Genomic DNA, 72,089 nt, shown 5'->3' on the forward strand with positions numbered 1-72,089 from the left:
CTGGTTCTTGCTCAGTTAGGAATGTTGACGCCTATTACCTGAGCATAAATCCTTATTTTTCCTAATGCAGGGCAAAGATTTGCACTTCGGGAAGGTGGGAGGACGGTCGGTGCTGGAGTTGTAGCAAAAGTGATCAGCTGAGGTTTCTTCTCAGTTCACCACATCCCTTGCTATTTAATTTGTCCCACAGACATTTTTGATGAATCATTGTGCTACATAGTTTGTTATTTATATTTCAATTTGTTTTACTCTCCTTTAGAAGGCGTTTAGTGATGTGGCTACATGAAAATTTGGGGCGTCTGATACGATGAATTACTCTGTAGATGATAACCAAATGTTGTGAGCAAAATTGATAAAACATGGGACACAAATCTACTCAGTGAAATTTCATTTGCAAATGTTTCTGAATTGCTTATGATACTAAGCCTGATCAGAAGTGTTAGGATAGTTCCATTTGCAATGTTTCTTTTAGTAGATTAAAATTATAGTTCTATTTGTGGATGAGTAAGATTTACTACTGCTTCAGCTGCAGGCTCAGTATAAATTACAAAATTCCTGTGATCCAGCACGCCAAACTTGGCCGGGAAATAAAACTGTTCAGAATTAAATTGGTTGGGCTTTCAGTTAAGATCGGGGTTCAAATTTATACACGGCGTTTAATCTTATCATTTGGCTTACATAATAATTAATTTTACACCCAAATAAGATTTCTTTTGGTACGTTTTCCCAATAAAAAAGATTTGATAAAAAAAATAAAAGTGGGGTCGATTAAGAAATACCGTGATATTTTTCTATTTCAATTTCATCTCATCTCTTTTGTAAAAGTTGAAATTTATTATTTCAGCGGTTGACCATCTGTGTAGTTGTCATGATAAAAGAAGATATTGCTTGACTTCATCGAGATTTAAAATCTTGCCCTCTTCTATAAATTTATTCTGTCATAATCAATTCAATTATGCTCCGGGAGCAATTTCATCGCATCTCATTTATATCATAAGGAGGTTCGAAATGCTTCAATTAAGCCCCTCAAACTTGGTACGACAGTTAAGCGTAATGAAGATTCTCAGAGTATCGCAATTCAAACCTTTTTTTTTAATAACGATGGAATCAGCCGTTCCACAATTGATCACTAGCCCAATTTTACCACACTTCTACTGCAAAAGATGAAATCCGTTATCTTAGCTGTCCCATATGGTCGGAGTATAATCATCTATGAAAAGATAAATCGAGAAACTGCGTCGTAACCAACTCAACTATGTCACAGCTACCGTACGCACTTCAATTCTGAACATGTGCACATTGTCCCGATTTTGCCGTACGCAATTCAATCCTGAACATGTGTGGGAAATTTACGTTGGACGGCCGTGAGTTGAAGTATCCATGCGCGCTGAAAATTCACGAGTTTATATTCGCGACTGGCTCTTTTTCGTGGCTCGTAACAGTCGGCTGGCCAGGAGCGCGACGCAGCCCCCCGCTGCTGTTCTTGCCTTGGCTTCTCCCGTTCCCGTCGCTAACTTGCTAAGATGGTGTGTACGTCGCTCTCCCTCTTCCCATTCTTCACCCTCCTGCATTTGTTGGTGATGATTCTTCTTGTCTCGATTTGATTTTGATTTCCTGGCAGCTCTTCTTCCCCTACTTCAAGAAGTTGGTTGGGAAGGAAGTGACGGTGGAGCTGAAGAATGATCACGCCATCAGAGGCACCCTCCACTCCGTCGATCAGTACCTCAACATCAAGCTAGATAACATCCGAATCGTCGACCAAGACAAATACCCTCACATGGTACTCCTGCCGCCCCCATCTCTATCTTCTTCGTCTAAAAGTACAATTTCCCTCCTTACTTTTCGCTTTTTTTCTGTGTATTCCCTACTGCTTTATTTTTCTCAGTCGCGAGCACGCATATGCGATGTGTGAAACGCCTGTTTGCATCCACTCCCCTAGTTTGTGTGTTTGGGGTTTGAAGGTTTACGGGCAATTATCTATTAATCAGATTTTTTGTTCAATAGGTTTTATTTTAAGGTTTGATAACCTAATAGTGTACTGTGTACGGTTTGTCTGCCCATTCATCGAACATTCTCTGTTTTTTTTTTTAATTTGATGCGACTAAATTCCTTGCGGCACATATCGTATATGTGGACTTGGATTGCCCAGTGGCTGAATATGTTCATCTAGGGAAGTGTTGGTCTTTTCTCTCTTCCTGCCTAACACGACAGATTATATGGTCTCTTAAAGATGCCCGCTCCTGATATCTCATGGTACTTTGTAGCCTTGTTTACTTGTTTTCTTAATGTAAGGAGGTTAAATGACCTTTTTTTTTTTCTTTTGATTCATATTTAATGGTTTTTCTTAATAGTATTCCTCCCCATCCGGTTTCACAACCGTCTGTTTCAATAATGACATAGTGTTTATTAAGACCCCTAGTATTTGTAATTCAAGAATAACTGTAGAAATAAGGGTTAAATGCCTCGTCAACATCCATGGTCATTACCCTTCATGCTTTTCTGGATAGTGGAGCAACCAATTCTACTATTGATGAGCCCACAATTTGATCAATGCTTCCACCAGACCTAATTAAAACTTCAACTCAACCATTAGTTAGTACTCAATTTGATGGACAAAAACTCTCCTATTCACACTTTGTTACCAACCTAGATTCTATACAAGCTGTGATAGCTACAGTCAGCTATTATCACTTCCTAAACTTTGGATTAAACCTCTAAACCATCCTAATATACATCTCATTGTAGGATTAAATTTTTTGTTGCTTTTGACCATGCTCTTTTATTAACTAAAGATTATGCTCTTTTCTTCTCCTTTCCTGTTATCGCCCCTATTGTCTTGGACTATTCGTCTCGAGTACGGAAGCGTGGTGATACCCTCTCGTCTTCGTCTTCGTCGTCTTTATCGTCTTCGTTGTCTTCAACGCAACCCACAAGCAACGATTGTATCGATTGTCATTGTACTCCTAAAGGTTCTTGTCAAACCCAATCTTTTGCCTTACACAGGAAAACTAAACTTACTTGGCGATAATAGCCCACTAACTGAAGCATACCCGGATATACCCAAGGATTTTCTTACACCATCATATTTACTACAATTACTCAATACACAAGTAGACTTAGAAAGCCTCATTTCCAGACTTGAAAAGCTAGAAATCATAAGGGAAAATCCCACTAAATATTGGGAAAGGGATAAAGTATATTGCAAACTAAATATCATTAATCCATGCCTCACTACTAAAGCACAAGATCCAAAATATACTAATTGAGAAACAGAAGAATGTACTATGCGTATAAAACAACTACTTGCACTTGGTGCAATACATTGATTGTTCTTTAGACATAAAAGTCCTGCTTTTATAGTAAATAAAGGAGCAAAATAAAAACGTGGATAGTCAAGAATGATTTTTAACTACAAAAGACTTAATGATAATTGTCTAGAAGATGAATACAGAATACTGGATAAAGATCAACTACTCAACAAAATATAAAACTCTAAATGGTACACAAAATTTGACATGAAATCAAGATTCTAGCAAGTCAAAATGCACCTAGAATCAATGTAATGATATGCTTTTTCTTGTCCTGAAGGACATTTTGAATGGTTAGTCATGTATTTTGATTTGAAAATTGCTCAACAAATATTTCAAAGAAAAATGGATGACATTTTTTGAAATATTTCTCAATTTACATTTGTCTATATTGATGATGTGTTAGTATTTTCCAAAATAAAAGAAGAATATTATGCATATTTACATATGAATTTTCACTTATTTGAAAAAAATGAACTTATAGTATCCAGAAAGAAAATGAAACTTGCAACACAACATATAGAATTTTTAGGAGCAGAAATTAGTCAAGAAAAAATAACACTATAACCCCACATTATAATTAAAAGACTAGCTTTTCCTGATAAATTAAAAGAATAAAAATGCTCAGATCTTTTTTAGGTCTACTAAATTATGTCAGACCTTATTTGAAAAACATAAAAAAAATTAATGAACCCCTATATAAAAAAATATCCACAACAAGACAAAAGTATTTTAATCAACAAGACATAAACTTAGTCAAACAAATCAAAGTCATTTATTGAAACAGACGGATGTGAAACCGGATGAGGAGGAATACTATTTAAAAAAGCCACCAAATATGAACAAAAAATAATAGAAACAATCTGTAGATATGCCTCTGGTAAATATAAGAAAAAGGTCATTTAACCTCCTTAGATTACGAAATCTTAGCTGTTATCTATTGCCTCGATGTTTTTATGCTATTTATCTGTAACAAACCATAATTACTATTAGAATAGATTGTGAAGTCATTGTAAAATATAGTCAACAAACTAAAGGACTTAGAAAAAGTCTTAGTATAAAAAGATGGATGAAATTCACTAATACAATCATTAATAAATGTTTAAAAATTCAATGGGAACATATTAAAAGTAGTAATAATTCCTTAGCAGACACTCTATCCCGACTTTTACACTAATTATGTTTGTTTCAGATTGATAAACAACATAAAGTAAGAACATTTGCTCTGCCAACCATGAGGTTTAGCACACCAGCCTTACAACAGTTTCATAAATATGAAGAACAGTTTCATTTTGATGTCAGGATGAAATTAGACACACAACAAACTTGCTTAATTGACAACATCTGGAATATACCCACTATACCAGGGAGTTCCGATTACAAAATTGCAATAATCAATGCCAATACATATTACTTCTTACAAAAACAAGACACAAAAAGATTTTCTTGTTATGCAGTATTTACTGGACCCCATGTAGGGGTATATCAAACATGGGCTGAAGTCACTACAACCATACAAGATTTAGAGAAACCTTTTTATAAAGATTATTACTCTATTGAAGAAGTCTTAACAACAGTTAGGACCACTTCTGGGCTTAATTTCTTCATTAGTACTTCTCTTAAAACATCTGGTTCTAATTCTGTCCAAACTGGAAAAACATATTCACAAGCAATCTTAGCTAGTGGACAACAACAAGAAGAAGGTGATAAAAAACCACTTACTGTCTAGAAAAATTCAGGCAACTATAAAACACTAGCTGAACTCCAGCAAAACAGGATTCCCCCCAACACAACATTTACATAAAAAAAACTATAGACAGAAAAAATGATAGCAAGTAGGCTGAACAACTTGCCATCTGACCTGCACACCTACATAAGAAACAAGGCTGAAACTTCTAGTTTTCAACAATTTGCTGAACTGTGCGAACTATTAGAAGTATTACATAGAAAACCAGCTGAAGGCATCACAGTTACCTATGAAGCAAAATTCAGTTTTAAGCTGACATGTCAAAAGATTTCTCCTCAATGTCCATCTTCAAATACATTAGGATGCCCTTGCCTGCTCTCCTATTCTATCAAACGTGCCAACATAGACTATGAGAAATTTATTCCTAGAAAATTTAAAGGAAGATTAGTAACACCCTTCACCTTCATGGACTATGGGCTCTTATACAAACTATGAATCCATGATTTAGACTCTACTTAAGGATTCGCGTATGAACTCAGACAAATTCTAGAACATGTCTTGGAGCAAGAAAGCTTTGTGATCTGTACACTGGACAACACCCCACCAGAATAGCCGGATATGAAAATTGAACCAGCTAAACACCTCATCAGATTAGGCATACATGAAGTAAATGACATGCACTTAGAATTGGAAGACTATACTTCTACTCCAGATATAGCCTGGAACTCTTGAGCCACCCTACTAGAACAACTAGTCCAATGGAGACCTTCTGTCCATGGCAATCAATGGTTTTGGGACAGACATTATGACCTCGGAATACACCTTAGCGGGAGAAACATTTACAGAAAAATTTTATTGGCCTCGAGAAATGGGAATATAGTTCTTTCTTTTTCCCATCAACACTCAACATGAAACTATTCTCTAAAAATACAAAAAGAAACATGATCACTGGGCCAACAGAAAGCTAGCAATGTCACGACCCGGGAGGCCGTCTCAAAAATTTTGACAATATCTCCCCAGTAACCATGATAATTTCCTGAATACAAATATAGATACACAGCCACATGCGGCCGGAATAAGGACTACAAGTCCTTTAACACATCACACAGCTACATACAGATGGTAATCTAAGGCCTACACGGTCGTGACAACTACTATCACATGCATAATAACCAAAACAACCAAAAATCCCCATAGCGGAAAACATCGTAAATCCAAACAAAATGAAAAGCCACCAGGGTATAAAATCTCAAATACAACCATATCAAATATGACCAAATTTATTACCACCATATTAAACTACATCTAAAAGCGAATAAACCCCAAAATCTCTTAAACCTTCGAATGTGAGATGGAAGCAACCGATCGATCTCCAAGCTTCAAGTAAACCTATTTATTACCTGAGGAGAAAACAAAGCAACCCCAGGGTCTGAGTAGTGAGCAACAAATGCTCACCACGGCAGAGTTATCACAATATATAGTGAGAGGCCTAGAGATACTCTCCACAAAATCAAATTCAGCAATAAAGTTTTTCAACCATATCGCTTGACATGTGGCCTCATAACAAGTTATGTACTCTGCTTCCATGGTTGTGTAGCTGTAAGAGTTTGTTTGACACTTTTCTAGAGATAACTCCCCCCAGCTAATATGAATATATATCCTGATGTGGACTTATGATCATCTGGGCAACCTCCATAATCAGAATTAGAATAACCTGTTACCTCAAGATGATTTGATCTCCTATATGTGATCATATAATTTTGATACCTTTTAGATACCTCAAAACACATTTTACAGCCTGCCAATGTGCCACACCAGGTTTACTCAAGTATCTCCCAATTAAGTACACCCACAACAAAAGCAATATCAAGATGTGTACAAACTTGAGCATACATAAGGTTGCCAAACAGACTTTATTAGAATGAGTCCATTTTTTTAATGTTTTGTTATAACAGCAGCGGAAGATTCAGTTATGGAAACATTAGACTCATTCTAAGTAAGGACAGCATCAACATTAGAAATGGCAAGGAATAACTTAATAGAGTCAACCCAGTCCTCATAATTGGTTCCATTCAACTTTGGTAAAGAGTTCATACTCATAGGCAAAGCTGGAATTTAAATATTAATGAGAGATTATTGTCGAGCATATCCAACAAAAGAAATAGAGCTTATGACCACAATAAATTTATCTCATGCAAATGTAATCCCGCCGAAGGGTCCCGAATTACAATGCATGAATTAATTCTCACATCATATAAAATAATTATAATTTTAAAGCTAATATCGAAAGGATACTGAAAACTTTAAAATATAATTACCAATCATTAGAATTATATCAATAAAGACAAACCGATAGGTAAGTGCATTTATTAAAATAATTCCTAATGTCACATTAATAATAATTTTCAATAATAATATTTATCATAATCCGTTCTGCCAAGGCGAGCTCACAACTATGAAAAAATATTAACAACAATACAAAATGGTCTTAAATTTAAAATACCTCTTTTAAATTTAAGAAAATTTAAAATAACAAATGCCGTAGGCAATTTAGTTAATGAAGAAGAACAAAGTCATTGCCTTAATTAAGCAAGCAAAAAGAACTAAACAAGGATGGGACAGCTAGTTGTGACCCACCCTACAAACCTACAAACCTAGGATTTATAACCTTATTTAACCCTTCCCTCGCAGCTCATCAACAAATCAGCTTATCTCTAATCACAAACAAAACATACGGCCAAAAAAAAAAAAAATATATATATATATATATATATATATATATATATATATATATATATCAACAATAATATTTTATAAAGCCAGTGGTCTCGAGAAAAGCGATGGAGAAAGCAGGAGTGCATAGACTAGTAATTTCTCTTCACCATGGACGCAGCAACCAAGAAGCTTGACGAGATTCTTGCTGCAACTTTATAATCGTAATCATCTCATTCTTAAACTCCACCGCGCCTTGCCCGGATCCTATCATAAGTCTTTTAACAGCAATTTCTTGTCCACTGGGAAGTTTACCAGACTATAGGAATAAAGACAAATTTTGTTGAGTAAAGTTTGATTAGTATTTTTCACATTGATGCAAGTAAATAAGAGATGAATAATTTGCATTTCATCATATTCAGGTATATCAGTTTACCTTATAAACTATGCCGAAACCTCCTTGCCCCAGCTTGTTTAAATCAGAGAAATTGTCTGTGGCAACAAGTATGACATCAAAATTGATCAATGGAAGTTTTTGACCTTGTACAGGTTCCTCTACTGAACTGTCATCAAAGACTATGAAATTGTTCTGGGATTTTACACTCAGACATATACCTGGTAGGCAGTTAAGTTAATCAAATCACTTCCCATAGACTGCCCATCTTTTAAACATGTATCTTAATTAAATTTGGAATGCATGTAAGTACCTTTTATTTCCTTAGGGAACTTCCACAGCATGAAGCTACAGACCAAGCAAAAGATTGCTGAAGAAAGGGAAACTATAATTATTGTTTTTCTTGATTTACTCTTGCTGCCCAATATACCTAATTGGAAAAAAAAAGTCTGAGAAATTTTGCTCCCTGGGGATCTTTATGCATCTACAAGATATTCTCAGTTATGTAAAAAAAAAATATGGAGACAATGATAAAGATATTACTTGAATTTGGGTTCATGAGTCGCAAATAGAGATCTTGTCCTCCAGCGGGAAACATCTCAGTGTCTATCAACTCCCCCATCCAAACCAAGCATCGTGTCAAGGTGCTGTTATCCTGAGTCACTTCAGCATAAGCATAAGCTGTACATGAACAATTACTGATGCATTCAGATCTGCAGTCACCAAGGTTCCTGTTTCTAAGAAACACAAACTGGTCTGGCAATTTCATCCCTTCCACTCTCTGAAATTCATCTCCCTCACCACATTGAAGGACCATCCTCCTCCTGCAACCGGCTGAGTAGTTGCCAATATCCCATTGACTCTGTAACGTAGGTTCGAATCCTTCCAAACACTTGCATACGACCAGCGTTGCATAAGGATCACAGTACGCAAACTGACCACACCAGCCATACAAATTGCAATCGTTAGTTGGTACAGAGGAATAGATCAGCCAGTTCTGCGAGATTCTGTCCCAGGCCGAGCACTGCATGGCTCCTGAATGGTGCAATGTGCATCGAGCATAGGATGACGGATCTGAGGCACTCAGCGCCAAGGAAAAGCCGTCGTTTTGACGTGTGAGTGTCAAGCATATCATGGAGTTGAAGTTAAGCGATGACGCTCTGCCCATCAAGTTCCCGTCCCACACTTGGCTTCTCCAGTAGATCATCGACCCACGCCATGTGAAGAGCTGGAGATGAGCGTTGGAATCAATGCCAAAGGAAAATTTTCCAGGTGATGGATCATTCGCGTTCATCCAGGATGTGAAGAATATGACTGGTGGATGTGTGTTCACGTAGTTGAAACCAATATTCATACCTAGAAGAAAGGTGTCTGTTGGGTGATCAAAGCTTTGCCACAGGATTCTGTTCTTGCTTTTTCTGAGAACTAGATTTCCGGAGTTGAGTAGCACCAGTTCTGTGCTGTTGCTCGGTGCACCCAAGCCTGATAAGGACGATGACCAGATGGTGATTCCTCGGGAGTCATTAATGATGAGGTTGCTGTCTTCGGCGATGCTGAGAACCACCGCGGAGGAGTCATTGATCGACTTCTCTCTGTTGGCCACCCATACGACGGTCCTCTGGGGGATGTTGTACCAAATTCCGACGTAAATATCACCGCTGGAGTTTGAAGGGGAGAAAAAGCCCATCATGAAAGCGCCGCCGTCGGAGACTAAGGTGCCATTGGAGGAGATGAACTGGCCAGGAGTAATCCTGTCCAGTGACGCACAGAGTAGATGAGACAGTAAGGCTACAGAGAACAATCTAACGATGCCGGAATCTAACCTCTGCGTTTCCATCAGCCTTGAGATTTCCTAAACAGACCTTTAAACTTCTTACCACTATTTATAGACAGTAAATATTCTTGAGTTTCAACTGAGTCTGACATTGCAGTTTCTCACAAACTATTCCCTGACGGTTGACAATTGATTGGGTTCAAAGTCTTGCAATGAGTCCAGAGATCGGCAAATTAAAGCTGAAGATTCATCCACTACAATCCTCGGTGAAAACTACGTAAATGAATTGAATAACTAATGCTGAAGGTAATGCGTGTCAGTCCGTATCCCATTATGATTAATATATTAGATAATTTTGATATGTTCGTTGAATAATCAGAATGTGAACATGTGGAGTAACTGTGGTGGTAGCTTTACAAATATGCATATTTTCTTGTTATATATTTTATTGTCTGTAGTGTTACAATCTTGACCCGGAAAATTTGTAGTAATCTTTTTGGTCTTCGGTTCATACTTAACGCTGCTGCTTTTTTACCCACGAGACTGTTTTTATTTGTGATGTAATTTTTTATCCAATGATAAATTGGTTAGGTAGAGACTTTGCAGTACGAGGGAAGGAAAAATGGCAAATTCATTATTAAAAGATCTTGCTTTTGACCCACAATGGCGCATTAATGCCATTGTCATGGAGGGAAGATATGAATGATCAGAGACTGGTAGAGATGTCTTCAAGTGTATATCTTTATTATGGCATGATTTTAGTGTATACATCAGGTATTAATATAACTAGATCAGACGTTAGCATGCATGGGCACTATATCTCTGACTTGCATATATAATTTCATATAAATATATGAATAACAAAATCATAATTTTTTAATTGGCATTAGGTATCCAAGTTAAGTTGATTAATTTTGAAAGTGATCAATGCGATTGAATAGAATTTTTTCACCGTCACTAAGTAAATCGAGAAGCGTTCATAGTAGCCTATCTAAACAATCTAGTTTCTCTGATCCGCTATCCACCAGAGGGAAATAGTACGTTGTAATTGAGTCTTGAATTCAAAATTCTTATGATTCATCATAGGATCTTATGATTCATCATAGGATCTTAACTACTACACCGTTGCCCTAAGACAACAATAAAATTATAAATGGCTTATATGCTTCTTGTTGAAAATTAAGCTTGTATTTGTCCAAACACATTTCAACTTTATTAAAATTTATGTTGGATATTTGGATTATAAAAGAAACATTATGCTTATTTTGCCGTTGGATCCAAAAGGAGGTTTGGTACAGAACTTGCAACTTGTTGTCAAGCCTGCAAGGCCTAGCTAGGAAATGACATCTCCTACTTGACTAACATACCCTATTATAGTAAAAAGGATGATTATGCACACTTCAAACGTCTCTCATAGTCTGTCCTCAGATTATATGAGAAGAGGTAAATCATGAGGTCAGTTTATAGTAGATTGGCAGGTGGTTAAAAGGTGGGAGAGATTTTTTTTCTTCAAAGACATGCACCCATCGAGAATTGTTAACTGACTTATTCTATTGTAGCAAAAAGTGGAATCTATCACCCCATTAGTTTAATACGGTCAGTCCCATGATTATATATGAAGAGGTAAATCGAGAAGCTGTAGTTAGTCATTATACGGGAGGATTTTTTTTTTTTTTACTTTTTCGAGATTTGATCTTTATCTATTATAGCAATATCTATCTTGCAGTAGCCAACTCAATTCTACCCCGAGGGTTTGATTGACATACCCTAGATAATAAAGCAAGCGGAATGATCCCTTCATTTAATTACAGTGAGATGCCTTTGCCAAGGCAGAGCTATGCTGGGACTACTCACTATCTAATCGTGTTTATATCCACCTCTTTTGGCACGGTCTTAGATGCTAGGCTATGTAGGAACACATATAAATATTAAAGCGCTCGGGGTTTAGCATGACTAAAATGATATATTGGTGATAGAGAAGAATGGTATAACATATTTGAAAGATCCTAGATAAGAAGCATTGAGATAGTGATTAGAACGGTTATAAAAAGATGACTTAGTATAATCAAGTTAGAGACTTAGAGCTTGTCCTATTCCTTCTCCATAGGTTTGATGTTTCTCGCGAGCCGAGGAATTTTTACGCAGAGATCTTATATCTTTTGCTTGCCAGATACACAGAGGGCAAACAATTATTCTTAAAATTCCAAAACAAAATTCATGATTCCTAAAATCTATTAGGTTAATTTGGTGCTCAGATTCAATCCAATTAGAAAATTAACCTCTTTGCGCATTCGATACATTGGAAAATATTATTAACCATAATGAAAAAATTGCTTTTGCTCTTTCATCCGGGTACCCGGCCTTTCATATCCGCCATCCTCGGATGGACGGTTGCGATCCGATGTGACGAAAACAATTTCTCACGGTATTGGAAAGGATCGCAATTATACTATCCATTTCGGATCGGAGTGGTGATACACAACATGAAATTGTAGCATGAAATCGTAGCATGATACTCACATTAATAGTGGATCCCACTGACATACAGTAGAATCCACTGTATGTAATTGTGAGTGTCATGCTACCATTTCATGATAAGCATCATTTCTCGGATAGCCTTCAACACTTGCACTACACAGACAGAATGAACGTCAAATTTCATACACGTGTCCCATATGGTTGAGTTAGGAAATGCAATGCATGTGAAGATTTATAATTTATTTTGCGTAAGATCTAAACATTTCCTTGCACTAGACCGCTCACACCAAAATAAAATCAAGAAGAGAGAAAGGAAAAGAGAGACGAAGCAGTGAATTTGATGGAGAAAATCTGATGGTGATTAGTGGTGAATAAAAATTTAATTAAATTGATCGAATTTAAAAATTTAAGCTATTTTAAAATTTTAATTATTTTTTAAATTTATTAATTCGGTTCAATTTTAATTTTAAAATATTTTATTTGATAAATCAAATTAATAAAAATATTAAAAATAATTTATAAATTTTTAAGAAAGTAAATTTATAATTTTTTAATTAATTGATAAATTTTTTATAATATTTTAAAATTTTAATTATTCAGATTAATTCAATCAAAAATCGAATTAATTAATATTTTATCGATTTAATTTATTTAATATTTATTTAAAAATTCAATTGATTTAAATAATTAAAAAAATTCATTTAATTAATTGCGTCGAACGTAAACGCCTCCTCCACCGCTAATGGTGCATGATCACAGCGAGGTATTCATTAATTTGCCCCCTATTTTTATCCATATGAAAAATCCCACCGCTAATATAATGGCGTATGATCAAACCGATCGAGGCATTAATTCATTAATATCCCCCCTATTTTTATCCATATCAAAAATCAAAGGATCTTCTCCTTCTAAAAGAAAGAGAGAGAGAAAAGTGGCATGATTTAAATGTATTCGCCACGTCGATTATCCAGACGACCAACCAACCCTATTTGAGCAACGAGTTTGATGATCAAATTGTATGGTACTCGCCACACATCTCTTCCTTTTGTTTAAAGGTTGAATCTAGAATGAATATATACGATCGATATTTGAAGATTAATTTCCAGGATTTTGGCTTAGATCATTTTATATCTGATAATTTTTCTCAGGGAAAGAGTGTGTGCGCGACCTCGCAAAAAATTAAGGAAAAGGGAAAGCAATCTTAATTCTTTCATTGTTTGCAAGGTTGGATCTTGATTCCGATTCTTGACATTATATTCTTCCATTTTTTTTTTCTGTTAATCGAAATTTCGTATCTCGTTCCTTCATTCTTGCATTCCAATAGAATTCTGATTAATTTATTTCTAAATTCATCAATGTGAAAAGGGTAACCATGCAATCCCAGGCTTCTTGTTTGAGGTAGTCCGTCCTTTCACCTCCTTATGTTGAGTTGAGTGGTTACATTTGGGCTCCAACCATTGATGGATTTCTATTGGATTCCGAGCTGATCTTCCATGTCTTAATTGGTTGAGAGACCAGACCTAGCTAGTGTTTCTTTGAGGTAATACTTTACATCTTTTCTCCTTAGATTTGAAGCTAATAAACCATATTGGTTGGTACAAATTATTGACAAAGTTTGTGAATTTTAGTTTCATTATTTTACTAGTATATACTTCATATGTTTGAAAACAATAAAATTATTTGAATAGAATTTCCACATACCAAAATCCAAAGTGATAAAACTCGACCAAAATTAGTTACATTGCGTTTGAGACATCCTTGGAAAACGTGAGATCAAAGGAATGTAGAAGTAATGGAAAATTAACATTTTGGATTAATTATCTCAGAGAGGCCCTTGTCTCTCTCATGCTTGATTTTGTTTTTCTTTTCAATTTCTAACTTTTTTAGAAAAAAGAAACTAAAAATATAAAATATTTGTAAATCAAACAAAACATGGCCAAATGTCTATCTTTCCAATCTTCTCTTTGATATTATACAAACTCTTAATTGCACAAGCTTCAATGAATAATAAGGGATGAACTATACATTGTACATCATATCAAAATGCAAAAGAATTGTGTTTTTCTTAAATTTTTATTTTTTTTGTTAACGCTTTCTTACGTACTTTTAATATTATTAGAATGTTTTATTAATTTTATAAATTCTAATATTTTCTCTCCTAAAATTTTAATATTATTAGGTATTTTTCCAAATTTGTAAATTTTCTATATTGATACTTAATCCTTATTTCTTCATATTTTGATAAGAAAAATTGATAGAATTTATTGCTTAAGTTTTATAATATTATGATTTTGGTTGTAAGATGGATATGATAAAAATTTGGAAAGGATTCAAAACATATTCTAATTTTAGTATATTTTACTAAAAAATATTTTTTTGGGGACAACATAGTTTTTAATAATAATGTAAGCTTTGGTAAGACAAATAATTACTGAATTTAAATGAAATGATAAAATATAATTAATTAACAACATAACTATATACAAAATTTTTAAAAAATAAAATATGAAAACGTATACAAATATTTTTTAAAAAATATTACACTATAATATGTTATGTTAGTCATTATATTATATGATATTTACAATAGGACCTATACCATGAAAATCAACTTGTGACACTAGAACTTCTTAAGCATGCGTATAGCCGACCACCAAGTGGTTAGGAGACGGAAGGAGTTTCTTTCTCCTAGGGCATGCATCCATCGAGAATTGATCCCTTATCTCATTGTAGTAAGTCTACCACCCTTTAACCAATTGGGCACTCCGATGGGGACAGTATTTAGTTAAAAGTAAAGTTTAAAATATCGAGCTGTATCAAAATTTCAATCTTGGATCGGAATGATACAGCTTCAGTATCATATTGTACCGTGTTGGTATAGTTTCGGTATTTTTAAAATATAAAATTTATTAACTAAAATAAAAAATTTAATCTAAATAAAATATTTTTTAAAAAAAATAAAGATAATTTTATGAGGTTTTAATTAAGCCTATTTAAATTATCCCCAATTATAGCTCGAAGTTGATTATTAAAATCTTATTAAAACCTAAGTTAAGAAAAAAATCGATCGTGACTAGGCATGCGCGACGGGGGGCACGTGTGGCCCGTGCGATGCCTTTGGAGGTGTCATCAAGCCAGGGCAACATCTCTGGATGGTATCTCGGTCGAAACGCTCTGTGTCAATGTCAATCCGCTAGTGGAATGAAATTTTTCGCCAGTATCAAATGATATGACTCAAGATTTCAATCCTTTATATAAAATACCTAATTATCAATAATACATAGGTTGAGAGCTACCTAGGATATTTTGGTAGGACTAATTCTCCTGATAACAAAATTCACATGCATGCAGCTAAAGTAATAGTCATATAATCCACCTTTGCACTCGGTCTAACTACACTTATCTCCTGATTAATAAAGAATGCATTGCCTAGAGATAAAGCATTGAGAGTAGCAAAAACATATCAGTATAAAAGCAAGAAAAATACATTTCATAACATCTTAATAAATAAACTAAATTGGTTTCCTATGCAGAGCAAGGTAGTTATTACAATATTTTTTAATTAATAAAAGCCCAAGTCACTCTTAATAGTCATCAATAGAAGTAATACTTGACTAGGATTCAAAATCATGATTTGTAGTCTTGTATCGTGCCGAGCAAAATGATCGAAATATATTATTCTGATAGATTACCAAAATTTGATCCCTGCATTGAAACAATATATTCTATATCATTATGTTATCATATCGAAGAGTATCATTTCATGTCAACATTGGACACTCCTTGACATATTAAAATTGAGATAATATTTGTTATTTTTTATGTAGTTTATTTCCATAAAATATCAAAATCATATGGAAAATAAACATTGAATTTAACTATGTAGTTGTTTATCTTTTCTCTTTCTTTATGTATTTTCTTCTTTCATCTCCAATTTACTCTCGGCATTGTACATCAGAATGTCGACATAATACCAAAATAGTATCATTTTAGTCGAAGATTAAAATGCTGACATAGTTTAAGATTTTGAACCTCGTTTAAAATATTAAATGACCTAAAGATAATGGTGTAGAAGCATGCCTATAAGTCATTAGGAACATTTAAATGTCTAAGGCAATCGCTAACTTGTAAAGGAACCTGAGCTATATTACTTAGATTCAGTCTATGAGTCTACAAGAGAATATAATGCCTTAGACGGTGTGTCAAATGGCGGATCAACAACACAAGGAATAGTGGTAGGGATCAAGGGCAGTTGATGATCCATTAGTGGAGATAGAAAAGATAATTTAGTAGCACCAGAAAAAGCCTCCATTGTCTTATTTAGAAATGTTGTAGAGGTAATTAAAGAAAGGAGTGAACTTAAAAAATGTTGCATTTGCTGAGATAAAGGCCTGACACTTCTAAGGAGAATAACGATGGTAACCTTTTCTAGACACCATAATTTAGGAAAAATTAAACAAATAGTCTATGGAGACAACCTTCGATGGCAATGGGACACTAAGTCAACAAAGTAGGTGCATCCAAAGACCTTTGTCGATGAGAATATATAGCATCCTATGGAAACAAGATAATAAAGGGGATTTGATTGTAAAGAATGGAAGATGACATACGATCGATGAGATAACATTCATCAAATCATTCAAATATGTAGACAAGTAGACTAATAAAAAAATCATGACTCATTCAAAATGACTGAAAAGGGTGAAATAAGTATTTCCTAGAATTATCATATATAGAGTTGATAGAATGTCAAATTGGTTTTTGATTTTAATATAAAAGGAAAAAAAAGGTGAATAGTTTAGAATATTATTTGATCAGAAAACACTATATCATTCAAATATATCTTTAATGAAAATATCAAAATATCTAAAACCAAAGTAGAACTAATGCTACTTGAATCTGAAATAATGTAAATGAACTAAAGATATAGAAGTACATTTATGAACACTTAGACAGATATGACCTAGTATATTTACCTATTTGACATGATTCATTCTCAAGAGATTGAAGATTAGATGACTAGGAACCATTTGCATTATCACTCTGCAAGGTTCGAAGAGAAATACTAAACTGAGTTTTAATTTCATAGAAAAAAGATTAAAAAAGAAAAAATAACTTCGAGCAATCCTTCATCAGATATAACCAAGTACAATGGGAAAATCATCTATAAAGATAACAAAATATCGTGACCCTAATGTAGAAGAAACACGACTCGGACCCCAAACATCGGAATGGACCAAAGCAAGGGGGGATGTAGCCCGACATATAGTGCGAGGAGAAAAAGAACTACGAACATGCTTTCCTAATTAATATGACTCATAAGGCAAAGACTCTAAGTGAGAAAGATCAGGATGTAATTGTTTCAACTTATCAAGACCAGAATGTCCCAACTGAGCATGAATAAGAAGTAGAGATGCCGCAACTGAACCAATAAAAGAGGACTGTTGAAGCAATATAAGTCATGAAACTCACATCCGAAGCCAATCATCCTCCCCATACTTCGGTCCAGTAAAAAACAGAAATTTTAGTAAACGAAATGACACAATCAAGAGATCGAGTAAGCTGACTAATTGATAATAAATTAAAGGGAGCATCGGGAACATAAAGAACATTATGAATAAAAAGAGAGAGAGAAGGATGAATAATACCAACACCCTAGAACTGAGTTTGAGAACCATTTGTCATGATGACAAAGGGTAAATAACCTGAAGTAGAGAGAGAGAAGAAAAGAGATCTATTACTAGTAATATGATTAGTGGCCCCAGAATCAAGAACCTAAGGATCCGAAGAACAAGATATGCCAGCAAAGGAATTATCAGCGTGTGCAATGAGCAGTATGGGAATCAGAAGTCTGTCGATCCTCATACCATTTCAGAAAGTCATCATAGGAAGACGGTGGGGTCGGATCATGTGGCAACTTAGGCTCTGCAACAGGTGGCAACTGTGAAGTGGAAGCTGAAGAAGCGACATAACTCTGAACGATCTGAGCAGCACGGGGAGGTCGACCATGTAGACTCCAACATTTATCAATCGTGTGTCTTGGTAAGTGGCAATGATCACACTAAGGACGTCCTTTGCCACCCTTACGAGGTGGAGGTCTGTTGTTGTTTCGAGAGACCAAAGCTGATGAGTCAACATGACTGGAAGGAGACAACGTCAAGACTTTGGCAGGGACACGGAGGAGAGTCGCCCAGGTACTGTCCATGGTAGCCTCTGTGGGGCTATCTAGGATCTGATCACGAACATGAGAATAATCTGTGGGCAAACCATATAAAGACAGAGACATAAAACATTTCTTTTGATTTTCAAGCTCTACAACAGGAGTGGCCGCAGGTGGAAGCAATTCATTGAAGTCACAAAGAAGGCTAGACACTGAACCCAGATAAGTTGACATAGAATCATTTATCTGATTGACACTGAGAATGGTCATGAGATCTTCACAAACTTGATAGAGTCGCTGAGAGGTATTTGTAAAGAGTTATTGAGCTTGTGTCTAAATAGTTTTGCAGGTCTTGTGAGTGTGGAAGATATCCCTAAGAGATGGATGGATGGTGGCTCGGATATTACAACACAACTGAGTATCAACCTTTTTCCACAGAGGACGATCGACAACTTGAATATCTTCTTCTGATTTGGGTGAGATGTATCTCATAATCCTGTCTAACAAGTCAAAGTTCAATGTGAGAGATCCAAGAGAAATAATTCTTACCATCCAATAGCTTGGAAGAGAGTGATGTAGTGATGTGATTGGTAAAAATTGAGATATTCGACTTCGGAGTGCTGGAGGTAGCCTTGAAGAGAGAAAGTCAATGACATTAGGAACAGACACCGAAGAGGAATCACGGTGCGGAAGACGACCGAGCGCGCAGGAGAAATTGCGTCGCACAGCAGCCGATGCTGTGGAAGAAGGGAACGCGGTTGGCGCTAGAGGTAGCTAGGGTTTTTTCATGCCCTTTGCTCTGTTTCTCCTCCGGAGGATGATTGCTAGCGCTGGAGGTAGCAGCTGGCGGCTGGCACTGGAACAAGGGAAGAGGTTTGGCAGGGAGGCCCGATCACAACTGATGAAGTCGGCTTGATCGTGACCGACGGTGCTGGATCACAGCTGGCAGGCAGCATCGTGGCTCTAAAGAAGAAGTGACATGGCATGGTAGGCTAGGGTTTTTGCCTCCTGTGAAAGAGGGCGATGCTGCATAGTGCTGCGCTTGCTGGGAAACCGTTGCGACTCAGGGAAGAAGATGCTGCGATCCGGAGGAGGGTGGTGCTACGCTGACTCGGAGATCCGAAGCAGCGAGCAGAGGGAGAGGAGAGGAGCTTACCGGTCGAACTGCTTGTGAGAACTACCAGAGAGAAATCCCGAGGCTGTCACGTGTCAAAGACGTCGATCGGCCGAATTGAATGGAGAGGAAAAGAGGAGCGCGTGTTGAAGAACCCGGATCCGACGAGGAGCGCGTCGGGCTCGCGATCAGCCGGGGAGCGCGGCTGGTTGCAGCGCTCACAGAGAGAGGCACGCGCGTAGTGGAGGAAAAAGAGGAAAAAGAGAAACCCTAAAAACTTAACCTCGCTCTGATACAATGTAAAATAATACAATGAATTTCTTATTTTATTACAAAGAATAAGGCCCTATTTATATACCAATATAGGGACCTATTCTAGGAGACCTATTCTATATAAAAATATATATTTTTATATAGAAATATTAATATCTCTAAATATTCTAACAGAAGGTAACTCAATAGCTTTCTTAGGTTGCTGATTTATTTTGCAACAGACAGAACTCTCACTAGTAAGATGAAAAAATGAACCACATAGAATCACTGCAAGTATGCTAGAAATCTGGAAATGATTGAAGATTATATATTGCTTGTGGAAAAACACTAGCATGAAGGGCACAACAACAATGACAACAAGATCCAATGGGACTAGAAGCATCAGGGATCCCATTGTTGCTCACCACTGCTAATTGGTGCTGGAAATCTCTGAAGCATATCAGGATCCCATGGACTAGAAGGAAGCAGTTTGCTAGAGGAAGTTCTAAGGTATGCATTTCAAAGGGCGATTGCATCTGACACATGACGATATTGGAAAGAAAAAGCGGATTAAGAAGAAGACGAATCCCAAGTAAGCAGAGAGATGGTCTTAGGAGGAATAGCTCCAATGCATAATAGAGTAGATGTAGACTGTGGCGGAGGGAGGGGTCAAAGAAGGGCCTTGCCCAATAAGGACTTCAAAGATAAGAAGGGTTCGACTAAGGAGTTGAGGTTGTTTGCCTTTCATGGTGCTGCTTAGGTGGAGAAGAGACGTTCTTGAGATGTTGATCAACTAAGGGAATGAGAGGTACAAGGATCTATTTGGCTTTAATACCTTGTAATGGAGAAATTGGATTAATCTTCCCATATGTTGACCATCATAATATCACACTATTTTCCTTGTAATACATGGTATTTACAATTAGGTTCCTACTATTTCTGTGTTAGTAAAAAAGAAATGATCAAGAAACTCCATAATCTCACATTGTAAGATTGAGAGATATCACTTGTCTATAAACCTCAAAATTATCTTTAGATCTAATAAGAGAAAAAACAATAAAATATGAGAGGGTGAGACATTAAGCATTACTTACTCTCATGAAGCTTTAGTAGATTTAGGAATCCTAGTTGCTTGAATGGTGAGGTATTCCAACTGATTTTGATGCATAAACCTAACTTTAACTGCTATGTCTCACAAATTCGTTGTCATAGAGCCAAAAAGGACCTAAAAGACTATGCTAGGAGGCATCGAGGAGGCAGTCAAGAAATTTGACTTTTTTTCATTAATAGCCATGTGTTATTGCACCTGCAATAATTCAACCATAAATCAAAAAGTTGTGGTGGGTTAGGAGGAAGAAGGTGGATGGGAGGTGCTGACATAAGTGACTTAACATGATGCCAAAGCACGAGGATGAATGTGATAGTAATGGGTGAAAGAACTCATTGTAGGATCACACTCAAGCATTGGGGGTGAATAGTATTGCAAATTTTACAAATTGATTTTAATAGTTTAAGCTAACAATTTAGGTTGAAACAAAGTATCACAACGGAAAGATACGAAAACTAACTTAGTACAAATTTCAACACCTAAACTATGAATATTAATTTTCAAGTAGGACAATGTAAGCATGCAAATCTAAGTTAGATATTAATCAAACTAAGTATGCAGTAGTTAACTAAGAATTCTTATCAGATAGAACATGCAAAATTTGAGTAACAATAGTAGACATGCACGATAATAAAAATATGATTCTTATTATAAATTTCTCCTTTCTAGAAAGCCTTTGAATGTAGAGAAACTCAAAAAAAATTTAAAACTTTATTCAACACAAATAATATGACACAATTGTATGACAATAATTAAGATAAAATGTACAAACAATGTTGTGATTTAAAATTGAAGTGCAGAATCGTAGTGTGTCATCGTTAGCGGATTGAAAAGAGCAGCACGAGCAAAGTTATGGGATTGAGCGAATTGAGTTGTGGAACTCTTTGCCTTGGCCTCCTTTTTATAGTGCTTTGATCGATGATGGTGTGGCATGCCTCGATCGACTAGACTTTCTTTGATTGCCTAGATGTTGCTGGCGTGGCTGTGGTGTTTATTCGATAGATAACATCATCTACGATATCCAATCGACTAGATACTCTCCAGTCACCTGGAACTTGGTCAAATCTAATCTTAACCATTTCACCAAGATCATTGGATTTCATCTTCTATCGGTCGCTAGGAAGTGTCTCTAGTCGTCCTAACTTTGTGATCGCTTGTTCCTTGCTCCAATCGTTCACTTCTTGCTCCGATTGCCTGGTAATCTTGACTCTGTTAGTCAGGCATTATCCCCAACCAATCGTCTGGGCTTCCTTCATATCGCCTAGAACCGTCGAACATTATTTTTCTACAATTGTTACATGTAATGAGTATGATGTATAATTTTAAGCAATTACCTTGACTAGATTTTTTGCTCCCAGCTGACTCATCTATTATGAGTTGTCGAGTCTCAACTCTCAGCTGACTCCACATGGATTTGTTCTTGCCAAGCCTTTAGCTAATTGACTTCACTTGGACTTGTTTTGTTAAGATTTCAGCTCCCAGCTGACTTCACTTGAATTTACTTGCTAAGCTCCCAGCTGACTTCACTTGAACTTGATCCACCTAGTTTCCAACTAGGATTTTCCTTGCTTGGTTCCTAATCAAGACTTCCACCACCTGGTTCCTAACTAGGACTTAAATTGTCTAACTCTGCTAGAATTTAGTTTCTATCTGATTCTCAATTAGAACTTCATTTAACTTTTGCACAAAGTCAAGTTACATGCATCTATAAACTTGACAAACTTGTTAAATCATAATCAAATTTAACTTTAAACTTAATCATACATCAAATTAGGTTCCATATGGTGCTCCTCGTACCAATACTCATTGCAAACAATACAAAAATAAGTGTGGACATTACTAGCAACAACTTGAATGAAGCAACAATTGGCGTGCAAGAAGTAGCAACATTGACAAAAACACCATAACAAGAACATGAGAAGTGGATTTCAAGTATAAGTTCTCTTCCGCAATTAGAGGTGGGTGTCCTCGATTTTCTCTTCCAAAGGCGGAGTTTTTGGGCAATGATTGACTAATTGATTGATATTGCAATTCAATCTCAATTCGATCAGTTAAGTTATGGATGATCATAACTAATGTTGATTACAGATTGTGGTTAGGTTGGTTGAGTCATTGTAGGCATACACAATCACAATTACTGTTGGAGAGAAGGATCAACAATGTTGATCTAGGTTCATGTCAAGTTAAACATGCATGGGTAGAGCGAAGGATTGGATAGTAGAATGGGTTCTTGGTTTGATACCATGCAAGAATTAGTGGGAAAAAAAAATTTTGGTTAATTACCCTGGGATGCCCCTATGCAAGTATTTATGATCATGTTGCAAAAGGATAGAGGGATTGAGAGATGTCTTACATAGAATACAAGTAGAATAGTTGAAATGGAGGAGAGTATTAGATGTTCTGTGTAATTGTAAAGTACCTTTAAAGTTTAAAGGGAAGTTCTACAAAACGACGATTAGAGCTACTATATTATATGAAGCTGAATGTTAGATTATGACTCGAGCACATTATTAAAAGATAAGAGTTGCGGAGATGAGGATGTTAAGGTGGATGTACTGGCAAACAAGGATGCACATGATAAAAAATAATAATATTAGAAAGAAAATCAAGATTGCACCTATTAAGGAAAAATTTTGGAAGATACATTTAAGAAGGTACAAATATGCATTTAGACGACCAATCAATACTCCAGTTAGGCGATGTAAAATTATGACAAATATACATATCAAATGAGGAAGAGGAAAATCAAAAAAGACTTAATAGCAATAAAACAGAATAAAATTTATTTAAATATAGATGATGATATAGTAGGGGATAGACCTCAATGGCGTAGAAGAATCTATATAGCCGACTCCACTTAGTGGGATAAGACTTAATTGTTGTTATTGGTTGTTGTTGTATCATTTTCACATTTAAACCCAAACATGAGAGATGAAATCATGATGCTTATTGTGATTAGTATCAAACACGGTTGCAAATAAATGAAGTCAAGTTGAGCTTAGTCTCAAGTCGAGCATAAATTTGTATTCAAGATGTTTACTAAAAAGATTATTGAGCCAAATTGAGCTAGAACTTTTCATTTTTCAACCATAGGATGCCTTTTACTTTTTATAGTTTTAGGTTTATGAACTTTGTGTTCAACTTGACATTGCATTTTTATAAATGTTGTTTAAGTTTTTCTACATGAATATGTTCAATATTTTTTAAACCTTGTTATAAATGTTGTCTAGTAAGTAAAATCTGGGTGAGGATTTATGAATCTAGAAAATTCTTCATTTCTAAATTGAATTGCAGTTTGGCTCCTCTGATTTCTAGTTATGTTTTAATAGCCTAGTGAGTATCTATGTTGTTGAGAAGAGTATATATGTTGGTAGTGCCGAAGACTTTATCTCTTTTACAAGGCAATTATTTTTTTCTCCTACATTTCCAGGGATCAATTGATTCTGTTAAGACATGGCATCTCTTCAGGATATTGGAATGTCTGCTGCTGTGAACATTATAACTGCTCTTATATTTTTGATGGTTTTTGCCATGCTTCGGCTTCAACCATTCAATGACAGAGTGTATTTTCCAAAGTGGTACTTGAAGGGAATAAGAAGCAGCCCAACCCATTCAGGGAACATTATGAGAAAGTTTGTCAACTTGGACTGCAGAACATATTTGAGGTTTTTGAATTGGATGCCTGCTGCATTAAGAATGCCAGAACCTGAATTAATCGACCATGCAGGACTTGATTCTTCTGTATATGTCAGGATATATCTTCTTGGGTGAGTCCAAAAATCACATTGCTTCAATTATCTCTTGCTGAAATGATAGTTGTAAAATAATCCATAAGTGATAGCTATATTTCTAACTTTTAAAGTGTCAGTTAGCATTCCAGGGTTTGTGATCCATTATCACTTTACCCTCTATCACATTCTTTTACTAAATTTCAACATGAAAATATCTATTGCTGCACATTTGTTACTTTATCTTCGATACCTATGAAACCAGAAACAACCATAAAATCATAATACATATCACAAGAAATATGTTAATATTCACAACCACAATTACTAGATCACACCATTACAAATTTATTAAGTAAAATCCTTGACAGCTTAAAAACATCCACAATTAAGTTCTTAGACATTGAGACAAACATTAGTATTGAAACAAACTATAACTTCAATTACATAAGCGATAGGACAAGGAACGAAAAATCCTTATAATAAAATCTAATTTTAATCCATGAAAGATCAAACTTCCTCTTATAGTTGCCTTAGAGTGGCAAGATAATAGAGTCAATAAAAGAATTTAGTGTAAGCAACATGAGTGAAGTATAAAGAATGAGAAAGTGTAATAAATTAATAATGTAGATAATGCACCGCAATTTACAGTGTGAATAGATTTTGCATTGTAATTTATCATTCAACTATTAACATAACTACAATCAAACGAGCTTAGTTACTCTCCGTACTCCTTCATAATGTAATAGGGAGTTGCATCTTGTGCAAGCTCAATATGGATATGATTATTCATGTTAGTTGGAGCTTATCTTCCTCACTAAATCATCTTATAGGTTGAAGCATTATCCACGTCACCATTAAGTAATTCATCTAGTCTTATGTAATGCCCTTATGTCCTAACATATGGTAAAGGATTCTCATTATTTGCAATTCTTAGAGCGTACCATCACTAAGTCATGTCATACTTCAAAATTGCTTATCCTAATTATCTTACATAAAAGGCACATAGAATGATATCAACATATAAGACTATCATGTTAAACAACACATGTAATTTGGATATAATCCATATGCATAACAACTAATATGATGTATGAACAAAGGAAAACTACCAAAAGCAGTAAAATTACATAAGGCAAGCAAAAGAGTCAACAAGGTAACTTGGGGTTCTCCATAAGAAATAGTAGGTATAACTCAACTCTATCCTCACTCAAGCTACCTTAAGCCAATATAATCCCACAACAAAACAACCAAGATACAACCATAAGACTAGCAACTCTTGGTGTCTCATTTGCAACATAGAACCACTATCTTCTTATTTCCATATATAACTCACACACCAATCATTACCCAAATCTTCCTTTTTAAGCTTGCACAACTCAGAGCTAGGCTTCACCCCCTAGTGCATATCATCCTTCCCTAACCTACCTATTTCATCATGCCTCAATGCAATAGCTTTTAAGCACCGCAAGGATCCTCAAATAAGGATATAACAACATTGGCATAGATTTGTACAGTCCACCAGTAAAGATTATACCCACAAATTATCCTACTATGTTCTTGTGCAGAAACTCCTTACCCCCTTAGACAAATTCTTTTTATTGTTTAACTCATTCCAAAGGGTAGGGAAGATAAACCTACTGATACAAGATGCAATTAGTTGGAATAGCATCCAATAGACTACACTAGGTGGAAGAACTCTTTGATTATCTAGTGATGCTGGAAAAGAAATGACAACAACAAAATTAACAGGTTGAAGCTACAATTGATAGCTATTCCCATTTGAATGGTTCTAGCATTGCTTTTAGATCTTCAAATGGAGAGTCATTATCTTTTGATCATGCATGATCTCCACATGTTTTAGGGCATCCAAAGATGAGTACCTCGCATGACAAGGAAGGAGAAAAAAAGGTGAGGTTGGATCTACTGGCTTCTATTAGGAGTAGGAGGGCTCTGTGATAGCTTCCATATCTAGTGGAGGCGCAAGCGTCAAATGAGACATTTTTCACTTAGGTGTTGGTAGCAAGCAATTATGTAGAAAGGGTATTGGTATCCAATTGCATAGATGGAATCTTGCATAGAGATTGCTTTCTTTTTCCGCAGTTCATATGCATAAGGGAAGGTCCATGGGAGACAAGATAGATCTAGAATCAGGCAAATTTAGTTAAAAGCTCCAAAACAACAGGGGATTCAAAGGCCCATGATGATGTTCAAGATGGACTAATATCATAGACAAGGAGGGAAGTCAATTGGTCTAGTGAATTCACCCATCTGAGTTGTGCTAAATTTCTTTTTCAATAAAAGGTAGAATCTGCTACCCTAGTGGCTTTATATGGTCGATCTTAATACCATCTATGAGGAGATAAATCAAGAAGTTCAGTTGGTCATTACGGAGGAAGACATTGCCTCGACTAAATCGAGATTCGACCCTTGTCTACTTTAACAAGTTTATCCCATAGTAACCAATTCAACCTATGCGAATTGTGCTAAACTTGTGTCACTTAGAAAGAGAGAGAGATAGAGAGAGAAAAAGCAAAAGAAGATAAAGGATGGAGAGATAAGGAAGAGACTAGCAGCCTTCTCCCACAGGGAATACCTCTTTGGATACCAACTTTTGAAGGGCTATGATACCATCTAGAAAAAAAAAGGAGAAATGTTTACTTTTTTAATGAGGTAATTGTTACATGGCTATTCGTAGGCTCCTGGTCAAATCCTAAATCTAGAACTAATGTGACAACTACTAGAGAAATAGCCCTATTAATCTAAAGCCTTTAGTATATTTCATATAAGCCTCAACATGGTACTCTACAACCATAATACCAAATGTGAAATTAATCCTACAACACATATAACTAATATCTCTAGTAACATAAAACTCTAACAATATGTTGCTCTCTAGTACATTTTATTAAATTTAGGATTTTATGTTGCTTTAGGTATTATGTTAAGTTTAGAATTCTTTTTCTTATTTAACTACAGCATATCCTCTTTTATGGCTTCTTACCAATATTTATCTGTAGTTTTATTCTTCTACAGGTTGAAAATATTTGCGCCTATAACTGTTCTTGCTTTTGGTATCTTGGTTCCTGTCAATTGGACTGGTGGAACACTAGAGAAGAACAAAGACTTGACATTTAGTGACATAGATAAGCTCTCTATATCAAATATTGCAATTGGTTCAGAAAGGTTCTTCCTCTCTTTCCTTTTTTTTTTTTTTTACTTCGTAGAGATCTAACTACTAGTAAATAAATAGTTTGCTCTAGAACAAGGACTAAATGTAGCAGTATATCTCAAGTATTTGTAATGGTTGTTATTCTAGCCTACCTAAAAAATAACTCATAACCCACATAATACTTAAGTTCCATGCTTTTTTTGGTCACTTGGTCATTTATATACCACACTTGCCTCTTGTACCATTAAGGTCAAATAATTATTTCAAGGCTCTTACATAGTTGAGTGGGAAGAGCACTCAACAGAACTGTGAATAATTACACTAAATAAGCTTGTAACATGCTAACTATTGATAAGTTAACTATTACTATTTATTCTTATATATTAGTAATACTTTAAAATTCTATAATTATGTTTGCTCCTACATATGCTAATGCTGCCTATATATATCCCAATAAATATATTAGTTTAAAACATATGCTACTTTCATTTGTATCCGCCTTTAAAATGTAAGTTAATAATTAACAATTTAATAATAATTTTGAATATATCAAAGTTTACAATTGCTAAAACTTTTCTTATTTTTATGGAGCTAAATCAAATGTTATGTTGTACTTTAAAATTTATTAATATCAACTTGAAGTTAATTCTAACAATTAATTAAACATTAATTACACAATATTTTATATAGTAAAGGAACAATTTAAAAATTGCTAATGTTGGTTTCAAGCCAAGATGAAAAAAGGTTGAGGATTATGTTAGGTTTTTAGCCAAGGTTAAACACAGGCGAATGCTTTATAAATAGATCTATCAAATTATTATGCTAATGTTAGGTCCTTAAGAAGGAACAGATTATAGGGTTTTATTACAATGTACCAGCAAAGACTGCTACATCTCTATAAGAACATGAGTGCAGTATTAAATATATAAGTTTCACATCATAAGTTGAATAAAAACAAACATTATATGAATATCAATTATCTTAATTTTGGAACATGAAACATATGAACGATCACTGGTAAAGTAATGGAGGTAGTAGATTCAATGATTAAGAGAAAAATTAATATTTTATATTTAGAAGAGGCAAAATGGGTAGAAGGTAAAGATGATAGAGAACTCATGTTTTAAGCTATGATACACAGTAAAGAGTAAAATAAGAAATGAAATATGTATTGTTATAGATATTTCATTAAAGGATAAAATAATAAAAGTAGTTAGAAAGGAGGATAACATTATAACTCTAAAGATAGTGGGGGCGTGAGAAATTATTAATGTGATTAGTATATATGCATCTCAAGTAGGATTAGATGAAAACGTCAAATATAGACTTTATGAAGACTTAGATGAGGTAATATAAAAAATTCCATCAAACAAGAAGATTTAAATAGGAGATCTAAATGGACATATAGGAGTAAGAAATATGAAATATGATTGGGTGCATAAATGTTATGATTTTGAAATAAGAAATAAAGAAGAAAAAATTATATTAGATTTTACGATAACATATGAACTTATAAGAGCTAATATATTTTTTTAAAAAGAGAAGAACATTTGGTTATATAAAGTGAGAACAATAAGTCACAAATTTGCTTTCTTATGGTCAGGAAGTAGAATAGAAAGATTTGTAAAGATCATAAGGTCATCACTGGAGTAAACTTAACTACCCAATATAGGTTAATAGTATTAAATATGCAGCTCAAGCTTAGTATTAACAAAAGAAAAACATACATGATCCCTAGAATCAAGTGGTGGAAGTCAAAGGACTAAAAACAAAGTATATTTAAGAAGAGAGTAAGAGTACAAGTATTAGGAGAAATACATGACAACTCGAATACAAAATGAGATAAGACACTATTAATTTGAAAATGATGGCCAAGAGAATACTCGGTGAGTCAAAAGAACTCACACCACCAAGTAAAGAATTTCAATGGTGGAACGAGAAAATATAGAGAAGGTGAAAGAAAAATGAACAATCTATATGTTTTTATACACTTGTAAGAAGGAAGAAAATTTAAGAAAATATGCACTAGCTAAGAAAGAGATCAAGAAAGCGACGAGTGAACTCAAGAGTAAATTTTTTAAATGCTTGTATTGACAGTTGGATACAAAATAAGGGGAAAGAGGTATTTATAAATAGTTAAAGTGAGAGAGAGGAAGACATCAAATATATTAAAGATGAATGCAATAGGATACTAGTAATTGACGAGGAAATAAAAGAGCGATGGAAGTCATCAACTTTTTAATGGAGGTTTAGGTGACTAATTTAGAAAATTTAAGTAGCTCAGAGGAGTAGAAATTTAAATTTTTATAAGGAAACTTTAGAAGTAGAACAAGATTTAAATGAGATGTAAAATGAAAAAGTGGTTGGATAAGATGATATTTTGATAGAAGTATGGAAGTGCCAAGGGCGACAGAGTATTGAATAACTTATGAAGTTATTCAACTTGATATTGAAAATAAAAAAATACAAAATTAGTAGAGGGTAAGCATTTTAGTCCCTTTATAAAAACAAAGGAGACATAAAATTGTATGAATTATAGAGACATTAAGTTAATGAGTCATACTATGAAATTTTGAAAAAAAATAATAGAAAAAGACTAAGGAGATCATGGTGGTTGAAAATCAATTTGGATTATGTCTAAAAGGTTGATAATAAAGAAGCTATATATCTTCTCAGACAAGTAATTGAAAAGTGTCGAAAAAAGAAGCAAGACTTACACATGATATTCGTCGACCTAAAAAAAGCTTATGACAAAATCCCCAGGGATACTATGTGGAGAATTCTTTAAAAGAAAGTCGTTAAAGTATGGTATATTGAAATAATTAAGGTTATGTATAAAAATGTAATGACAAGAGTAAAGATTCTAAGAAGATTAATCAAAGTGTTTCCTATAAAGATAGGATTAGAAAAAATCAACTCTAAGATTCTATCTTTTTTACATTAATCTTGGATGAACTCACTTGACATATCTAAGACACATTATTATGATGTATGTTATTTACATATGATATTATTTTGGTAAATGAGAATGTGAATAAGTAAATATTAATTTGAATCTTTGTAGAAAATGCTAGAAGTGACAGGTTTTAAGTTTAGTAGAGTAAAGTAGAATATATATAATTTAAATTTAATAATATTCGATGTGGTAAGACAATTATTAAGGTAGGAGAAAATGAGTTACTTGCAACTGAGAGCTTTAAGTATTAAAAATTATTTTTGCAAAAAGATTAAGGGGTTGAGAGAGGTGTTATATATATTTTTAGGATCATTAAAGTTGTATACCATGTGTATGTATAAAATAAGGCTTTAGCGGTTACTCAGGTATGAGATTTGAGTAGACGCCTAAAGATCTATATGAAGCTACACTCTCTTATATATCTTTTCTATATCTAACTGTCCCTCACAAAAAAACTACAATTTCCTGTCCTCCATAAATAGTGTATCACTGACGACAAGGCCAAGTGACGGGCTTTTATCAATGTCATGCTACCACGGTAGTGTTTGCCAAAAACTCTAAACATCCGACGATATGTGGACCTCTCTGCATGCATATGGAGCCAGCCTCGAATCCTCCTTCATAACTCTGCAATAAGGAGGGCACTTGCCTACAAAAAGTGCATTATCGATTCTCCTGATAATCCTGTCTATCTCTGATGGGAAGCCTTCGTAGTGCCAGCATCCAAAAAAATGACTGTGTTACTCAATTGTAGATAAGTCTTCCACACCATCCGACTCCATGGCATCTTCAGATTAGGCTCTCTAAAGAAGTCAAATGCTCGAGCTACCCCTCTATCCTATGCAAACCAATTTGTTAATCTATGCCTAGTAGTCTTCGATGAACCCGTAGCCTCCAGGATGAGATCCCGTATCTGTAGCAAACACTTGATCAGAGGGGAATCTGAATGTGTTGTCTGTTAGGTCCAAAGATTTATACGACTCAAGTAGGTGTGATGAACCCACTTGATCCAGAGTGGGTCCTCCTTCTCCTAAATCTGCCATGGAACCTTGTCTAGGAGAGCCAAGTTCCATGCTCGCAAGTCTTTGAATCCCAAGCCTCCCTTATCATTCGGTAGACACATATCTGCCTAAGACACCGAGGGGTGCTTGGATGTCCACATGAAGGATCAACATATACTGTAGATATGATTGATCATGCCTTGAGGTTTTACATAGAATACAAACAAGATGGTTGAAATATAGGAGAGTATTAGGCATTCTTTGTGATCATAAACTACCTCTAAAGATTAAAAAGTTATATGGAATGTTAACATTATTGAATCCAATAGTTAAAAATGTAGCAATTTAGTTTATTTAGAATTCACTAATTAAGTATCATTTTAATCTCCTTTAAAGAACAATTGTAGCAACATATTAAACTAAATAGTCGTTCTCATATTTTATTTCAGGCATAAAGAATCTTTAATAAGAGATAAAAGCACATTTATCCAACATCAAAAATGAAGCTTGACATCACATGCAACTATCCCCAAAACACCTTGAGGATGAAACTTCATGTTACATGCAATTGTCCTAAAAGAACCTCGAGACTCTAATAGAAACTAAATATGGAAGATGTGAGTGAGAATGACTAATAGTTTTGACTCTACATCATGAATTACTAATCATTACAAAAATATTTACCTAGTTAAACCCACATTAAGAACGGGTAAACTAATTGATTTCCCCAATCCTTGCAAATTATGAACAACAACATCACACATTAAATTACAAAATCGCACAAAAGATCCATCTAAAAAATTAATCATAGACTTAAATGGAGATGCATTCCATGATAGGATTAGGCATCCATAACTCCAAGCTAAAGCAAATACCATAGTTGCTACCCTACATGACATTAGTAAGAAAGCCTATTAAAAGATTGATTCTATCACAAATAACTTAAAACATACCAAAAAGATTAAGGATGGGCTATAATCTAGATTAAAGGACACTTCAACGGTTAACCACAACTCACAATGCAACTATTATACCACCACTTTGTCTATTGCACATCGAATCACCCTATATCCTATTGAGATAATGGTCTCACTTGTGGTTGGTTTTAACCAAAGTGTTTTGATGTTTTGAGAATATAACCTATGGTTTGACAATCAAAATTAAGTTAGATGTCTATTTAATATGGTGCGTCAAGTCTATAGTATTTGTTGTACCAAAGTGTAAGACTAAAGATTGGAGATCAAGATTGGAGGATGACTCCCTGGAGCTAGTGAGGAGCTAGAAAGGGCATTAGGCTCATAGATGGTCCTCAAGCTTGAGGTGAACTCAAAGATTATGCCTATATATTATGTGTGCAATGCAATCTTGGTTTTGTAATGATGTTATCATTGTTTAGGCAGAGGGTTGATTATGTAGGGCTTTGTATGATAAAGCCTCATGACTTTTAGGTGTTTTCGAATTACGTTTGTTGATTAACTCAAGTGTGGATGTTATGCAACTTTTGACGAGTTGTAAGTGTGTAAATTTGGACTTCAGGCTTATCAGGTTGGGGAGTCGAAACTTTGGAAACATAATGGAAAATAAGACACTTTGTATTGCCATTTTAATGCGCATTATTTCAAATAACATTTTATTAGTTGGGTAAACTATGAAATTAATTTCCTATTAACTTAAATCTGAAATTGATATACAAAGAAAAGTTTGTGAAGAAGGATTTTAAATAGCATAAAGCATTGAATCCATGCGCAATTTAATTTGTGTAATAAACCAATCGACTAGCACAAGTAGTCGACTAGATGCAAGCCATTCATATTGTATGTGTTTCAAGTTTGGAGGGGTTGGGCAAATAGGATATTTTTGTTTAAGTGATAATGTAGTAAAAGACTTTTCAATCGATTGGAGTTATGAGCATTAGATATAATCATTATTTCATTTAAGTTGATTGGAAATATTGCCATTGAAATCCAAGGTCCATTTTGAAGTGGTCCAATCAATTGAATCAAAATTCTAGTCAATTTGGGGCTTCTAAATCAACTACGTGAGTGTTGGAGCATTAGATATATAAGTTCTCACATTTAGGCATACTTAGGAGGTTAATTGTTGAGCCGATTGTGCTCACATTTGGGAATACTTAGGAGGAAGAGGAACTGCCTCCGGGGCATAGTTGAGTTGGTTAGTACGGGACAAATTTGTTGAAGTGGGCAAGGGTTGAATCTTGGTGAAACTGAGACAATGCCCTCCCCCGTAGTGGTCAATTGCTATCTCCTCACAGATGATCATGGGGCCGCTGGGGTGATAGATTCTATCTTTTGTTGAAAAATGAGGAAGAGGAACTAAATAGATTGGAATAGGTCAGGCAAGTAATTCCTAACCAAAAAAACTCCAGAACCAAAAAGGCAATTTATATATAATCAAGTCCACGTAATGTTAGTCACAAGGCCCTCCTTATGGATCCCACTTCACCAAAATCAGACGGAAAGTGCCCCGATTAACTTTAAATTAGTTTAGGTTCAGAATAAACCTAATCGAATTGGCTTAGATCCGAGTCCAGATAAAGCCCAACTCAAAATCAACCTCTAACCATGGTTAACATGCTCCAATTATATTATTGCCTCAATAACTATTACACCTATAGCTATTAATTTTATCAATTTGCCTTTATTTAATTTCTAGGGTTGTAATACAAATTGTTGGATGGTTAGGAAAGAACATAAAACACGTAGATTAAGTTAGCACAACAAGTATGAATATATGAGTTCAAGATGGTTAACAAGAATATTATGAGAAAAGATTGAGTATTATGAGAATTATGGCCTTACATAGAATTCAATGGTAGATGATTTGTTTAGGAAAATAAACTTTGTACCTTTGTCGTCTTATTCTTTGGATTGTTGTTCTTTTGCCAAAATCCTTTCTTTCTAAAATAGTGCATTGGCTTTGATTTTTCCTTCCTTTTTGCATTGAGGGTTGCATGTCTAGTGTTTTATAAGTAGGTTTTTCCTTGTCAGGTTCTGGGCACATGTGGGAATGGCCTATGTATTTACATTTTGGACATATTATGTACTCTACATGGAATACAAAAAAATACAATCGATGAGGTTGCATTTTCTGGCTACTGCTGGTCGGCGACCAGATCAATTTACAGTAAGTTGTGTCAAATAATCTTCATTCTGCAAAGTTTCTTTAACATCTTATGTTAGAATTTAAAGTTCACAACATTTTCTTTAGTTTTGCATGGATATTTTATATTAACTATAATGTTGATCCTATACAATGGGTACCATTTCCTTTTCGAAGAAATTTATACTTTTCACTTAGCAACATAACTTTTGAGTTGCTTTGGTTAAGTTTCATGTTTGAAGAGAGGCCATGACTTAATGTAGTGTGGCGGTCTCCCCCTTTTCCAAACCATTTTTTTAGATAAGTAAAAAATGAATCATAGTACAAAAATTGGTATTTAGGAGTTCCTCATGTCTAACAAAGCATCAGATCAGAGAAAACACTCAGCGACTGGTATACTTGAATTTGCACACACTTGAAGATCTCTTCAATGTCTAGTTATCCCTCACCAAATAAATTTTTATTTTGATCCTTCCATACAAAATGAATCATAGATGACAAGGCAAGATGGTGAACCTTTGTGAGCATCCGGCTCCCATGGTAATGTCTTCCGAAGACTCAATATCTGTCGGTAGGTGGATATCTCCGATCGCATATGGAGCCAGTCTGTGATCCTCCATAATTTTGCAATAGGGGACCCCTGAAGAATAAATGCTCCTGTGTTTCCATTACTTGGCCATAAGCAATCCTTTTTGTTTCTGATGGGGAGATTCCTCTGTGCCAACATCAAGAAGGTGACTGCATGACTTGACTGTAAGTAAGTCTTTTGTTAGTACAGATGGAATCAGAATATCTCCACAATGGTATGATATTGTCCACTTTGGACCTAAGCCACCATGGTTTTGTTCTTGGGCTCTCCCTAAAAGGTCTTATACCAATGGAGATATCTTTCCATCTTATAAACTCATGATCTTTTCCATGTATTCTAATGTGGAACTTTGATTGCATCCCAACAATCTTCCCCTCAAACAAAGGACCACTAGAAGCCCTCCTACCATTTTTTATTCATGGTCTGGCTGCCCATGTTCCTCATGGTCCGGTTGCCATTTTCCTCATGGTTCGGGCCGGCCTCCCCTACCTCCTTTATTTTTCCTGAGGGTCCCCACATGGCTCTACATAGACCATGACTCCGATACCAATTGTTAGTACAGATGGAATCAGAATATCTGCACAATGGTATGATATTGTCCACTTTGGGCCTAAGCCCGTATGGTTTTGTTCTTGAACTTTATTCAAAAGGCCTCATACCAATGGAGATATCTTTCCATCTTATAAACCCATGATCTTTTTCATGTATTTCCAATGTGGGATTTTGATTGCATCCCAACATCTTCCACACTATCCAAGCCCATAGCTTCTTAGGACGAGGATGTTTAAAAAAATTTTATGCTCGTGCTACCCCTCCCTCTTGATTGAACCAGTCTGCCAGTCTCTGTCTAGCAGCCTCCGGGGACTTAGCAACCAATAATATAAGATCCAGTATCTATAACAATCGCTTGATCAGAGAGGAACCCGAGTGGGTTGTCTCCTATGTTTATACATCAGCACACCTCAAGTAACTATGATGGACCATTTGATCCAAAGGATGTCCTTCATCTGTATCTGCCATAGAACCTTAGTTAGGAGGGCTAGGTTCCAAGCCCACAAGTCTCGAAATCCCAAGATACCTTTTTCTTTAGGTCTGCATATATCTGCCCATGACACCGAGGATGCTTAGAGATCTACATGAAAGACCTACAGATGTTATAGATAAGTCAATGACGCCTTATGGTAGTGGCAAGATGGATAATCAGTAGCATCCCACTCCTTGAAGCACAGAAGTGATGAGTTGTGCCTTGCCAGTATAGGATAATGTCTTTTGAGGTCAAATGTTGATCTTTTAGACTAAAGACTCAAGTAGGGGGCTATAGTCAGAAATCCAAAGTCGTTGAGCAGCTAACAGTATCCCCAAATATATGAAAGACATCATGCCCTCTTGAAAACTAGTAATGGAAAGCAGCCTCCTGCGTGTCATGTCATCAACTCCCGTCAAATATATGTTTGATTTCAATCTATTCACTTGAAGTCTCATTGTCGCCCCCAAACTCTTGTAAACAAGAAGATAATATGTCAATCGAGTTAGTATCTCCCCTGTAAAAAGAAGTAAATCATCTATATATGCCAAGTGTGTTAATCTGAGGTGGGCACACTGAGGATGGAACTTGAAGCTCAGTCGTAATGTACTATGTTGTATCTGTGTCCCAAAGATCTCAACACATATATCAAATAAATATAGTGATAATGGGTCCTCCTAGCGTAATTCTCTGGCCTCTTGAAGAATCCAAATGTCCCCCTGATGATGGCCACCGAAAATGAAGTGGTGGTCACATACTCCATAATCCATGCAATAAACTGCTCGGGAAAATTAAGTCCAAGAAGAGCCTCATGTAAGAAATCCCAATGTACTGAGTCAAATGCTTTCTAGAGGTCAATCTTCATAATGTATAGTGGAGAAATATGTTTCCTGTTATATTTCTGAAAGAGCTTCTGTGCTAAGTGGATGTTATCTGTCATAAGGCGACCTTGCACAAAAGCTGTCTGAGACTGATGAAGGATGTAGTCCTATATTTTAGAGATCCAGGCCTCCAGAAGTTTGGAGATAACCTTATAGAACATTGTACAACAAGAGATAGGTTGGTAATTTGTCGCCTTAATTGCATGTGTTGATTCTGAAACTAGGGCTATCAAAGTATGTTTCCATCTCCATAACAATTTGCCACTATTGAAGAACTCCAAGACTACTATAGTAAAATCTGCCCCAATCGTCTCCCAAACTTGTTTGAAAAACTTTGATTCATACCCATATGAGCCTGAGGCTTATTGATCTCCGATATCAAAGATCGTCGTCTTGACCTCGTCTACTGTTGGTAACCGAACCAGCTAAGCACGCTGGTATATTGAAATAAGTCGGCCAAACTACATGCTGGAATGGGAGAAGGTTGTTCGATTCAGGAACTGTGCCAACCTGACTTTGAGTGGGCTGTGAATACACAAACAACCTCCTCAAATGACATCGTGATGCTGTTGTTTGAGGTCTCAACTGTAGTGATTTCTTTCCTCCGATCGTTCCTTTTAACTAGAGCATTAAAAAAGGAGGAATTGCGGTCTACTTGGAAATGCCCCACCTTTGTTCGCTGCATGTAGAAGCTGTGTTTGGCTGCACAACAAGCTGTGGTTTGTTGTATTTCCTTGTAGTTGTCAATCATGCTACCATGTGACAGTTCGACATCCTAGACCTCTTCTAATCTTTAATTAGCAGCAGCTACTCTTGTGTGATGTGTTGGAAATGTTCAATATTCAACATCTTAAAATCATTTTTCAGCAGTTTCAAACTTTGCTCAAGTGGAATTGCTCTGTGCCTCATTGAAATTGTTGCTTGTATGCTATCCACTTAGACTCCACTAACTGAGAAAAGGTGTCGTGTTTAGCCCACATATTGAAAATTTTGAAGGGCTTGGGAATGCAAATGCCACCATCTAGAATAGAGACCAAGCTCTGCTTCTAGCCAATGTTTATTAGTAAAAGCATGATCCAGTTTGTTGCATAGGTGGCCATTCGTCCATGTGAATATGCAACCTGTATATGATAAATCTTCTAGTCCAATAGAAGCCATAAAGTTATGAAAATCAGTTGTATAGTACTGTGTGACTGGAAGACGTCCACATTTATCCTCTGCTGAAAGATATGAGTTGAAATCCCCTAAGATTAGCCACGACAACCCCACATCAGTAACAAGTCGTTGTAGGCCATCCCACAATGGTTTCCTCCTTGCAATAGTCAGTTTTCCATATACAAATGTGACCACAAAAAACTTTTGAGACCTCTTCTCCAAAACATGAGTATGCCTTTAGATATCACCTTAATGGTCGTCCTTGCATCTCCATTGCATGTTGCCACCCACAAAATCACTATGGCAACCTTCTTGCCTAATCATCTCACAAAGTGTGTTGTTTGCATACTATGTCTTTGTCCATGGAATTTGAGAATAATTCATGGTTTCCTTTGTTTCCCATCATAGATTTAACATGTTAGAGAACCGTCTATTTTAGAATACAATAACATCCATCTAAACTTAACATTGTAGTACTCCTTTGTGATAAGACTTGTTTGTCAGGTTTGCAAAGTTGTGTAGAGAAGTGCTTCAACTTCATCTTCCTACCTACCTACCACTTAAAGACTCACCATGCTTGCCCCCCCCCCCCCCCCCCCCCCCCCCCCCCCCCCCCCAAGTCAAACATCATACAAATGAATCTACTCCACATATCAAAATCTTCCACCACACCATGCCTACTCTTCTCTATACCTCATTCTAAAGTTGGAAAAACTTATTACAATTATGTCTATCTTGTTATATTTTTGAGAAAATATATCAATACCAGAGTCAGAAGTTTTAGAAAATAGCAGTTCAACTTGCTATATTATATGAAGATGAATGTTAGGCGATGTAGTGAGCACATGAGTAGAAGATGAAAGTCATAGAGATGAGGATGTTAAGATAATATACAGACATATAAGGATGGGTAGAACGAGAAATGAAAATATTAGAGATAAAGTCAGGTTGCATCTATTAAGGAAAAATTCTGAGAGATGCATTTAAAATGGTATAAACATATACTTAGGCGACCAATAATGCTCCAATTAGGCTATATGTGACCATGACAAATATACATATTAAATGAGGAAGAGAGTCTAAAAAAGACTTGATTAGCAATGATAAAATAAAATAAATTTTATTTAAATATAAATGAGGTATAGTAGGGGATTGAATCTAATGATATAGATGGATTTATATAGTCAATTTCACTGGGATAAAGACTTGGTTGTTATTGTTATTATATCAATATCAAAGCCAATAATAAGAAATAATAGTATACAAATTGGAAAGCATACTAAGATCACAATCATGTGAAAACAAACTAGTAAGAGAAATTAAACTATATTTCAACTTTGATGTTGTTATATAAAATGGGAAGTATAGTCCATGGCATGACCTAAGTCGTTTGTCAAAATCTTAGATAGAATTAGTAATGCCTAAAGTTTATAAATATATGAGTTATAATACTATTTCTATACCCAATAATATTATAATTTCATCCTTCTTAATTAACTTGGAATGAGAATGATTATTCTCTAGTCTCTAGGGCATACCTGAGTTGGTTATGACGGAGCAAAGTTGTAGAAGAGGGCAAGAGTTTGAATCTCGGCGAAGCCGAGCAATACCCTCCTCCGTTGTGACAAACTGCAGCTTCTCGATTTACCTCATCACAGATGGTCGTGGGGCCGACCGTATGAGACCGCTGGAATAACGGATTCTACTTTTTTTCAGAAGAAAATGATTATTCTCTAGGGTTAAGATTTCCTTCTTTAATTCCCTTGGGGGAAAATTGTAAAGTTAATATGATGGTTCATCGTTCCTTTCATCACCTACAAAATCATGGCTTTCTTTTTTTCTTTGCCTTTCTCTCACCATCGATATAAACAATATTTTGTTTCCGTCACCATAAACCTATTTTTTTTCCTAGCCTCCTTGCTACGCCATCGTAAACCCTATTTTTCTTCTTTCTCTCTCTCTTTGCCATGATAAGCCCTAATTTCTAGTTTTTCCCCTTTCCGCCATCATAAAGCCTAATTTTCTTCCTCTCCTACTTTGCCTCAATATGTGGCTTGATCTAGGCAAGCCAATTGTGGAGAAGAGAGAGAGAGAGATAGTATTATATAAAAAGAAAGGTGACTGCTATATTTTTCACAATTTCTTTTTACCTCTTCATCAAAAGTATAATCAGGATTCAATTTCATCTTTTTGTTCCTCTTTCACATGTTGTTTTATGCCTGATTTAAGATGAGATTAATTATTATTTGTAACTTTAAAATCTGCTCTCTCTTGGAGTAAAAATTATATGTCCTCCTAGCATTTCTCCCTTCTTAAAGTGGATGTTTCAATCTAATCTCACTTGTTTCTGCATTTTTTTTTTGTCTAGTGCAACATGGAAAAGATGGATTCATACTTTTGTCTCTTTTCTAGTATCCTCTATCTCTTTAGTAGATATTAGAACTTCAAACTTTATAGGAAATCTTGTCTCTTAGAGTAATATTCAGCCGTCACTCGGTCTCTAGTCTCTTCTTTATATTGAATCCTCATTTCAAGAGTAGATGATAGAGCTTAATCCATCAATTTCATTAAGCAACCTCTCACATCCTTACAAATTTCAGAATCCTGAGGTGTCTTCGATTTGAGATAGAGTCAAGGAAGTCATATTAAGGCCTTTAAAATTGTCACCACATTCCAATTGATGATTTTTGATGATCAATCAGAGCCCTGCATCTTAATCTTGCTACACTAGTATTTGTAAACTTCCAACTCTCTTATAGTATTTTGTCTTTTTCTTTTGTGAGACCTTTTTATGGTTTATCTAGCCAGTCGAACATACATAAAATTTGTCCAACTTAAGAGAGAGTGTTAGATAAAAGAAGAAACCTAGTCCAAGGCATATCCTAGGTTATGCCTAAATTTAAAAGTTATGCCTAAACTCTATAAATTCATGATTTGCAATGGTTTTTCAAAAGCAATAATATAATTATCCTCTTAACTGATATATGGGTTTCACATTTAAAAATTACTTCCCAAGAAAGGATGCAATCATCCATTCAGGTGTATGAAGTGCTTTAAAAGATATTTTTCAAACATATGATAAGCCTTTTAATACTATAAAAATATTCTGAAAAATCTAGCAATGAAAAAGATTTCTTCAAAGAATTTTTGGAGACATACTTCTTCCTAATGATTTATTGTCAATTTCCTTTAAACAGTCACATTGGTAGCTTATTACTTAGACAATTTACTAACAACTTTCTGTGCTGAATTTCTATAAGATATTCTGTCTTGCTAAAACTATTTTGGTTTGATTGTCATGATTGTACAGAACAGTCATGGCTGTAGACCTATTGAAATTATCTTTCAAACAAATGACACAAAACTTTGTAATGAATTAGGCAACATTTCACATAATCTAATATATAGCTTATAAATGTGTTGATAGTAGAAAAATTTTGCTTTGCTTTCTCAAGTTTTGTCATCTTTGATTAGTTCTGACAAACCACTTGATCTATATATTCTGGTATCCAATTGTAACTTTTATATCTTGTAGTGCTAACTTTTTCATGGCTTATTTAGGTTCTTGTGAGAAATGTTCCGCCTGATCCTGATGAATCAGTTAGTGAGCATGTTGAGCATTTCTTTTCTGTGAACCATCATGATCATTATCTAACTCACCAGGTTTGTATATGTAAAAGACCTCAACCAAATCCATAGTGCTAAAACTTGTTTAAGTTTTTGCTTCTCTATGCTGTTGTCATTCTACTTCACAGGCTGCATGTTATCCTTTCATCTGAAGTTATCTTTGAGAAAACTCAATGTGATTTACCTATTGGTTTCATGAATTTAGATAGGTAAAAAGCATATGGCCCCTTAAAACTATTCCTTTTAATTGTATTTGTTCTTCAATGTTTGCCTAAAATGCATCTAACTTTATGGATTCTGGGCTTCTCACAGTTGTAAGGGAAATAATTATCCAAATTTGAATAGCATGTAGCTTAATGGAACAGGGATTCAACAGAATTCCTATCATGAGTGAGAGGAAGGATTGTCATTGTAGCTTTCATTCTTATAACTGTGATGGTCCAGGCCATTTGTAGGTTGAAATTAATGCTGCCAGAATCATAGCTTAGCATATATTACAAATACTATAGCTCATATTTATTGTATGATATATATCATATCAATGAACATATTAATTGCTGTGACATGTATAAAATTCTGATTTATGTAAAATTGGTGTTTTGTTCATTGTAGATCTAAAATATTGCTTTTGTACTTTTAATTCATTACAGAATGAATATATTGCACATCCATGCTTGATATATTACTATGAAACTCAGTTTCCTCTTGTGCAATATTAGTTGTTTTGTGATTGCATTCCCTCTCAACATTTCTTTCATCTGTTTTTAGAATTAATATTAAGTGCCTTGCAATATTTTAAAAAAGATTTGCAAGGAATATATGATTGAACCACCACATAAAGCATATGAGCATATGATTGCTATTTTTTTCAAAAGTATATTTAATTTTATTAACAGTAACACATTATCACATTTTACCATGTTTCCATCTATCACATGATATATCAAAATGATCTACCTAAGTAATAAAAAATCACTTCACTTATTAAATTAACATCCTAAGCAATACATAATCTTATTTTCAAATTTTATTTTTCAATTTACGCATTCTTTATAACAGAAAATGCATAATATGAATTATGAGTTGTTGCATGTTAATTGATATAAGCAAATCATACAGTAGGAAATCAACTGGTTCTTTTGATGGAGAAATTATTAGGGTTAATTGTCTCCTTGGTAATCCTTTTACCTATTTGTACTATTCATAACTCTAGTATAACACTTTGGTCCCTAGAGTACATAGTATTTACAAGAACCTCAGTATATATATTTAGGTTTGTGACATTCCCCTCATGCTTACTCAACAACATCATAAAACTCAACTTGTTAATTTGAGCTAACAAATGATGTGAGAACTTCAGTAAATTATATTTTCTCTTTAAATAACTTTAATCAATATCTGTGTCTTAGGAATACTAGATAGCTCTATGTATGACAGTTGTCATAGTTCAGTGTCAGGCTCTATAGTAGCATGTCTCAACTTGGTCATCCATTGTTTTCATCCTTCAAGTACCATTGGATTTTCCTTAAATGATCATGACATGGTGATGTAGCACAAGAGGAGATTGTGATGGGAGTTCGGGTAGTAAAAATCTGGAATGAAGTGGTAAAGGAATGTAGAAACTTAGGTATAACACCTAAGGGTTCCTAGACATCATACCATAGGGAGATTGTATCACACCAACTTAAGAGAACTTACAAAACTTTGATATCTATTTCATATCCCAACATTGATAGAAGTGCGCATATTTATAATAGGACTCATAAAGAAATACTAAACATAAATGCTAGTAGATGGACTCATCGAAAACATAAAGGACTCATAAAGACACATAGGAAACATAAAAGGCTTACAAAGATGCTACAATTTTCCAAGCATGTGAATTAAAGCATATCTGTTGGACATTTAATGTTGGTCGTTTAACTTTTGACTTCAACCTTTGGAATTCATGAACTTTATATTTCCCAAGTAGGTCTACCATCTTCTAAGATATGCCAAATTAATAGTTGAGCTTTAGAACCTTTATTTTTGCATTTAAAGGATGTTAATGGTGTTTGTCACTTATCTCCATCAACTCTCCCCAGGTGAAAGAAAACTCGTCCCTAACAAGTCAAAAGCATAGAATCTTTCATAAAGGTCTCGATTCAACTATTAAAATTCATCATCTATAATCCATGTGCATTTAGAAAGGGGGCGTGCCTTCCATTTGACAAGACACTTTTGATAACCGTTTTCCATTTCAGACACAATCTAATTATCAATTACATCTTCAATGTTGTCTTTCATGTTTGAATTGATGGAAAACGAGCATTATGTGCATTACTTACCATAACATCTTCATGTCTTGAATGTAAAGTGAGATCCTCAATGTTGAAGATATTGCTAATACTCATGTCTGCTGGATAATCAAAGACATAAGCATTAGAGTTGATTTTCTTTCAAAATTTATAGGGTCCAACATTCCTTGAATGAAGTTTCTTATCAATCCCTCTTGGATATCATTTTGGCCTTATATAAACTATAACCATATCGCCTTCCTTAAATCCAGCAAACTTTCTTTTTAAATCAACATGTGTTTTATATCTTTCATTGCTTTGAGCAATTTTATATGTGTTTGCTAAAAGCATCAGCTTCAGCACTTGGTCTTGCCTCCAATGGTAAAAGAACAAAATCAATTGGCTTTCTAGGAAGCATGCCGATAACAATTTCAAATGGGCTGCATCTAGTAGATTTATTCGCCGAACTATTATATGCAAACTCAACCATAGGAAGAATTTGATCTCATATGATAACATGATCTCCAACTAGGCAACAAAGTAAATCACCCAAACTTCTGTTAACTATCTCTGTCTGATCATTTGTTTGAGGGTGAAAAGAAGAAAACTTCAACGTTGTATTCATCAATTTCAATAAGGTTCGCTAGAAGTAGCTTGTGAATTTCACATCTCGATCAGAAACAATTGTTAATTGTAACCCATGAAGATGAACAACTTCCTCAAGGAAAAGTTTAGCAATGTAAACAACATCTGAGATCTTTGAGCATGGAATGAAGTGAGCCATTTTTTAAAACCAATCCACCACCATCAATATAGAGTCAAGCCCTTTAATGGTTTTAGGCAAACTAAACACAAAATTCATGCTTAGATCTTACCATGGTTTATGTAGCATAGGTAGAGGCATATATAAACCAGTATTTTTTTTTCCTTTTGATAATTGGTATGTGCGACACTGAGAGACAATCTTGGCCACATCCTTCTTAAAGCTAGGACAATAGAAATGGTCCTCAACCATTACAATTGTTTTATCCCTTCCTAAATAACCACTACCCCTCCAACATGTAACTCCCATATCACTTGTTCTCGAAGAGAAGTATTAGGTAAACAAAGTCGAGTTCCCTTAAAGAGATAATCATTATGTGGTGAAGAATAGAAATCTCCATGTCGTCTTGCAATTAAAATGGCAAATATATTATTGAAATCTTTGCATAAAGGGTAATCTTTCTTAAGTAGTTCAAATCCCACCACTTGTATAGCCATAGAAGAAATAATATATACCACTCCAATAAGTGCATCAGCTGCTTTGTTTTCAACACTAGATTTGTATTTGATTACAAATGTATATTCTTATTAGAAAGAGACTCATTTCCCATGTTGATGACTTAGTTTTTGTTGAGAATTGATATATCGAAGAGTTTGGTGATTAAAATATATAACAAACTCTTGTAGAAGGAGGTAGTGTTGCCAATAACGTAAAGTTTGAACTACTGCATAAAATTCTTTATCATAAGTGAAATACCGTTGTTTCACCTCATTCAATTTCTCATTAAAATATGCAATAAGATGCCCATCTTGACTTAATATGCCTCCGATTTCAACATTAGATGCATTACATGCCACTTCAAAGACCTTTGAAAAATCTAGTAGTCGAAGAATAGGTGCTTCAATGAGTCTTTTTCTTACTTCTTGAAAAGCTTGTGAAGCTATGTTGGACAAAACAAATGAGTCTTTCTTCATACAATCAGTTATAGAGGTCATAATAGTGCTGAAAGTTTTGATAAAACGTCTATAAAATGTTACTAGGCCATGAAAACTTCTGATTTCTTATAGTGTCCTAAGCAACGACCATATTAGGATCTGCCTCTGATCCTATAGATGACATCACAAAGCTCAAGAATACCATAGAGGAAGTCATAAAGGAGCATCTCTTTAAATTTATATAGAGCTTCTCTTTTTGAAGAATTTGTAGGATCGAAGAGAGCACTAGAGGGGGTGAATAGTACTATTTGTAGCATTTTCTCAATTTTCGCAAATCATTTATTTTTGTTCGTGAATTCAATTAATCAGAGTTAAAACTTGAAGCAAAAATAATAAAGTACAAATTCAAAAACTCAAACACGAAGAGACACTAATTTTTTACTTAGTTCACAGCCACAGACTGCTACTCCAAAGCCCAAGATTGTTTGATCGTTTACGTTGGACAATCCACTATGAAACTCCTTTCTCATGAAGAGGAGTTTTATCGATTACAAAAGAATAGAAACGATAAAACAATTATTGTTCTTTAAAGTAAATGCATAAAGTAATCGATTTACTGAAGTTGAAGTTGTAGACTTGCAGTGCAGAACTCCGACGTTATGACGACCTCCAGAATGATCTTTTGTTTGCAGACAACCATCAAGTTGCTCTGAATTATTGTACTGAGGGCTCTCCCTCGAATTTCTTTTATAGGGCTTTCTAGGCATCTGGAATCCCTTTCCAGGCGCCTCCACATTGTCCGTCGATCCACTATCAGCGCTACTGACTCGGCACTTTCAAGCGCTTGTATTCTCTTTCTGAGCGTCTGTGTGCTGACATGGAGGTTCCAGATAAACATTGACCACTGCTGCGTTTATCCGAATCCGGGCGTCTAGAACCAATTCAAGCGCTTGGAAGCTGAGTTGTCTTGACCACTGGGACAATGTCACCTCACTGCTCTGCTGTCCTAGTTCCGCTGACATCCGATCGCCAGGATCACAAATCCGGACGCCTGGACTCCGATCACTTGGATTCCAGATAAGATCATTTGGAATCAAAGTTTCCGCCCCTCCATTCCTGTATTACAAGTTAGTACAAAAATAAAAGTAGCAGAAAAGGAGTAACAGTTTTGAACTGTTTAGTGGTCTTAACTTCGGATTTCCAATGAAATCCTGAGTTAGATCGACGCCTACTGTTCCACACCGAGAACGCGTCCTTACCCACTTCACTCAGGAGAATTTACCTATTTGCATTAGATTTCCCGCTTAGCCTTGATCCTCGGCCCCTAGTATTTGCTGCTAGGCAACTAGTGCCTTCCCGCTTAGCCTAATTTGCTGCTAGGCAACTAGTCCACCTAATCGCCTAGACTTCCCACCAAACAACTAGTCCGCCTGACCTATCTAGACTTTCCACCATACATCTAGTCTAACTAATCTGCCTGGATTTCTGCCATGAATCTGGTCCTCCTGACCGGCTTGGACTTTCACCTGGTGCACTTAATCCTACTAAGACTTCTACCTAGTCCTCCAGACCAGGACTTTCCTTTGTCTAGTTTCCACACTAGGACTTGCTTTGTCTAGCCATAACTAGGACTTTCTTGTGCTCCCTACACACTTAGATAAACATATCAATACAAACCACACACTTAACTTGAACCTCGTGTCGTCATCAAAACCAAGGTTCAATCATTTGGTGCTCCTTACACCAATAAAATTTTCATGACTTGTTGCAAATGGATAAGATGATCTTCTTTACTCTTGTTGAAAATTAAGTTATCATCAAAATAAACAATAAGAAACTTTTCGATAAATGGTTGTAGTACTTGATTCATAAAGCGTATAAATGTGCTAGGAGGTGTTGGAAAAACCAAAAGACATGACAAGCCATTCATAAAGGTCATCTTTAATCTTAAAGGTTGTCTTCCATTCATCTCCAGACCTCATGTGTATTTGATGATACCCACTTTTCAAATCAATTTTTGAAAAGATGTAAGAGCCAGCTAACATATCCACATATCATCAAGATGGGGAATTGGGAATTGATATTTAATAGTGATCTTATTGATCGCACGACTTTCAATACCCATGCGCTAGCTACCATTTTTTGTGTTAACAATGCAAGGACAACACATGGGCTTAGACTTTCCTCAATGAAACCTTGGACAGCAATTCATCCACTTTCCTTTTTGATTCTGCATGACCACTTGGATTCATTCAAAAGGATGGTAGATTGGGTAGTTGTGAACTTGGCACAAAATCAATAGCTTGCTAAATTTTCCGCATTTATGGAAGCTCACTAGGTAACTCTTCTGGAGCCACATCAGAAAAATCATTTAATAACATAGTGATTTCTAGAGGAAATGAGGAAGCTTTGATAGCAGATACTTCTTTAACTTCTTTGATTATAAGTGCATATATAGTAGAACTTTCTTTTCTCTCCCGTTGAAAATATTTTTTGGTCAAAATTATTATATTTGAGAGGTGTCCTAAGGCAATCACCTTAGTTATACTATTTATTAGATAAATAGCAATTTACTATTTGAGTGCATATTCTCTATGTATTTAATTGGATCTTAAACTCATTTACTGAATGCCCGCAATACGATTCATAGCATAAGAGAATTTGTGATTGATCACAACTAGTGAGTATCTTTACATGTGCAATTATGAATGTATTAAAATTATCCCTAGTCAAGGAATTGATGAGCACGAACGTCATCGATTCTGTTGAGACTACACATTTAAACTCCTTAGTTTGCCAAACATTTATTCTCACTAATTGGAGACATTGGATGTTGAAAGTTAAATGTGGATGCTAATTAAAGGTAACTAATTTATTGGAGTGACCTTCCATGAGACTTCATATAGTTCTATACATATGTCAATGAAGATCTCAATGCAACTTAAGTGCGAGTTTCCTTGGACTTACGGTATTCAAGTCACCTTGGTCATGGAGGTTTATACTTTGATATCTTTGTTATATTTGAGAGATGTTTTGAGGCAATCGCCTTATGGTTAAACTATTTATTGGATAAATAAAAATTTACTATTTGAGTGCACATTCTTTATGTGTTTGATTGGATCTTAAACTCATTTACTGAATGTCCGCACTACAATTCATAGCGTGAGAGAATTTGTAATTGGATCTCAACTAGTAAGCATCTCTACATGTATAATTATAAATGTATTGGAATTATCCCTAGTCAAGGAATTGATGAGCAGGGACGTCATCGATTCTATCAAGATTAGCACGTTTTAAACTCTTTGATTTACCAAGTAACCGATCTCATTGCTGGAGACATTGAATGTTGAGAGTTAAATGTGGATGTTAGTTAAAGGTAACTAGTTTATTGAAGTGACATACCTTGAGACTTTATATGATTTTATATATATGTCAATGAAGATCTCAATACAGCTTAAGTATGAGTTTCCTTGGACTTGCGGTATTCAAGTCATCTTGATTATGGAGGTTTATATTTTTACATCTTAAGCAAATATCTCCGGGGAGGTGTGGACCCAGGATGATTGGGTATAAATTAAAGTGCCCGAAGGTGTTTGAATAACCTACAGAGGATTCACCGCTCTTTGTAAAAAGAGACGTATATCCTACGACCGCTTGCCAGGATTGTTATTGAAAGTCTTTGGCCAAAGCATTACATGTCAAGAGTACGATACTCTTGGACACATGTACAAGTAACTTGAATCCACAGGACAAGAAAGAAGCTTCGGCTAGGTGTGATGTAGTCAGCCTACTGGGGACTAATACATATAGACTATGTCATGAACCAAGCAGGTATAAGACGGTGAAAGAAATGAGATATGTTTCATTTTAGCTGCTGAAGGATTTAAAAATTATTTTGGAATCAATTGTTGATTTTTTGATCAACTGAGGATCATGATGTACTACTACGTGTCACTCATGATCATTCCGTAATTAATGGTTAATTACAGACGACCAACATAATCGAGAACCTATTGAGTCACACACACTACAAGTTCTCCAAAGGACTTAAAATAAGTTTGAGAATTAGATTCTCAGATTGAGAGAAATAAAATCTGATTGAACCGGACAAAGATAAAATGATGGGCTTCGTCTTATGAAGATAAAATAAACAAAATTAGTTTGGTTCAAATTGAATATCATTTGGTTATTGAACTAAACGATTCAGTTTTGAATCAAATTAAACCAACTTGGTTTGGTTCATGATAAAAGAAATTTTTGGCAAAATGAAAGAGATGAGGAGCTTTGTCTTGTGAAGATAAAACGAACAAAACTGGTTTGGATCAAATCTGAGGTCATTTGGTTATTGAACCAAACGATTTAGTTTTGAATCCGGTTTGCTACAATACTCGATCCAGTTTGCTATAGTAACTGCTCCAGTTTGCTACAGTAAACCCTAAATTTCTAGTTAGATTTATTTATTTTCCTTAGTTTTCTCCTAGCTCAGTCGTTGTCGCCCGCACGCGCACGCGAGAAGAAATCTCGCAGCGGCCCAATTTCATCGGCGTCTCGCGGTGCGCGTCCACCGGCGAGAAGGACGGAGAGTCAGGTTTAAAAGGGTAGGCTTTGAGGGAGAGCACAAATTAGGATGAAACCCCTAGCTGCCCTTCGTGATCTTGTTCTCCCTCAAGTAGAGCAGTCCACCGCCTCCCTACTCCCTGGCGTCGTTTGCCGGAGAAGCACGAGTGCCGACTCCCTTCGATTTCTTCTCATGGCCAGAACCCTCTCTTCTCCTCTTCTATGCTTGTAGCTGTCGTCGACGCTCACCCGAGCGCCTTCCGCCCACAGCCTACATCAGAGAAGCTTGTTCTATTGGAGGACAAGCCAAAGGAGGAATTGCGTCGTGATTCCTCTCCTAGCTACTGCCGCGCTAGACTTCTCCCTTCCTGCCGCCCTATTCCGCCGGATTAGAGTTCACTAGAGGAATTGCTGTCGACCACGTGGGAGAGAAGGAGAAGTCGGAACCCTAAGTCTTGTCATACTAATCTGAGGTGAATCACATTCATCCCTAGTGTGCCGCTCGGGTTTCTTCCTTTCCCAATTCCGATCAGCTTGCTCATGGCCGATCACAAGAGGAAGAGCTCGTTGTCGACCACAGATATCACGTTTTCCCATGAGAGCATCGTCCTGATCGCGACTTACGCCATCTCAAATTACGCACCACCTCCTTAGGGTTTCTTTTGGTGAAGAATGTCGCCTCTTCTTCCCAACAAAGAAAAGCATCCGTCTGACGCTGATGTGCGGGGGTTTTGTTGGGATTTATTTTATTTACTTATTTCCCTTATTTGTTGTGTCACTTATACCCGTTATCAAAATTATTTATTTATTTATTTACCAAACCTCTTTATTATCGTCTTAAGTAGTATAGAGAGGTCTGGGTCGTCTCTCTCGGACTCAATGACCGGATGTTATTCTAGACATATAGTACAGGGTTTTATTGTGTTTTATTCATCTAACTATCTACAATTTTTTTTATTCACAATTGAATCTATAATTAATAAAAGGATCCTAAGTATACATCATGTACAAATTAAATCAAATCATAAATCCTATCTACACATCATACATACAACACACATTTCACAACTACAACTTATTCAAACAATGTATACAACCTCATTTGTTCATGAACAGTAACCACACCACAATAGTCCAACACCTAGCATAATCTCATGCAACCGGTTACATCTTGATTCCAAAATCACTACAAGATTTCAACAAGAAGAAGAATTTCCAATTACCCTTGAACAACCAACAAGTTAACATCCAATTCCACACACTAAAGGTTCAACAGTCAACATGTTTCATTACATCATTTAAAACCAATCATTCATGATACAAATTCAATTCATGGCATTCCATGGCTCAAGTTAACAGAACACATTCATTTCAAGCATTCAACAACAAAAACATCAAAACATCATATAATTCTCCAAACATCCCAAGAACAGTTCAATACGAACAAGCTGGATTATTTACAAATGAGAACACATATTTACACATCTAAATAACATAGCATGCTTTATTCAACACTGTAAACCAACACAACCAATAGCCTTATTCATACTTACAAAGCTAACAGAACAAAACAGAAATGGGGGAATTTCAATTTCACACAGCTAACAGAGCAAAACAGAACAGCAATGAAAACTAGGTTTAGAGTTCCTTCCCTCAACAGCGTTGGCACCATTGAAGAGAGGAGAAACAGGGAACGGTGGATGAAAATGGATGGATGGAAGTGGATGGAGGGCTCCAATCAGCTCCCAAGCAGTAGCTTGACACCAGTTCTGAACGAACCACAACAATAGGATGGAAGAGCGCCGCCGGAACTGGTCGATTCCAGCAAACTCAGATCGGGAAGATAACAAGCTTCGGCAGCTACTCGTGCTCTCCCTTGCTGCAAATCATAGACAAATTAGAACCCAAACAGAACCTTACCTTGCGTCTTGGTGGAAGAAGCGGTTGAAGTGCAACACGGCGTCCCGTGCCAAGCTACGGTGGATGCGGGTCAGTGAGGCACCGACCGAAGCAAATCGCTCACAGTGGAATCCTCGCTGAAGGAACTATTGCCGACCCTCAATCACCGGAGCAAATTGCTCACGATGACTGAAGAACCGGAGGGTTGAAGAGGCTGCTTACCGGAGCAAATCGCTCACGGCAAGCATCCCCTGCGGTGGCTAATCGGAGGGGGAGATGGTCATCGATCTTCATGGACGCCGACCACAGCTCGGTGGCTAATCGGAGGGGGAGATGAGGGCGGTGGAGCGTGCGACAAGCTCAAAGCCGCGGCTGATCGGGGACGAAGCACAGTGGGTGAAATCGTGATTGGGAATATCGCGATCGAGCTCCTCTTGCTTGAACCGGCGATTGAACTTTTAACCTAGCAGTGAACCGGTGGAATGATTGAACCGGTGGCTTGATTTTGAACTAGACAGAATTTGGCTGGGCTGAATTTATATTGGGCTTTGATTTGGGCTCAATTGAAATTGACTGAGCCAAATGAGATTTGGCTCAGCTGACTTAGCTTGGCCTGGTTAAATCAACTAAATGTGGTTGAATTAACTGATTTGTGTCCAATTCGAACCCGATTCGAGCCAATTTGATTTTTCTTCCAATTTGGACCTCCAAATACGATTATCTTCATCCTAATTTCCTGCCAAATCAATTACTACAAATTAATATCGATAAATACATCAAAATAATAAGAAAAAATAGAATGAAGACTACAATTAATCCAAGATAGAAAAATAAGGTAAAATCCCAATTCATGATATGAAATACAATCAAAATTAGCCCAATATGATCCTAATTTATCCGGTCAAATAGACAGTTATCAGACGCCGCCTCTCCCTTTCAACGCTAGCGTCTTGTTAAGTCATTGTCGGAACATCGGAGTTGTTGTCAGAGTCGATGCCAGAGTCGTTGTTGGGTTATAATCAGGGTTTGCCACCGGAAGCCTGTGAACCTTTTGAAAATCATTCCATCAACGTCGAAAAGGTTCTGTCCATTTGCCCCTTGATCAGCGGTCAAAGGTTGACCATCGATAACTACATCGGGAATACGATTTTTGATGATAGTTAGACAATCCTGAAAAATAGTTGCGATAAATGTTGTTGCATATTTTTCAACATTAAATTTTTCTCTCGATTTGATCGTTGTCGATCGTCGGCTAGTACCGTAGACGGTGATGCGACTCATGACTTAAGAAGTCATCTAGATAAGAGCTTAGTGTGGATCACCAGTAGAGGTGGAACTTCGACAAGGGTCGCTCGAATGATGCAAACACCACTCAACATCATCTACAAGGTACGCGTAGAATTATTTACTATTATAAAAATTTTAATTTTTAGTCATGCCTTATACCTATTATTCCATATACTTGCTTGCGTGTGTTTTAATAATTATGTGTAATTATTTATTTTTCTTCTGCTGTGTACGTTTACGAAATGTGCAAACACGTGCATTGTACCAGAACGATTCCAACAATCTTAAGCAAACATCTCGAGGAGGTGTGGACCCGATATGATTGGGTATAAGTCGAATTACCCGAAGGTGTTTGAATAGTCCACAAAGAATTTACCGTTCCTTGAAAAAGGAGATATATACCTTGCGGTTGCTTATTATGATTATTACTAAAATTCTTTGGCCAAAGTATTACATATCAAGAGTATGACACTCTTGGGCACATGTACAAGTAACTTGAATCTACAAGACAAGAAAGTAAGTTTGGGCTAGGTGTGACGTAATCAGCCTAGTGGGGACAGACACATATAAGTCATATCCTGAATCAAGCGGGTATAAGACGGTGAAAGAAACGAGATATGTTCCATTTTAGTTGCTAAAGGATTTAAAAATTATTTTAGAATTAATTGTTGATTTTTTGATCAATTGAGGATCATGATATAATACTACGTGTCACTCATGGTCGTTCCCCAATTAATGGTTAATTATAGGCGACCAACTGATAGGCTCCCGCAAGTATACGGGCATCGTCAAGTAATAAAAAGATCGAAACCACAGGGACCGTGGAATTACTTACTAGAAACTAGCACAAAAAGGTGGGAGAGAAAACGAACATGAGTTGTTGTGGGGAAGAAGGGAGCACTCTAGAGTACTTAATCCTAGTTTCGGAGAAAGGAAACGACTGTGACAATGGTTGTGAAGCGATCCTAGGATTTCGGACTCCTCAGGGTATTGATTGATTGACTTGGATCCTCTACCTTTCCTCAATAATTGTACAATTGTAGGGACGCTAACCAATATATCCAATTAGACCTCGTTAGGTATCCTCGGAATAAATCATTGGTGTTCTTACGTCATCATTGTTAGATCAAGGTGATTCTAGATAGCCCGGTTCAAGGCTTTCCTGTGTCACTCAGGCGCCCCGGAATGCTACTAAAATCCTATCCCCTGTCACAGGATATCTTTTTTACGGACCTCTCTCCAACAATGAATAACCGCTAGCTATCCCTTATAGAAACTAATTATGATTTAAGAAATCCCTCGGAAACTCACCCGGTTCAAGGCTTTCTTCCTGTCACGAAGCGCCCCGGTGTACGGCCTAATGATTCCTCAAATCAAAATTAATCCCTACTCTCATAGATTCTTACACAAGCATTTCATCATTCACAACACATGCATAAATCCACAAGGCAATAGACAATCAAATCATAGAAAATGGTAGATTAACAAATCCAAGTTACAATCATCCAAATACACCTGATTCAGCCTACATCCTAGAATCTAGGGAACTACTCCATATCGTGGAGGTTACAATACAAGGAAAAGAAAGAGTTTATCCTAATCCAAAGATAAAACAAGAAATGCAGGAAATAGGACTTATCGTTCTTCCTCGGACTGAAATCTCCACGTAGATGTGATGAAGATGGGATGGAGCAGCCGGATCAGTGGATGGATCGTCGAATCTCGCTCCGGAATAGGCTTCGGTGGCTCTAGAATAGCTCCGGTGGCTCTCCAAGGTCTCCCCCCTTTGCTAGGGTCCCAAAAAGAAGTATTTATAGCTGCAGCCCATGGTCAGACACGCCTCCGTCCACACGGCCATGCCTGGGAGGCACGGCCAGAAGCAGTGAAGCCTCTGTTCAGGGGCACGGCTGTGCCTCTTAGGCACGACCAGAGGCAGTGGTGTCTCTGGTTGGAGGCACGGCCGTGCCTGTGAGGCACAGCCAAAGCCTGTTTCTTCAGGTTTTGCAGGGCACGGCCGTGCCTGGGAGGCACGGCCAATAGCAGGGACTCTTCTGATGAAGAACACGGCCGTGCCTATGGGGCACGACCAAGCCTTGGCTCTCTTCTGTTTTGAAGCACGGTCGTGTCTGATAGACACGGCCCTGTTTGCTGCTGAAGGGGGATGATGGCACGGCCGTGCCTGTGAGGCACGGCCAAGGCTTGTTGATGATCTGTTTGTAGACACGCCCGTGCCTTGTGAAGCACGGCCAGGAACCTGATTAGACACGGCCGTGCCTATGAGGCACGACCCTGTCTTGCCTTGTATTCAATAGTAACTTCGATTTTGCCCGATTTTGCTCCATCTTCCATCCTGAAATAAGTAAAAATGAGAGCAGATCTCTGAACTAGGAAATGTAAGATATATGCCTAAATGCACAGATAAGGGATGCAATGCACACAAGATATAACAATAAAATCAGAAAGATGTGCAAATAAAGTGTAAATACGAATATAAACCCTATGCACATCACCAACATAATCGAGAACCTATTGAGTCACACGCACTACAAGTTCTCCAAAAAATTTAAAACAAGTTTGAGAATTAGATTCTCATATTGAGAAAAATAAAATCTGGTTGAGTCGGACAAATCCAAAATGATGGACTTCATCTTAAAAAGATAAAATAAAGAAAATTAATTTGGTTTAAATAGAAGATGGTTTGGTTATTGAACCAAATGAATCAATTTTGAATCAAATTGAACTAACTTGATTTGATTCATGATGGAAAATATTTTGGCAAAACAGAAGCAATGATCAGCTTCATCTTGTGAAGATGAAATGAATAAAATTGATTTGCATCAAATCGAAGGTTGTTTGGTTATTGAACCAAGTGATTTAGTCTTGAATCAAATTGAGCTCGATTTGCTACAATATCCGGTTTAGTTTGCTACAATAACTGGACCGGTTCGCTACAATAACGAGAAAACTCAAATCCGGTTTGCCCTCCTCTACCCGATCCTGATCGCTCATGGCCCGCTCCTCTACCCTAATCATGCATGATTTCTTCCCTGAAATCACGCGTCCGCCGGCGGAGAACTAGGGATAATCAAGGCTTTAAAGGCGGCCGAGCAGCGAGAGGAGAACCCGAGTGTCGTGTCACGTCCCCAAAGACGGCCGTCCGAAAAAATTCGGCTGCATCTCTCCTGTAACAATTCAACTTTCCTGAGTATATATCAACATAGAGGCCAACATGGTTGAAACAACAATACAATACATGTAATTAACTACTAAACTACATGGATAAAGGCCCACACGGCCACAACAACACATACAACACATCATCAACTACAAACACCACTATAACAACGAAAAACCGATCACGATTATATAAAAACTCAACGTATACCAAAATCTATAACAATGCAGCGGAAACATAACGATAACATCCACGATGAAATTCACATAACGGATACAACTCAAAATCCAAATCTATACAATGTAAAACCACAAAAATCAAAATCTTCTTCCTGCGGTGAGATGGGGGCAGTCCGACAGAATTTCATGCTTTGATATCCTTATCTACTACTTGAGGAGACAGAAAATCCCAGGGTTTGGGTGGTGAGTATAAAATACTCAGTGGGTACTAGAATGAAAGTGCATAATATAACAAGGTATCAAAGGAATATAAGCATGGATATCAAAGGTATACAGTCTCAACATGATACTTAAGGAACCAGGTCAACAAATAAGATATGCAACAAACATATATCAATCAAGTGCAACAACCACAATCATATAATAGTAAGTGCATCAACTATAAATGTAGTAAACAACAACAAATGCATGCATGGTCATTGTCTGCACTCGCCACCCCCAAACACCCACACAATGAACAGGGCGCAAACCAGGACAACTACACACCCTCCAACAATAGACCATTACACGTGAATGGAGAGCAGGAAAAATATTACCGTCTGCCGTTAACATCCCCAGACATCCACACTGTGCAGTGAACTGGGATGCACGGCAAGAATCACCCACTCCAACAACAGACCACTACACGCGAGGGAGAGGAGCTCTCTTCAGGAGAGCTATTTAGCTAGTTCTGGTAGCACCCACACAGGCAGTGCTATAATGCTCTCACCCACACAGGCAGTGAGAGTTAACAACAACATATTATGCTATGATGCACAGTTCAACAGATAACTACTACAACATCAAAATATGTGCAACAGCAATCATGATAAGTCAACACAGATAAACAACAATTAAGGAGACTGCATTGAGAATAAACAGATCATATCAAGGTTAACGATAAGTATCAAGCAACAACTATAATAAGAATAGCAATGGGATAATCATGCACAATGAAAGAAAATCTGTGTTGACCAAGCACAGGAGTACCCACTTGATTGACAAATCGTCGCAATAAGAATCCTAATAAAATCCTTCATGTATCATAGGATCAATAATCAAGGTCCTGCAAAATAAACAACTTCTAAATATAATAAGTTTATTAAATTTTGATCAAAGAAAACTCTAACCGATTCTAAGGTTAATCTAACCCAATTAAACTCCAATTAACTCAAGTTAGCTTAAACTGGATCAACTAGGATCAATACAAGCCAATCCAACAGACCCAAGGTTTAGTACTAACTTACCCAATTAAATCAATAAATAATATTTTTAATTAGCCAATTAATCATTAGTATTAATCATATTAACTAACTTGTTAATTAACTAAATTACAAATAATTCCATTTTAATCAATTAATAACTTAGTCATTAATTATTCACCTAATTAAATTAATCTCCTTGTTAATTAGGCATAAATCCTAATGTTAACCGAATCTAATGTTAACTTAACCCAAATCACCACTAATCAAACAGATCAACCCAATCAACCCAAGAAATCCAATCAATCCCCATTCCAATTGAAACCCTAACTCCATCGAAATAGTGACAGAACCACCCTAATCTGATCGCAACAGAACAAATCTATTAATTCCGACAAATCAACAATTAGAGTACATTAATCTTAACCTAATTCATCAACCACCAGCAAACTAACCCTACTGAAAATTAATCAACTGATCAATCCCCATTGGATCAGACCTAGCTCAATCGATTGGAATAGATCCCACCAAGAATTCAATAGAAAACCCTAAATCCAAATAAGTTCTAACTAAGTTCTAACACTCTGATTAATTCATCAACCCAAGCAAACAGTATTAAGGATAAATTAAACAACTTCTTGCAATTGGCTAACATATGAATACGGGTAATATATGAGTGAAGTTTTCCATTATCCATTGATTTTCAACAGCAAATTCAAAATCCTAAAACTAATCTATCCCCAAAATTCGTTGCTAAATAAGAACACTAATTGAAATCCGAAACGCCTACATCAGATTGATCAGACCCCTTACCTCAAATCGCCCCCGGTTCCAACTCTCTCGCGGCCGAATACAGAGGGTGGCAGCGCACCCATGGGGAAGGAGACGAACAGCGAAGGGAGGCGACGGCGTCTTATCCACGCGAGTAGCAGGGGACGAGGCGGCGCGTCTTCGGGCAGTGAAGGAAGGCAATGGCGACATTGGTCTTCGTCTCCACGTGGCGGGCGACGACGTCAAGCAGAGGAGGGGATCGCGAGGGAAGGGCGATCGCGTGGCGGGGTTAATGGCGAGTGTCGGCTAGGGTTTCGGTCTCCTCTTATAGTTCTCATCGGTGCGAGAAATTCGACGAAGGATTCGATCGGCGAACGGGGTCTTCGTGTGCGCGAGGAAGAGAAATCGTGGGTCACACGGAACGGAGATGAGAAAAGAAAAAAATGAATTAGTTTTAACGAGGAGTAACAGTAATCCTCAAATTGGGGTTTGGGTTTGGGTTAAACCAGCTTTAAAACTTAGGGCTTACTATAACAATTAATTCGCTTGGTTCACTAACCAAACGACCTCGAATTTGATCCAAACTAATCTTGTTCGTTTCGTCTTCTCAAGACGAAATTTCTAATATATTCCGTTTTGCCAAAACTTTCTTCCGACATGAACCAAACCAAGTTGGTTTAATTTGGTTCAAAACTGATCCACTAAAAATTTTCATGTATCCTACATTCAATAACCTAATGGGTTTGGGCTTTAATGATTTACGTATTTAACCTAATTCTAGCTCCGAGCCCATTAACCTAAATGGCTTTTCTAATTTGGGCTTCAACCCACTTAATCCGGCCCAATTAAAACTCAGCCTTTAATTGGTTAACCCTAAAAATTTCTGGTATCTTACAAGTCGCCTCCTTCATTAGCCGTGTGGGAGAGAAGAATGGAGAAATCCCGCATGCCTCTTCTTTCCCGAGCGAGGTGGTCTCTAGAGCGCATCGCCAATCCCAAGTGTCGCCCTATGCATAGCCGTCTCGAGTGTCGTTGGCCTGCCTGTGGTCCCTGGTTTCTAGATTGTGCAAGCGGCACCGCCCCTGGCTTCCCTCCCAGATCGTGCTGGCTAACCTTCCTACGTGTCTTCTTCCAGATCGCAACGCTGCACTAACTCTCTTGAGCCCGCTAGCCACGTGGAGAACCAAAGAACGCAGTCCTGACGGCGTCTCCAGCTCGTGTGAGAATCATGAGAAATAAGGGAACTGGAGTTTCTCAACCGCGTGTCTTCTTCTTCCTTGTGAAGTGTTCGTCGTCGACGCTAGTAATCTGACCAGAAGCTTGTGAAGCTGTCGGATCCAGACCATGATGATGGTTTTGGTGGACCCCAACTGCCAGAGCAGGCCTCCTATGATAGCCCGCTTGTGAAGCCGCTGGAGTGAGGCTCTCGGAACCCTGAACATGCTGCCAGAATACCAGAACCGCCATGGATTGTTGTCAAGTTTGCGGTTGGGATTCGTTGCCAGAAGTGAGTTCGACACCAAAAGAAGCTTTCAGAGATCCTTTCATCAATGTCAGAAAGGTTCTGATTATTTACTCCTTTGTCGGCGATCAAAGGGTGACCATCGAAAACCATACTGGAAATATGATTGTCGATTATGAGAAGAAAACCCTGAAAAATTTATTGCGACAAATGTTGTTGCGTGTTTTCAATATTAGAATTTTTCTCTCATATCGTTCGTTGTCGATTGTCGGCTAGTACCGAAGACGGTGATGTTATTTGTGACTTTGGAAGTCGTCCAGATGAGAGCTTGGCATGGATCACTAGTAGAGGCAGAACTTTGACAAGGGTCGCTCGATTGATGTTAACTCCGCTCAACGTCATTTATCAGGTAAGCGTAGAATATTTATTATTCTGTAAATTTGAAATTTCCAGCTATGTCATGTACTTGTTATATCCTGTATTTGCTTGCGTGTGTAGTAATAATTAGGTGTAATTATTAATTAATTTTTCGTTGCGCACATTTACGAAACGTGTAAACATGCGTAATACACTAGGGCGATCCCGAAGTGGTATTAAAGTCTGATAGTGTAAGGCATACGTATAAAATGATTTTACGTGACGTAATTAGTCATAGATCTAATTAAGAAAATATTATAATTTAACTAATAATTTTTAATTATAGAAATATCCTAAATTAAATCATATCGATCATTGTCGATCATCGGCTAGTACCGAAGTCGTAAATCATAATTTAGTGCGTATTAGGAAAATTATTCCCTAATTAATTAAATTTTCTTAATTAAAAATTTTTATTTCCTAAAAGAAAATATTATGATTTAATTTAGAATTTCTAATTATAGAATTTTTTAATTAATAGGATTTTTAAATTTAAAAATTTATTTCCTAATTAATTAAATTTTTTAAATTAAAATTTATATTTTTTAAAATAAAATATGTGATTAGATATGAAAAATTATTTTCTAATCTAATTAAATAATTTTATTTTAAGAAATTCAGATTTTTAATTATATTTAAGTCATAATTAGTTGCAATAATTATAGCATATCGTGTCATTTACCATGATTAGTTGCATTAATTATGTCATATCATTTATTATCATGTCATGTAGATAATTCTGTTATTTGCATGAAAAGAGGATGAGACCTGAAAATCCCTTACAAATTTATTAAAGCTAACACCTTCTGTTAATATAGTTAGAACTAGAGTTTAAATTCTTGTTTGGGTTGTTGGACTCTCTCCAAGCTTCGGCTTGAAATTAAATATGTTCGAACCATCGAGATATGATCTCACGATTAGTGGGCTGGCTTTAACTTGAAGCGTTGATTTGTTGGACTCTCTCCAAGGTCAATGTGGATAGAGGTGAAGTTGGGTGTTATATATATGATGTATATGTTAGTAGTAGGCCTACAGTCAATTATGTGATGATTGACTTGGGACTTTTGTATCATATTCTATTATTAATAAAGATAAAGTTTTTGGTTATTATTTACTTTATGTTTATTCTAAATAACTAAATATAATAATGTCTTTGGGTAACTAGTTCTAATCTACATTATATCGATTGTTTGAGTCGATAGTGAGATGATATAGAGAACACTACTTTTAATCATTCGTAGTCAAGCATTAATATTCAGGTATGATATTAATGTGTTGAGACTAGCATGTAGGTCAACTGGATGACTTGATCTCACAAGTCATGGTTATAAGATATTGAGTTGACATATAGATATACATTAGAGAATGTATACTAAATTGACCCACCATGAGAAAGTTTCATGAATCATTATATGAGTGTCATAAACTTTCTCATGTGACTATTGGTATGAATAGTCCTTAAACCTAAAGTCACTATGGTTTTCGATATAAGGAGTTATGTACTTTGGTGTCGTCAAACGTCACCCATAACAGGGTAAACTATAAAGGCGATCACTAGGTATGTAATAAATTATGCGGAGAGATGTGAGTGATGATATAGATGAGATTTATCTCTCTAATATGACGGGAGTGATATCTTGAGGCCTCTTGATAGAGTAGGACCATGAAATGCATGGTCATGCTCAAATGAGTCAATATGAGATATTGAGCTCATTTGCTTGAGTGAGTCTACTTGGGAATCAAGAAACACAAAGATTGATAAGAGGATGACACAGTCTATGCCTCATTGATCAATCTAGATATCAAGAATAGAAGGACATAGTCATACATTATCATAGTCACAAAGGTTATATCAGATCTCGACATTCTTGTCACTTGGGTAGCAATGATGCATTGCTAGATGTCACTCATTGCTTATATTTCTAAAATGGGTTTTACAGACATTGTCAACATTACAAGAACCTATTGGGCTACACACAAATAACATTCTATTTTGGAGATGGGTTCATTTTAGTTTGACTAAAGGAATAATTAAGCTCATTGGATGGTCGAGACTTGAGTTAGACTCAAGTTGATTGAATTTGAGTAAGACTCAAATTAAACCAAGTTGATAAATGAAGTTTGATTCATCATGCATGATTAATGTGGAGTAATCATGCATTGAAGAAGATGAAGTTAAATTCATCATGCATGATTAATAAGAATTAATCATGTATTGATGAGGGAATACCAAAAGCCTAAAAATCTTTGGTATTCATGGCTTGAGTATAAAAGAGTTTTTCTTCCAAAATTCATATGGATGTTCATCTTCTTACCCTCTCTTCTTCATGGCCGAAATTTACACCAAAGGGTTGCTAGCACAACCAAAACTTTCTCCAAAAGTGAGTGTTCGTGTGGATACGCATAAAGGCACGGACACTTGAACGTGTAAGAGATCCGACAAACTTTGGATGAGCAGGATAAGTGAAGGGCACGCTCCAAAAGTATATCCTATTAGATAGGATTTTGTAGATCTAAATTTGTATGAGTTTACTTTCGCATGGATCGTTAAAGAGATCCTTTTTCCACTGCGATTTGTTGTTTATCACATAGGATTCCCTACAGTATACATGTTAATGTGTTTCCCGAACTGCCATCAAAGCTCAAGCCTTAGCTGATTTTTTGACAGAAGTGATAGACCAAGAATCCTCAAAAACCTGGAGGATCTTTGTGGATGGATCGACCACTAAGAAGGATAGTGGAGTTGGAGTACTACTACGCTCTCTGCAAGGAGACACGTTGCAGCTTGTCGTGAAATTGTAATTCTGAGCCACCAATAATGAGGCCGAATATGAAGCCTTACTCGCGGGACTCCAAGCCGCTCGACACCTAGGTGTTGCTCGAGTCATCGTACACTCGGATTCACAGTTGGTGGATCAACAAATCAAAGACACCTTCAAGATCCGCAACGAGTGGCTCTAGCGTTATGCTGAGGCCTTGGAGAAATTGAAGGCTGAGTTCTAGGAGGTTACTTTACGAAAAGTACCTCAGGCTAATAATTAGAAGACAGATGAGTTGGCCAAACTGGTCAGTGCAATGGCTACTTTAGAGTTAGAAGAACCTACCGTACGAGAATAGCTGATTGCTCATGTAGATCAAGCACCTCGGCTTGTTGGGTCTGCTGATTGGCAGACCCCCATCATCTCCTTTTTACAGCAAGGGACTTTACTTGAAGACCCCAAGAGGCTCAGACCCTCAAACGAAGAGTCACTCGATTTACGTTGGTCGGGGATACTTTGTACAAGCGAGCTTTCTTTCGCCCCCTACTCAAATGTCTTGGACCTGACGAAGCCAACTATATCCTGCACGAAATACATCAAGGTTGTTGGGGCAATCATACTAGCAGACGAACCCTGGCTTGGAAGGTACTATTGGCAGGGTATTTTTGGCCCACCTTACAAGCTGACTGGGCCCGATTAGTTAACACCTGCCTCAGCTGCCAACGACATCAGTCTTTACCCCACCATCCAGTCGAGCCATTAAAGACTTCAACTGTTTCTTGTCCTTTTTATCAATGGTGGATGGACATCGTTGGCCCTTTCCCTACTGGACCCAGCCAAAAGAAGTTTCTCTTGGTCGCGGTAGACTACTTCTCTAAATGGGTGGAGGTCGAGCCACTCACACGGATCACAGAGAAGAGCGTTCTTAAATTTATATGGCAAAAGGTTGTCTGTCGGTATGGCATCCCCCACAAGCTGGTATCCGATAACGGAAGACAATTTCAGGGTCGCAAACTCCAGGAATGGTGTCAAAATTTGGGAATCCAACAAGCTTTTACCTCGGTCTATTATCCATAGAGTAACAGCCAGACTGAGGTGGTAAACAGGGAACTCGTCCGAGGATTGAAGATCAAGCTAGATCATGTTGAGGGCTCGTGGGTCGATGAACTGCCCACCATTCTTTGGGTTTATCAAACAACACCATAGGATAGCACAGGTATGACACATTTCCATCTCGTCTATGGGGGCAAAGTTGTAGTCCCAGTTGAGATTGGTTGCGAGTCAGCCCGGATCAATGCATATATCGGCAAAGAAGATAATGTCATCCAAAGATCTTTAGAGCTAGACCTCATCACGGAAACTCCCGACCAAACAAACATGCGTCTCCTTGCCTATTGATAGCATATGAGTCAAGTATACAACAAGCGGGTGATCCCTCTCTCATTCCAGGTCGGAGACTTTGTTTGGAAAAAGAGGAAACCTATGGGCGGGGTTGGAAAACTTGAGCCACGTTGGAAAGGACCTTACCGAATCACCTGTCGACTTAGTGACGGATCCTACTACTTGGACGACCCTTAAGAACGAGATCTCTCGAGGCCATGGCACGCTGTGCACCTAAGACCTTACCGCATTTAAAGGTCTATAGTCAATTTTGTCTTATCTTTGTAAACTTTTATACTCCAATGAAAAAGGCTTCATCCTACTTTCCAACAGGCCCGACTCTGTCAGCCCTCTCAGTCCTACACTGATGGCTCCGTCTTACGACAGTCTCGGATGACTCGGCCTCCCAATAGGGCCTGACCCTCTCAGCCCCTCACTGATGGCTCCGCTTTAAGATATGCTCGGACAACTCGACCTCCCAAACCCTCTTCGACCCTCTCAGTTCCTCGCTGACGGCTCCACCTTATGGCAGGCTCGAACCACTTGACCTCCCAACAGGCTCGACCCTCTCGGTCCTCTTAGCTCCTCGCTGATAGCTCCGCCTTATGACAAGTTCGGATAACTCGACCTCCCAACACGCCCAACCCTCTTGACCCTCTTAACCCCTCGCTGACGGCTTTGCTTTATGATAGGCTCGGACGACTTAGCCTCCCAATAGGCCTGACCCTCTCATCCCTCTCAGCCCCTCATTGATGGCTCCGCCTTACAACATGCTCGGACAACTCAGCCACCCGACAGGCCCGACTCTCTCGACCCTCTTAGCCCTTTGCTAACGGCTCCGCCTTGCAATAGGTATTGACACTGCCTTTTCTTCGACTTCAGGCGCGTAGAGTCCCCTCCTCTCAGTTTCACTCCGCTCAGCCTCTCACAACTCTTATCATTTACACCTTTTTCAACTTCGACATTAAGGAGGTCGGTCGATTCGTTCACTTGACTGACCTAGATGCGGTCCGAGCAGTTCAACCGCTCGAACTCATTGTCCCCTCAGGGAGGTCAATTGAGTCACCTGCCTGACTAATTCAGAAGTTGCTCGATTAGTTCAGTCGCGCCCTTGCTATTTATTTGCTGTCGCATTATTCACTTGCCCGACTCACTTTAGTCGTAAGTGTCGTCTGGACAGTTCAGCCCACATCCTTTATCTTTATACTATTTTCCCGATCGATCCACTTGCGTCCTTATTATTTATTTTGCGTGGTTGATCAATGCACTCGCATCTTTAGTATTTTTTCTACTCAGCCGACGCCCTTAAAACTTGCTCTTCTCTCTCAAACTCGATTTTCGTATTTGCCCGACTAGTTTCGCTCGCCGTTTTGGTCTCACTTGCCCGACTGGCTCATTCACGTCCCTCGGGTCCATTCTATCTGTCTGACTCGACCTTGATCACTGACGTTTCTCGACTAGTTCTGTTCAGTTTCGATTGTAGACTTGAGATACGACACATTGAGAACACAAGGATACTTAAGAATTTCTTTTCATCACAAAACGCCGAACATTACAACAAGGACAAACATTGGACAAAAATTGTTTCATTAAAATTCCTTTCTATTACAAAAGATAGACACTATAAAAGACAGAAATAACAAAAAGCTAAGAGCCTTTGGCTCAGTTGTTCCTCTCGGATCCTTCCCAGGGGCCTCAAGGTGTAGCGAGCTGAGTAGAGACATCCGATTCCTCAGCCTTGTCAGGAGCCTCGCCTGGCTCGGATTCCACGGGGGTGTCTGGCTGCTTAGCCTCGTAGGAGCCTCAGGTTGCTCATCTTCGGGGGGAGTGTCGGCCTTCTCAGACTCAGGCAAGTCCTCCCAGACCTTCCTAACGTCCAAAAAGCTCAAGTTGGAATCCCAAGTGATGAGCTTCGCCTTTATACACTGCCAGATGGCGCCATTAAATCCATGCATCAACATTTTGCACGAGCGCAGTGCTAGCAGATCAAAGAACTCCTCAGATGCCAAGAAGTCGCGCCTCTGCTTTGCCAACCGAGCCTCTTCTTGCTCCTGGTAGGCCACCAGTTCCGCTCGGGCCACCTCCAAAGTCACTCAAGCAGCCTCCAGCTCTGCACCGAGCTAGGCCTCTCTAGATCAAACCTTAGATAGTTGCTAACCCAGCTGCTCCCTTTCCTGGCGCACCTCCGATAACAGTTGAAGGTGTTGCACCTCTACAGTGGCCAGCTCCACCTCCCGACAGGACAAAGTATGTTCCGCTTGGAGGCAGGCCTTCCGACCTGCTTCTCTTTCTAGTCGACGTCCTTGATAGCATCCTTCGCCCGAGTAAGCTCTCGCTGTAGCTCTTGAATACGGTTCTAGTGGCCCTGGGCCCACGTGCGCCACTTCTCCACCTCGGCCTCTCTACCTTCTCCTTGGCCTATAGAGCGATCGCCTGCTCGACCTTGGCCCGATCGGCCACCATCAAAGCCTCCGATAGCCCACCCTCAGCGGTAGCCTGATGGGTCTACTGCTCCCGAAGATGAGCAATCTGGCTCTCCATCCGATGATGACGCTTCTTGACCCGGATCAGTTGGTGATGAAGGGTCTTCTGCTCCATCCCGACCTGTAATCAGCAAAAATATGTTAGATGACAAGTCAAAAAAAAAAAGAGAAGAGAGAGAATAAAACCTTGACGAAGGATTCGTATAAGTTTTCACTTAGGTCTAGCAGTCCGAGATGAGGGATAACTTCCTCCTAATAAATGCGAAGATGATCACCTGCGGTCTCACCTGCCTCCCGGAGCCTCTCGTCACCTCGGAAGATGCTCGATTAGCTAGCCCCGGAGTGGGGAATGGATATTTTTGTTGGGGTTGGGAGGTGGGGAAGAGACGCCTCGCTCCGACCCTACAATTGGGTGTCACTTGATGGAACCCCAGTGGCCCCCGAGGATCGTGATGCCCCCGAGCCCTCCATGACCTTCCCCTTTCCCTTGTCTTGGGCTCCTGGGGGGCATGCGGGCCTGGCCCGAGTGGGGGTTGGCTTCTTCGCAGAAGCGAGACGCTTTCGCTTCTTGGATTGCTCGGCCTTAGCGGTCATGCCCTGGGCCGAGACCTTCATGTGTTTGTGGGCCTCCTTGACAGGTCGGGTCCTGGAAGGACCCTCGGTGCCCCGTGCTCCCTTGGCCTCAGCCGACTTCAACGTTTTGTAGGTTGGCAGTTGACTGGACTCGACCCCCTTTGTCTTTGGTCAGGAAGCTCCTTCACCAGCGGAAGACTGACCCACTAGGGACGGTCGGGCTGGCGCCAGCGCAGATGCATCCTCGACAGCATCCCCCTCAGCCCAAAGGCCCTCCACGGAGGTTAAGTCCCATTTCAAGACTTTGTTCATAGAGGCATTCAATATGATTTGACCTGCAAAGCAACACAAAGTTAATCAGTAAAAAGGAAGAATATTAAACATAGATAAGGCTTACTCAGGCGATCCTCCAAGCGAATGGCAATCAGACTCAGTCTTGTTTGGTACAATAGGGCCTCATTGTTGACTAAGTTGTTAATGTTGAACTTTAAGTCATTCAAAATTTCTGTGACCTCCCGGAAGACTCGGGACAAACGGTACTGGCCTATAGAGCATGCGAGGGGTAGGTTGGGAGTCTAATGGGTTTGCCAAGTACAAGGGTGGGGGGGGGGCTTGATATAAAAGAAACACTCTTTCCAACCCTTGTGTGAGGTTGGGTATTCACTTAAGAAAGTGCACCCATGCCGAGAGGCGAAGTAGAACACTTCGCACTTGGCACGCCTCAGGCTGACAAAGGCGTTGAAGAGAAGCGTCCAACGGGATCTGGTATAGTCGACACACGACGACTGTCCCACAAATCAACCAAAACAAGTTGGGATAGGTTTAGCTGGTAGAAGGTAGCTAAGTCTTGAATGAAGGAAGGGATTGGAAACCTAAGGCCACTAGTCATTTGGTTGTGAAAGCAAGTGATGTAGCTAGGGAACGATTCATGGGGGCGGTGCTCAGGCATGGGTATGTAGATGGAATGGTAGACCGGGGATGTTGTATTGCATGCGAAGGAGTCGGGCTACGTCTCTATCGTAGATAAATCATTGGTGTTCGTTCAAAGGTAATTCGGAGGCCATGAGTAAATAGGAAGGGCTCGGGACTTACAACGGGAAGGTGAATGACGACGGAAAGAGAGACAACATCACGAGAAGATCAAAGGAGAAGGAACGAAGGGCGGAGTAGTTGAGAAGATGAACGCAATGAATACGACAGCACCGGTGAAGCCCCTTTTATACTATCACCGGGGGTAGTATAGGGCTGACGTGTCAACACGGGTGATTGTTGGATCAAGGTGGTTATATCTTCACAGTTAGAGTCACACCACACGTCCGACCAATTAGATTGGCGTAGCCTCTCTCCTTCGCTTTGCCTCAGCATCAATCCTGACCCTTAATCTTCGCCAAGCCCTCAATCCCCATCGTTGAGAGTCTGACATTAGCACGTGGCAGCCTAACATCGAATCTGACCGTACGAATCCCACCACCAATATCACATCCCTGCGCCATTAATGCGGAGATACGCCTCTTGGTCTCAAGCCAGATCGCATATCTGGGTCATTAAATGCGATTAAACTGCTGATTTTTAGAGCTGACCCATAATTCTAGCTCCGACCCATCACGAGTCGTTTGACCCATTATTTTTAACCCGACCTGACCTGAGTAGATTTTCTTCTAACATGCTGTTGTTTAGTCAGTCTGCTTACGCCTCCTTTGACTAGACTTGAAGGGGAGGCTTGTGATGTGACGAATCCTGAGTAATCTTGCGTGGCAGCGACGGTCAAGAAGTCGGCCGATGTGGCGAGTCAGAGAGTCAATAGTCAACCTAAGGTGGATTGACTCGGCGATTCCGACCTCGATCGACCTGGCCATTCAACCTCCCTCTCGACCATCCCAGCCTCGTCTATCTCAATCACTTGAGTCTCGTCTCGGCCATTTCGACCTCGACTATCTCAGTCATTCGAACTTTATCTCAGTCATTCCGACCTCGATCATCTTCGATCACTCGCTCTCTCTCATCCCTCGGCCATTCCAACCTCGATCATCTCAGTCACTCAGGCCTCATCTCGGCCATTTTGAACTCGACCATCTCAATCACTCGGATATCGGCTCAGCTATTTCGACTTCGACCATCTCGATCACTCGGGCCTCGTCTCGGCCATTCTGACCTCAATTCGGTTTCTCTCTCTTTCGGTCATTCCAAGTTCAGAAGACGACAAAAGCTCTCAAGTGGGTGGGTCCTACCAAAGGACAGTTACAAAGTTGTCAGGTCTGGTCCCTTGGATTCCTTCGTGTTTGTGCCTACAGCCAAAAGGTAAGAATAATCAGCACTACTGAGTCAAAGGGCGGTTACGAGGTTGACAGATTCGGTCCCCCAGATGCCACATGTCGGGGTCATTTGGTAGTGATTATCAGAGCTTGTCCCCTCAAGCACGACAGGGGTCTGCTCCCATGCCGACATGGATATTCCTCCTGGTGAGTATATAATCTCTCCTGCAGGTATGAAGACCTCTCTCTCGATTCCCATCTACTTCATATACTTCTTCTTCCTTCCTTTCTTTACTGACTTGAACGTCGAAGTGACCTATCGGGAATCCCCAGTACCTTATCAATCCGTTTGCTCAGCTTTTTTGTAGGTCCCTTCATCGATGGGAGTGACAGTGCATGAGGTGGCAGATTATTGATTGGTGGCTTGACTATCCACGGCATCCGACTGGAACAGTAACAATCATGAAACCTAAAGGGTTCCAGGAAGCAATAGATTAAATAAGCTATGATATTGTTGAGCAATCTGATATTTTGGAATTGAAGGTAACTCAATACAGTTGGTTTCTTAGGTCGTTGTTTGCTGCAAACAAAGCGGTTAGTATGTTCAACTAGATAAAGGACAAATGCATAGTAAGTGGGCTAGAAATCCAAAAATACTTGAACACTATTTAATGATTGCTGAGAATCTTAGGCTAGTTAGTGAAGATTATCCTTATGCTAGAAGAAAGTGTAGCTACGTTATAATAAGATAAAGAATTTATATTTATTTGCTCAGTATTTCTATCTGGCATTGGAAACCAGAAGTATATTAAAATCCCATGGACTAGAAGGAAGCAGTCTGCTTGAGGAAATGACAGAATAGAGAGATTGTCTATTTTTGAGAGTAATCATATCTGGAAGAAGTAGATTAGGAAGAAAAATAATCTCAAGGAAGAAATGAGATGGTCTCATGGGCGGCTAAGGAGTCAAGATTGTGCTTTCATGGGCATGTTCTATGTGGGGAAGATGATGCTCGTGATGCTGATGGACAAGAAATCTCAATGCCGAGGGAATAAGTTATAAGGATCGATTTGGCTCTAGTACCATAAAATGGTCAAGTTTGTGGATTAAATCTCACCCTTAATAGTCCCCTTTACTTAAATGTATTATTTATGCAATATATACTTTAGTTCGTGTAATATGAAGGGGAAGCCTTGGCGCAACAGTAAAGTTGTTGTCATATGACCTTAAGGTAAAGTCGCGAAAACAATCTCTTGCAAAATACAAAATAAAGCTCCGTGCAATAGATCTAATATGATATGATCCTTCCCTATGATCTCGAACTGACAGGAGCTTCGCGCACTAAACTACTCTTTTTTTTATATACTTAGTCTTTTTAATGCATAGTGTTTATAATTAAGCTCCAATGTTTTGATTTAATTCCCTAACCAATCTAAGCAT

General features: G+C 37.5%; 1 protein-coding gene, 1 long non-coding RNA gene and 1 pseudogene across 2 annotated transcripts in view; 2 read left to right on the top strand and 1 right to left on the bottom strand.

The window, feature by feature from the left end:
* The window catches only part of LOC141826148 (elongation factor Tu, mitochondrial-like), a 6,539-nt gene extending 6,163 nt beyond the window's left edge, over positions 1–376 (top strand). Inside the window, exon 12 of the mRNA XM_074713396.1 lies at positions 71–376. Within this exon, the coding sequence (XP_074569497.1) occupies positions 71–141 (71 nt within the window). The 3' untranslated portion in view covers positions 142–376. The remainder of the gene's footprint in view (positions 1–70) is intronic.
* Positions 377–2,841: 2,465 nt separating this feature from the next.
* On the bottom strand, positions 2,842–9,791 carry LOC141827261 (putative G-type lectin S-receptor-like serine/threonine-protein kinase At1g61610; annotated as a pseudogene).
* Positions 9,792–40,482: 30,691 nt separating this feature from the next.
* LOC141826161 (uncharacterized) lies at positions 40,483–42,277 on the top strand. The gene is made up of 2 exons (XR_012601618.1): positions 40,483–40,730; positions 42,175–42,277. It is a non-coding gene; the product is annotated as an uncharacterized LOC141826161 (long non-coding RNA).
* Positions 42,278–72,089: the final 29,812 nt, after the last annotated feature.

The sequence above is a fragment of the Curcuma longa genome, chromosome 4, assembly GCF_044706935.1.
Source record: "Curcuma longa cultivar G26 ecotype Majalengka, Jawa Barat chromosome 4, ITB_CL_G26_1.1, whole genome shotgun sequence".
Lineage (NCBI taxonomy): Eukaryota > Viridiplantae > Streptophyta > Magnoliopsida > Zingiberales > Zingiberaceae > Curcuma > Curcuma longa.